The following is a 71,307-nucleotide window of genomic DNA, read 5'->3' as shown; positions in this document are numbered from 1 at the left end:
AATTGGGTTTAAAGTCCTGGAAACCCATTGGTCACCATGTGGATGAACCTGTTCATTGGTCATGAGGATGAACCTGTTCATTGGTCATGTGGATGAACCTGTTCATTGGTCACCATGTGGATGAACCTGTTCATTGGTCATGAGGATGAACCTGTTCATTGGTCATGAGGATGAACCTGTTCATTGGTCATGTGGATGAACCTGTTCATTGGTCACCATGAGGATGAACCTGTTCATTGGTCATGTGGATGAACCTGTTCATTGGTCATGAGGATGAACCTGTTCATTGGTCATGAGGATGAACCTGTTCATTGGTCATGTGGATGAACCTGTTCATTGGTCATGAGGATGAACCTGTTCATTGGTCATGTGGATGAACCTGTTCATTGGTCACCATGTGGATGAACCTGTTCATTGGTCATGAGGATGAACCTGTTCATTGGTCATGTGGATGAACCTGTTCATTGGTCATGAGGATGAACCTGTTCATTGGTCATGTGGATGAACCTGTTCATTGGTCATGAGGATGAACCTGTTCATTGGTCATGTGGATGAACCTGTTCATTGGTCATGGTGATGAACCTGTTCATTGGTCGTGTGGATGAACCTGTTCATTGGTCATGGTGATGAACCTGTTCATTGGTCATGTGGATGAACCCTGTTCATTGGTCATGGTGATGAACCTGTTCATTGGTCATGTGGATGAACTTGTTCATTGGTCATGAGGATGAACCTGTTCATTGGTCATGTGGATGAACCTGTTCATTGGTCATGTGGATGAACCTGTTCATTGGTCATGAGGATGAACCTGTTCATTGGTCATGTGGATGAACCTGTTCATTGGTCATGAGGATGAACCTGTTCATTGGTCATGTGGATGAACCTGTTCATTGGTCATGAGGATGAACCTGGTCATGTGGATGAACCTGGTCATGTGGATGAACCTGTTCATTGGTCATAAGGATGAACCTGTTCATTGGTCATGTGGATGAACCTGTTCATTGGTCATGAGGATGAACCTGTTCATTGGTCATGAGGATGAACCCTGTTCATTGGTCATGTGGATGAACCTGTTCATTGGTCATGTGGATGGACCCTGAGAAGGGCATTCAAACTTGTAAGAATCTTCCACATCAATATAATTTAAATGTTGATATCTATATATGAATAAAATGCCCTGATTGAACTACGTCACATGACCTTTTCCTTCTGTACAATTCTGGGTGTCACGCTAGTCAAGATTAACATAAACATCACACAATCTGTTGTTGTCCAGGAGTAGCCTAATCTCCCACCTTATATCAGGGTAAAGACTGCACATTGATGGATCGCTCTGGTCACGGTTTCATCTGCTTCTCCCCCAAAAGTTTGAAGTGGCATTAATTCACATAAATATGTAGTATCCATGAGGCCAGATCCACAACCTCACCTCCCCTTGAGTGGTCATGAGATGTCATGAAGGAAAGAGCCTTGTGCCTTAAATGAGAAACTGATTATCTAAATCATTGCTTTTCTGGACCAACTTTATCTAATCAGTATTCTGTCACGACTGGCTAGTAAACAGAGAGCTAAACAACCGGATTTAGGGATGGCTGCTAACTTTAGCTGGTAACAGCCAACGACCTCCGCCTGCATCAAACGTCCACAATGACAAGTCCAGTCACCACGGCAACCATCTTGGAAACTTTGAATCGGGGAAGCTTTACTGAAGTTATTTCTACAGGAGTCTTTGCAACTTTTTTCTCCAACAAGTGAACCTTTAATGTGGCCGACATGTCATCGTTATTCAACTTTGTAGGAAGTTCAACAATGTAGTGGTCCACTAACTTCAAGACCTGACACACACACACAAACACACACACACACACACACACACAGAGGGAGGGCCGTCGTTGACGCCATCTTGGAGGCTCTTCTCGTATGAACTGGTATGAGTTTGTTTATAACTAATTGCGTTAAATTTTCAAACATGTCCGCTGTGCTGACTCATGAGCCAACATGTCCGCCTTCCTGGTGGCTCGCTCCCGTTGCTCAACCGCAATTTCTGGAAGAAACCAATTCCAATCCGGAGAGGGGGTGTGACTTCCTGAGGTATGGTCTTTTATGGCACAACTAGCAGGATAATATAAGAACATATTAATTTAAACTAAAGACTATCAACAATAAGTATGAAATAAAAAAACACTACCGCCACACGTTGTGTAATCACACAGTGAGTGAAACACAGCCCACCTGTGTGGAGGCTTCCAGGTGGAAGGGACCAGGTGTGGATTCAGCCGGGGCTCCCCCTGCAGGCCGGAGGGTGACGTCGCACTTCTGGGAAACTTTTAGAACCAGATAAGGTGCATTTCATTTCCATGGAAATGTATTATGCGTTGAAGTGTAATCTAAACACACACACACACACACACACACACACACACACACACACACACACACACACACACACACACACACACACACAAACGCACATACACGCACTGTGTGTACACGGGTCCTGTAATCTCCTGCCGGCATACAGCAGTGACAGGCCTGAGACACGCCCAGGGTTCATATCAGGGCTCCACTCGGCCATTAGTGCTTTGACACAACAAAGACGTTTTGTAAATCATCTGAGATTTCATTTAGAAGATTGTATTTGCTCTTGCGTCATTGCTTTTGTTGAGGTCACACACATAGGAAAGGTTAAGGGTGTGATGAAATGGTAAGTCGATGAAATATAAATAAAATCAAACCTTTTTTGTTTATTCATTGGGGAAGGTTTTACCCTTGAGAGGCACAATTTAAAATATTGTTTCAAATAGATTAGAAAATAATAATTAAACTATTACTGACTGTCATGTATGTATATATTTAAAAAAATATATATATGTAAACATATTTATATATATATATATATATCAATATATATCAATACCTATATTCAAATATATATATGTATATATATAAATATATATATACACATGACAGTAATAGTTGAATTAACTTATTTTCTAATCTATTTGAAACAATATTTTAAATTGTGTTTTTAAGATATATATATATATATATAAATATGTTTACATATATATAAATATATATACACTACCGTTCAAAAGTTTGGGATCACTTAGAAATGTCCTTATTTTCCAAAGAAAAGCATTGTTTTTTTCAATGAAGATAAAATTAAATCAATCAGAAATACACTCTATACATTGTTAATGTGGTAAATGACTATTCTAGGTGGAAACGTCTGGTTTCTAATGAAATATCTCCAGAGGTGTATAGAGGCCCATTTCCATCAACTATCACTCCAGTGTTCTGATGGTACATTGTGTTTGCTAATCGCCTTAGAAGACTAATGTCTGATTAGAAAACCCTTGAAAACCCTTGTGCAATTATGTTAGCACAGCTGAAAACTGTTTTGCTGATGAGAGAAGCTCTAAAACTGGCCTTCCTTTGAGCTAGTTGATTATCTGGAGCATCACATTTGTGGGTTCGATAAGACTCTCAAAATGGCCAGAAAAAAAGAACTTTCATGTGAAATTCGCCAGTCTATTCTTGTTCTTAGAAATGAAGGCTATTCCATGCGAGAAATTGCAAAGAAACTGAAAATTTCCTACAGCGGTGTGTACTACTCCCTTCAGAGAACAGCACAAACGGGCTCTAACCAATTCAATTCAATTCAGTTTATTTGTATAGCCCAATTTCACAAATTACAAATTTGTCTCGGAGTGCTTTACAATCTGTACACATAGACATCCCTGCCCCAAAACCTCACATCGGACCAGGAAAAACTCCCAAATAACCCTTCAGGGGGAAAAAAAGGGAAGAAACCTGGAGGAGAGCAACAGAGGAGGATCCCTCTCCTAGGATGGACAGATGCAATAGATGTAATGTGTACAGAAGGACAGATTTAGAGTTAAAATACATTCAATGAATATGACAGAGTGTATGAATAGTTCATAGTAGGCATATTCCACGATGGAGACCTCCACGATCCATCAGGCAGATGGCGGTGGGGAGGAGGAGTGGCGGAGTCTCAACAGGACAGTGGCGTAGTCATGAGCAGGAATTCCGACCCAGACGATCCATCAGGCAGATAGATCTATGCCGTCTCATAGGGTCCGATGACCCCATGAGACGTAAAGTCAAAAGGACTTCCGAGGAGAAAGCAGAGTTAGTAACGTGTGATTGAGAGATGAAAATTCATCCTTAAGGAGAGAAAAAGAGGAGATAGGTACTCAGTGCATCCTAAAACATCCCCGCAGCTATAAGCCTATAGCAGCATATCAAGGGGCTGGACCAGGGCAAACCTGATTCAGCCCTAACTATAAGCTCTGTCAAAGAGGAAGGTCTTAAGTCTACTCTTAAACAAGGTGACTGTGTCTGCCTCCCGGACTGAAATTGGAAGCTGGTTCCATAGAAGAGCTTGATAACTAAAGGCTCTGGCTCCCATTCTACTTTTAAGACTCTAGGAACTACAAGTAGTCCCGCATTTAGTGAGCGTAGCTCTCTAGTGGGGCTCCTTCACCAATCAAGGCTTTGTAGGTTAAGAGAAGAATTTTAAAAGTGATTCTTGATTTTACTGGGAGCCAGTGCAGAGCAGCTAGTGCAGGAGTGATGTGATCTCTTTTCTTAGTTTTAGTGAGAACACGAGCTGCAGCATTCTGGATCAACTGGAGGACCTAAGAGACTTATTAGAGCAGCCTGCTAATAAGGAGTTGCAGTAATCCAGTCTCAATGAACGAACGTGAACCAATTTTTCTGCATCTTTTGAGACAAGATGTGCCTGATTTTTGAAATATTACGTAGATGAAAGAATGCAGTCCTTGAGATTTGCTTTACGTGGGAGTTAAAGGACAAGTCGATCAAAGATAACGCCAAGATTCTTTACAGTGGTGTTGGATGCCAGGGCAATGCCGTCTACAGAATCCACATCACCAGATAATTGATCTCTGAGGTGCTCAGGGCCGATTAAAATTACTTGGTTTTGTCTGAGTTTAACATCAAGTTGCAGGTCATCCATGTTTTTATGTCTTTAAGACATGCTTGAATTTTACAGAGTTGGTTGCTCTCCTCTGGTTTTATCGATAAATAAAGTTGAGTGTCATCTGCATAACAATGAAAGTTTATGGAGTGTTTCCTGATAATATTGCCCAAAGGAAGCATGTATAAGGTAAATAAAATTGGTCCAAGCACAGAACCTTGTGGAACTCCGTGATTAACGTTGGTGGTTATCGAGGCGTCATCGTTTACAAATACAAACTGAGATCGATCTGATAAATAGGATTTAAACCAAATTAGTGCCGTGCCTGAAATGCCAATCGACTGCTCCAGTCTCTGTAACAGGATGTCATGGTCAATGGTGTCGAATGCAGCACTAAGGTCTAACAAGACCAGGACAGAGAGGAGTCCTTTATCTGCTGCCATTAAGAGGTCATTTGTAATTTTCACCAGTGCCGTCTCGGTGCTGTGGTGTTTTCTAAATCCTGATTGAAATTTCTCAAATAAACTATTATGATGTAGAAAGTCGCACAACTGATTACCACTTTCTCAAGGATCTTGGAGAGGAAGGAGGTTAGAGATCGGTCTGTAGTTAGCCAATACCTCTGGATCCAGAGTGGGCTTCTTCAGGAGAGGTTTAATAACAGCCACCTTGAAGGGTGTGGCGTGGCCTGTTAGCAGAGACACATTGATAATATCTAATAGAGCCACCAATTAAAGGCAAAACGTCTTTAAGCAGCCTCGTCGGGATGGGGTCCAAGAGACAGGTGTAGAAACCGTTGAAAATAATTGGTCACGGTTGATAGGAGAAAATCCTCCAAATATACACCAGGGCATACAGCGGTTTCAAGGCCATTCCACTTGAGGACAGATTGGCACTGGTTATGGGCAAGAGATTATTAATCTTGTCCTAATAGTTAAAATCTTTTCATTAAAGAAGTTCATAAAGTCATTACCACTAAGGTTTATAGGAATGCTCGGCTCCACAGAGCTGTGACTCTCTGTCAGCCTGGCTACAGTGCTGAAGAGAAACCTGGGGTTGTTTTATTTTTCTATTATTGATGAGTAATAGGCTGCTCTGGCATTACGGAGGGCCTTCTTATATGTTTTAAGACTATCTCGCCAAACTAAGCGGGATTCTTGAGATTAGTTGAGCCATATGTTCAAGCTTTGACATTTGCTTCAGTTTGCGGGTCTGAGGGTTATACCAGGAGCAAACCTCCTCTTCCTCACTGTCTTCTTCTTCAGAGGGCTATCGAGTCCAGTGTCATTCTCAGAGAGCCTATGGCACTGTCAACAAGATGATCAATCTGGGACGGACTAAAGTTAGACCAGGAGTCCTCTGTTATATTGAGACGTGGTATCGAATCAAATACAGAAGGAATCGCTTTAAATTTAGCTACAGCACTATCAGTTAGACATCTAGTGTAAAAACTTTTGACTAACGGAGTACGTAGTATAAATTCAAAAGTTATGAGGTTGTGGTCTGACAGAAGAGGATTCTGTGGGAAGACGTTCAAATGCTCAATGTCAATAAGTAAGAACAAGATCAAGCGTGTGGCCAAAGCTGTGAGTGGGTTTCTGTACTCTCTGACAGAAGCCAATCGAGTCCAACAAGGAGATGAATGCAGCACTAAGGCAATCATTATCAACATCCACATGGATATTAAAATCTCCAACAATAATAACTTTATCGGTTTTAAGAACCAAACTTGATATAAATTCTGAGAATTCAGATATAAACTCTGAATATGGACCTGGTGGCGGTACAGAATCACAAATCGAATTGGCTGTAGTGTTTTCCAGGTTGGATGTGAAAGACTAAGAACAAGGCTTTCAAATGAGGTGTAGTGTAATTTTGGTTGAGGATTAATTAATAGGCTCGATTCAAAGATGGCTGCTACTCCACCTCCTCGACCGGTGCCTCGAGGAATGTGAGTATTAATATGACTTGGAGAGTCGATTCATTCAGGCAGACATATTCTTCATGGCTCAGCCAGGTTTCAGTTAGGCAACATAAATCAATGTGATTATCTGATATTAAATCATTCAGTAACACAGCTTTAGATGACAGAGATCGAATATTTAGGAGACCACATTTAATAGACCTATTTTGTTGCACTGCTGAAATAATTGTGTTAACTTGTATAAGGTTATTGTGTACGACTCCTCTTCTGCTTACTTTTGATTTATTTAATTGAAGTGGCCGTGGGACAGACACAGTCTCTACTCTAAAGTCAAGGGTGGGTAACTGCTCGAATGGAAGAGCAGAGAAGGGTGTTAAACTACAACTCTGCTCCCGGTTCCTGATCTGAACCCTGGGTTGTCATAGATTAAGTCCGTGATCAACTTGGTCATATTCGCAGAAATGAGACGCTCCGTCCAACGTGGGATGGATGCCTCCTCATCAGATCAGGTTTTCCCAGAAAGTCTTCCAGTTGTCCCACATTATTCGCTGGGCACCACCTCGACAGCCAGCGGTTGAAAGACGACATTCGGCTATACAATTCGTCTGTCTGCAAATTTGGGAGAGGCCAGAGAAAACGGTGTCCGACAACGTCTTGGCATAAGCACACACCGATTCCACATTAATTTTAGTGAGTTCCGGCGGCTCGGGCGCCATTACCACCGGCGTGTATTACAATCTGACTGTATCTCCGCTTATCCTTAGCCAGCAGCTTCAAACAAGACTCGACTCTGGTCCGCGGCCTCGCTATTTTCACGTTCCTGACTATAGAGCTCCCGATAACCAGGGTGTGTTCCTCAGCGGGTGAGTCGCTGAGCAGAGAAAACTGGTTCAAACGTGAAGTGGTTGGTGCACAGCGGGCTTCTGTGTAGACTTACGACTCCTGCGAACAGTTACCCAACCATCCGGCTGCACGGTTACCGCCGGGGCACAGCTAACAGCTGACTGTAGCTCCTAACTAGCATAGCTGTCTGAGCTTCGATAGCGCGGAGCCGTGCATCTAACCCACTTAGACCTGCCTCCAACCTAGCAAATAAACTACACTTTTCAAGATTCAAGATTCAAGATTCAAGATGTTTTATTTGTCACATACACACACAGGGTGTGCAGTGAAATGAAAGTGGCAATGCTCAGCAGGAATGTGCAAGGGCAACAAGTACACACTATTTACAAATAAAAAACACAATATTTACAGTAAGTGTGTGTGTGTGTGTGTGTGTGTGTGTGTGTGTGCCTAAGAGGGGCAGTTGTGTGGGTCTATGTGGGGGTCCTGGTGAGGTCGGAGTTCACAATCCTGATGGCCTGAGGAAAGAAACTCCGTCTCAGTCTCTCTGTTCTTGCAGCGTGACTACGGGCGCCTGCCTGACCGCAGCAGCTGAAACAGTCTGTTGTTGGGGTGGTGAGGATCCTTCATGATCCTGCCGGCTCTGGTTCTGCACCTCCTGGTGTACAAGTCCTGCAGGGTGGGGAGTGTAGTTCCAATAGTGCGCTCAGACTCTCTGCAGAGCCTTCCTGTCCTGAGCGGAGCAGTTGCCAAACCAGGCTGTGATGCTTCCTGTCAGGACGCTCTACAGCTCCAGAGTAGAAGGACTGAAGGATCCTCTGGGAAACTTTAAATTTCCTCAGCTGCCTGAGGTGGTAGGCGCTGCCTTGCCTTTCTCACCAGAGTGTCTGTGTTTGTTGACCATGTCAGATCCTCGGTGATGTGGACTCCCAGGTATTTATACCCGCTCACCCTCTCCACAGTAGTCCCGTTAATCCCCAGTGGTGAGTACGTCCTCTGTTGTTGTACCTTCCTAAAGTCCACAATCAGCTCCTTAGTTTTGGTGACATTCATGATGAGGCTGTTGTCCTGGCACCAGAGTGACAGATCAGCAACTTCCTCCAGGTAGGCCTTCTTGTCGGAGATCAGGCCCACCACCACTGTGTCATCCAGCAAACTTGATGATGGTATTGAGTTGAACCTGGCCACACAGTCATGTGTGTACAGGAGTACAGTAGGGGCTGAGGACGCAACCTAGGGGGATCCTGTGTTCAGGGTGAGGGATTTGGAGGTGTGTCTGCCCACCCTGACCACCTGTGGCCTGGCGGTCAGGAAGTCCAGGATCCAAGCACACAGGGGTGTTCAGTCCCAGCTCAATCAGCTTGCCGCCAGTCTGGAGGCGACTATGGTGTTGAAAGCTGAACTATAATCAATGAACAGTAGTCTCACATAGCCCCCCTTCTGGCTGTCCAGATGAGAGAGTGTGGTGTGCAGTACCTGGGAGACAGCATCATCCGTGGATCTGTTTGGGCGATAAGCAAACTGCAGCGGGTCCATGGAGGAAGGAGGAAGGCGCAGATGTAGTCCTTTATCAGCCTCTCAAAGCATTTCATGACCACCGAGGTGAGGGCCACCGGTCGGTAGTCATTCATACATGCTGGAGAAGCATTCTTGGGCACAGGGACAATAGTGGATCTCTTGAAGCAGGCGGGGACCTCGGACTCAGCCAGGGAGAGGTTGAATATTGTGGTGAACACTGGAGCTAGCTGGTTAGCACAGGTCTTCAGTACGCCCAGATATGCCATCTGGACCTGCAGCTTTCCTGGTGTTCACCCTCAACAGAGCCCTCCTCACACTGTGCTCGGTCACAGAGAGTGTGTGTTCATCCCCAGCGGTAGAACTCACCGGCCACGCTAACGGTGTTGTTGTTGGCGAGCTAGCGCTGTTGTTGCTAGCCTCAAACCGTGCATAAAATGAGTTCAGGTCGTCCGCTAGGGATGCGTCGGCACTCACCATAGCGGGTCTGCTCTGGTAGTCTGTGATAGTCCGTAGCCCCTGCCATAGGCGCCTGGTGTCGCGCTGCTCCATCTGTGATTCCACTCTGTCTCGGTACCTTCTTTTGGCGTCCTTCACCGCCTCCTCAGTCCATAGACCGCTGCCTTGTACTCGTCCATGTTGCGGATACAAGACCGGAGTTATAGGCAGCAGGCGTTCACAGCTTCACGGATGGATCTATCAACCCACGGCTTTTGATTAGGAAAGACCCTAACTTTTACCGTGGGGACGATGGTGTCGCGTTGCTATGAGGCTCATTGCTACTTCACTGGAACTGGATTGGATCATGTCCCAGTCAACGATACTCAGAGCGTCCTGTAGCTCAGCCTCTGATTGGTCAGACCACCGCATTCGTTCCTCGTCACTACCGCTGATCCTTTGTTTATACTCCGGAAGCAGAAAAATGGCGGCATGGTCTGATTTCCTAACGGAGGAGAGAGACAGCCTTGTAGCCTCTCTTGAATGGCGTATAGCAGTGGTCCAACGTTCTTTCCCTCTGGTAGCACACGTAATGTGCTGGTGAAAGTTCGGCATGACTTTTTAGGTTTGCCTTGTTAAAGTCCCCAGCCACCACCACAGCCGCCGCTGGATACTTGTTCTGATGCCGACATAACACATCATGTAGGTCCGATAGTGCTACGTCGGTGTCCGCTTGTGGTGGAATGTGCTGTGGTGATGACCGAGCTGAACTCAAGGTAGAATGGACGGCATGAGATCGTCAGATGTTCCAGGTTCGCGAGCAGGAGCGAGAAAGAGTCTTAATGTTCTTGGGGTCGCACCACATGTTGTTAGTCATGAAGCAAACCCTCCACCCTTAGATTTACCAGACTCTTCCGTTCTGTCTGCACGGAAAACAGAGAAGGACTCGGTTGGACATATGACTCGATCCGGCACCAGCGGGTCAGCCAAGTTTCAGACAAAAGATGTTACAATCCCGCATGTCCGTTGAATCTGATCCTTGCCCTAAAATCATCCATCTTATTTTCCAGAGACTGGACGTTAGCAAGAAGGATGCTGGGCAAAGGTGGATTGAACTCTCAGTCTGTTCAATTCCGCCCGTTTCCCTCGATGTTTTCGTCTCCCGTAGTAGCGGCTCCACTGCTGTTGTTGTGGTCGATCTCTGCCGCCACGCTGGATCGATGGAAAAAGTGGACAAAAACCCTTGTTTTGCGCAAAGTTTATGTCCAAAAGTGATGTTGTTAGTGCCGATGTGTTTGTGGCAAAGAAAATATTAAAATAAACACAAAACTAAAGAGCGCACAATCTACTGGACACAGCCGCGCCACTTGTTGCATGTATCGTTATCATTAAGGGAGGCAGGGGGATAACTATACATGAGACACACTGAGCAAGAGGGAGCGGGAGGGAGAGAAGAAGAAGTCATGCTCGCTGTTGAGCTGGCAACCAAAGCTGGGACGAAGAGTGAGATGATGCGTTCAGGAGCAGCTGGGAAAATCAGACACACACAGCTTCAATGCTTGAATCATGAAGCTGTCCCAACGCATGTTTTAATTTCTGTATTACTTCACCAGAGCAGAAAGAGAAGTGGGAGGCCCCGGTGCACAACTCAGCAAGAAGACAAGTACATTAGAGTCTCTAGTTTGAGAAATAGACGCCTCACAGGTCCTCAACTGGCAGCTTCTTTAAATGGTACCCGCAAAACGCCAGTGTCAACGTCGACAGTGAAGAGGCGACTCCGGGATGCTGGCCTTCTAGGCAGAGTGGCAAAGAAAAGCCATATCTGAGTCTGGCCAATCAAAAGAAAAGATTGGTATGGGCAAAAGAACACAGGCATTGGACAGAGGAAGATTGGAAAAAGGTGTTCTGGACAGATGAATCCAAGTTTGAGGTGTTTGGATCACACAGAAGAACATTTGTGAGTAGCAGAACAGGTGAAAAGATGCTGGAAGAGTGGCTGACACCATCTGTCAAGCATGGTGGAGGTCATGTGATGGTCTGGGGCTGCTTTGGTGCTGGGAAAGTGGGAGATTTGTACCAGGTAAAAGGGATTTTAAATAAGGAAGGCTATCACTCCATTTTGCAACGCCATGCCATACCCTGTGGGCAGCGCTTGATTGGAGCCAATTTCCTCCTCCAACAGGACAATGACCCAAAGCACACCTCCACATTGTGCAAGAACTATTGAGGGAAGAAGCAGGCAGCTGGTATGCTGTCTGTAATGGAGTGGCCAGTCACCAGATCTCAACCATTGAGCTGTTGTGGGAGCAGCTTGACCGTATGGTCCGCAAGAAGTGCCCATCAAGCCAATCCAACTTGTGGCGGTGCTTCAGGAAGCGTGGGGTGACATTTCAACAGATTACCTCAACAAATTAACAGCTAGAATGACAAAGGTCTGCAATGCTGGAATTGCTGCAAAAGGAGCATTCTTTGACGAAAGCAAAGTTTGAAGAACAAAATTAATACTTCAAATACAAATCATTATTTCTAACCTTGTCAATGTCTTGACTATATTTTCTATACATTTTGCAACTCATTTGATAAATAAAAGTGTGAGTTTTCATGGAAAACACGAAATTGTCTGGGTGATCCCAAACTTTTGAATGGTAGTGTATATATATAAATATATATTTATATGTATTTACGTATAGATAGATATATATTTATTTATATATACTGTATATAGAATAGAATATACACTTTTATTAATCCCCAAGGGGAAATTAGTTCTCTGCATTTAACCCATCCTTAGTTATTAAGGAGCAGTGGGCTGCAGTGAAGCGCCCGGGAAGCAACTGGGGGTTCAGTGCCTTGCTCAAGGACACTTCGACTCGCAACTAATGGGGAGAGCGGGGATCGAACCCACAACCCTGCGGTTGCAGGACGGCCCTCTTACCCCACTGAGCTACAGCCGCCCCAATATCAATATATTAAACAAATATATATAAATGAATATATATAAATAAATATATCTATATATTAATATATATATATATATATAAATATGTATATCAATATCAATATCTATATATAAATATATATTTATATAAATATATATATACATGACAGTAATAGTTGAATTAACTTATTTTCTAATCTATTTGAAATAATATTTGAAATTGTGTTTTTAATATATATATAAATATACAGGACTGTCTCAGAAAATTAGAATATTGTGATGAAGTTCTTTATTTTCTGTAATGCAATTAAAAAAACAAAAATGTCATGCATTCTGGATTCATTACAAATCAACTGAAATATTGCAAGACTTTTATTCTTTTAATATTGCTGATTATGTCTTACAGCTTAAGAAAACTCTAAAATCCTATCTCATAAAATTTTAATATTTCCTCAGACCAAGTTAAAAAAAAGATTTATAACAGCTGAGTGTTTGTCAAGGCTCAGGAAACCCTTGCAGGTGTTTCGAGTTAATTAGACAATTCAAGTGATTTGTTTAATACCCTACTAGTATACTTTTCATGATATTCTAATATTTAGAGATAGGATATTTGAGTTTTCTTAAGCTGTAAGCCATAATCAGCAATATTAAAAGAATAAAAGGCTTGCAATATTTCAGTTGATTTGTAATGAATCCAGAATGCATGACATTTTTGTTTTTTTAATTGCATTGCAGAAAATAAAGAACTTCATCACAATATTCTAATTTTCTGAGACAGTCCTGTATATGTGTATATATATGTGTGTATATACACTACCGTTCAAAAGTTTGGGATCACCCAGACAATTTCGTGTCTTCCATGAAAAATCACACTTTTATTTATCAAATGAATATAAAATATAGTCAAGACATTGACAAGGTTAGAAATAATTATTAATATTTGAAGTATTAATTTTGTTCTACAAACTTCAAGCTCAAAGGAAGGCCAGTTGTATCGCTTATATCACCAGCATAACTGTTTTCAGCTGTGCTAACATAATTGCACGGGTTTTCTAATCAGACATTAGTCTTCTAAGGCGATTAGCAAACACAATGTACCATTAGAACACTGGAGTGATAGTTGATGGAAATGGGCCTCTATACACCTCTGGAGATATTTAATTAGAAACCAGACGTTTCCACCTAGAATAGTCATTTACCACATTAACAATGTAGAGAGTGTATTTCTGATTAATTTAATGTTATCTTTTTTGAAAAAACAGTGCTTTTCTTTGAAAAATAAAGTCATTTCTAAGTGATCCCAAACTTTTGAACGGTAGTGTATATATGAATATGTATATGTATAAAAATATAAATATATATATGTATATAAATATATATTTATATCAATATCGATATATATATATACTAGGGCTGTGAAACGATTAAAAATTTTAATCAGGTTAATCACAGGTTTCTGTGGATTAATCATGATTAATCACATATATACGGTGAGCGCGCCAGCATCGGAGCTCTGCCGCGCGCGAGACGGAGATCGGAGTCGTGTTAACGAGACACTAGAGACAGAATGACACGCTGCTGGAGAGACGACCAACAACAGACGGATTGGAAGCTCATTCTGCGCATGCGTTAAATGTGTGAAAAAAATTTAACTAATTAATCCTGTAAATTAATCATAACGCGTTAACGCGTTATTTTTCACAGCACTAATATATACACATGACAGTAATAGTGGAATTAACTTATTTTCTAATCTATTTGAAACAATATTTTAGCTTGTGTTTTTAATATATATATAAATATATGAATATATACATATATACATATAAATATATATAAATATCTATATAAATATATATAATTATACATATATAAATACATATATATCTATAAATATCCATATATATAAATATATATATATATATAAATATCTACATTTATATATATATTTATAAATATCTACATTTATATATATATATATATATATATATATATATACACATCCATTGCACTGTCACCTCTTTCTTTCTGCACTAATATCCCCCAATCCATTGGCACTGTTGTTGTTTTTATATTGTACATACATGTTGCTTTTCTGTCTTTAATGACTTTTTAAAAAACATGTATCCTCCTATCTGTAAAGAGCATATACATGTAACCGGTGTCACGTTTCATATGTGCACATGTACATGGACAATAAAGCTCTGATTCTGATTCTGATGTATATTCGGGTGCAACTCTTCATCTAGTTAAACAATTTCCGTTCCAGGTTTAAATTTTTTTTTTTAATTAAGCAATGCTACGGTTTCTTTTACATACATTAACAGAACCCCAAAGTAAAAAAACAAACAAAAAACACACCTATCAGACCTGGCAGGTAGCTGGAATTTTATTCTATTAAGGTTCTGTGATTAATCGAGTTTAGAGTCTTTATTTTCACAGCCGCAGGCAGATATGAAAAAGTGACAGGGCCCCACACTCCGAGTGGAGCGAGTGACAAAAGAAAAGTACAAGCCCCTGACGTCCAGCAGACTTCAGGTCTGCTGCTGGCGCGCACGCCCCGAGCGGCTGATAACCGGCTCAGGCCTCTTTTATTGTGTGGTCTGTCTTTTGTAATTAGCGGTGTGATAACACTGGGCCAGCCCCCCCCCTCCCCCTCCATGCATTATAAGAGCATGGATTTATTTTTTAGAGAGTGTAAAATAGTTGCTTGGACTTCCTACAGCAGCATGGATCCTCACGCCGCCGGTCTGCTGCTGCTGCTGCTGCTCACCTCGCCCGCAGGTAAGCACCTGACTCCTGATTGGTGGAACGAGCTCCCCACTGACATCAGGACAGCAGGAAGTCTCTACATCTTCCACCGGAAAACTAAACACATCTTTAGACTATATCTGGACTAAAACACAGATTAGCACTTCAGTGGCACTTAAATTACTCTTACTTATAGTATTACTCATGTTATTACTTTTCGTATTACTCATGTTATTACTTATGGTATTACTCATATTATTACTTTTAGTATTACTCATGTTATTACTTTTCGTATTACTCATGTTATTACTTATGGTATTACTCATATTATTACTTATAGTATTACTCATGTCATTACTTATCGTATTACTCATGTTATTACTTATGGTATTACTCATATTATTACTTATAGTATTACTCATGTCATTACTTATCGTATTACTCATGTTATTACTTATGGTATTACTCATATTATTACTTATAGTATTACTCATGTTATTACTTTTCGTATTACTCATGTTATTACTTATAGTATTACTCATGTTATTACTTATAGTATTACTCATGTTATTACTTATGGTATTACTCATATTATTACTTATGGTACTTTTGTAGTTCGACTATCTTGAAGAAATGTTACTTCCTGTATTCTTGTTGTTCTTAGTTTGTTCTCTAGGTTGATGCACTTGTTGTAAGTCTCTTTGTATAAAAGCGTCTGCTACATGACATGTGATGTGTTCTAATGTAATGTGATGTAATGTGTTCTAATGTAATGTGATGTAATGTGATGTAATGTGATGTAATGTGATGTGATGTAATGTGATTTAATGTAATGTAATGTGATGTAATTTGATGTGATGTGATGTAATGTGATGTGATGTAATGTAATGTAATGTAAGCGCTTCAGAGGAATGTTGGTTCGATTATTGACCGGTAACATCTTCTTTCTGCGGCGTTAATCTTGCCGATGCGTTCTCTTTTCTCACAGCCAAAGGTTTCTCGAGAGAGGGCGGAGCCGTGGGGGTAACCCCGTGTAAGAGCCGCTTTGAATTCTGACTTTTTACACATTTATAAATGCATCAAAGCCATCATCACAGAGAGGCTCCATGGAGCTGAATCAGAAACTCAATGTGCGGCTCCTCTTGCAGACGGGCCGGCCTCTGTGGAGATCTCCGGGGTCGGCGTTGCGACGGTGGGAATCCAGTACTACTTCCTGTGCACGTCCGAGTGCTACCCGGGCTGCACGTACAGCTGGACGAGAGGCAACGAGACGTCTCAGGGGGCCGGGCTGAACCTGAAGCTCGCGGACCTGGTGCCAACGCAGACCCTGACCTGCACCGTGCACAACCCGACGACGGGGGAGGCGGCATCTGTGCAAAAGACGGTGAAAGTGACGGGTATGAGCAGCGGCCCCCAAACTAAGGCCCGCCTCCACATTCGGCCCCCTGAACAATACCAGAGACGCATTATGATTCTTTTCAGTCTGGCCACGCAAATCCTAGACGAGCCGCTGTCAAATAGAACGGAATAATGTGTAAAAGGTTAGGGAAGAGAACCGTGGATTCAGAATCAGGTTAAATGGTTTTTGACCTTTAGGGTCAAACGATTATTTTGTTGTTCAATGCAAAGAAAAAGCCGTTTGCCTCATCTGTCCAGAGGCGGTGGTCAAAGAATACGACACAAAGACGAGAATTTATTTGTCATTTATTTCCTGACTTTTTTTTCTCTGTGAAGATCCCGGAAAGGGTTTTTAACTTTTTAATATTTGGTTATGTGGCTTTCTGTAAAACAATACATGTTTACATGAAGGCACCCTGAGATCGTCTCACTGGTTCTGTTAAACTGACCCCCATCGGAGAAGGGACATGATGTGGCCCTCACAGGAACACGTTTGGGGCCCCTGGGTATGAGTGAAAGACTGAATGTCAGATTGAGGACTTCCCTCAGCTCCGCACCTTCAACCAAATCTATTTCCTGAATCTTTCCAGCCGGGCCGTCGAACCTCCGGATCGTCGGGCCGCCCTACATGACGCCAGGAGGCGTGTCCACCTTCCGCTGCGTGGCCAGCTGCTCGCCGCCCTGCAACTACCAGTGGAAAGTCAAGTGGGGCGAGACGCTGCTGGAGAACCCCACCGGGGACAGCATCTCCCTGAGCCCCTTCACCGACACCGTCCTCTCGGAGAACCTGACGTGCCGGGTGGAGGAGCCCGTCTCGGGTCTCTACATCTCGAAGACGGTGGAGGTCCAGGTGGCAAGTACGCGAGAAACGATAACGGGGAAATCAAAACCCGGCCGGTTCTATTCCTGTTTTCATTCCTCTTTGTTCTCACGATGAACTCAAACAATTCAAACTCCTGGTTCTGCTCCTTGAGGGATCTCCAGCGTCAGCATCCAGGGGCCCGGCGCGGTGACGATGGGGCTGAGGTACACCTTCGTGTGCTCGGCGCAGTGCAACCCGCGGTGCGACTACACCTGGGCCTACATGGGCCGCACCTACCTGGGCGACGAGACCCAGATCCCCATCGTGTTTCAGGGGCAGCGGACGCAGTTCGTCAGCCACCTGGAGGTCACGATCAGCAGCAACTACTCCCGGACGGAGACGCTCACCTGCGTGGCGACCAACTCTCTCTCCGGCGCCGCCGTCAACGCCACCAAGTACCTGGCGGTCCTCGGTGAGTCGGCGGTGGCTCGCTTGCTTTTTTTTGGGCGGTAGTCTCATGGTGTCTTTCGTGTCCCCGCCCCCTGCAGACCCCTACGCGGTGCGGCCCGCCTCCGCGGCGCTGCCGGCGGCGGGCGAGGTGTTCTCCCTGCGGTGCGTCGGCGCTCAGAACCCGGCCTCCGTCACGTGGATGAAGAGCCAGCGGCCGCTGCCGGCGGCGGGACGAGCGCGGGTCACCCCGGGCAACGAGACGCTGACCTTCAGCCCGCTGCTGCAGGAAGACGACGGCGTTTACCAATGTGTGGTGGCGGGGGGAGCGGGGCCTCCCATCCAGTCTGTCGGCTACATTATGAAAGTAATCTGTAAGTACTCTCTCTCCTCTCTCCTCTCTCCTCCCTCCTCTCCCCTCTCCTCTCCTCTCCTCTCCTCTCTCCTCTCTCCTTATGGACGTTTAGGATACACTGAGCTCCTCTCTCCTCTCCTCTCTCCTTATAGACGTTTAGGATACACTGAGCTCCTCTCCTCTCTCCTCTCCTCTCCTTATAGACGTTTAGGATACACTGAGCTCCTCTCTCCTCTCCTCTCTCCTCCCTCCTCTCCTCTCCTCTCTCCTCTCCTCTCCTTATGGACGCTTAGGATACACTGAGCTCCTCTCCTCTCTCCTCTCCTTAAGGACGCTTAGGAGACACTGAGCTGAGCTCAGTGTCTCAGTGAGCTCCTCTCTCCTCTCCTCTCTCCTTATAGACGTTTAGGATACACTGAGCTCCTCTCTCCTCTCCTCTCTCCTTATAGACGTTTAGGAGACTCTGAGCTCCTCTCTCCTCTCCTCTCTCCTTATAGACGTTTAGGATACACTGAGCTCCTCCTCTCTCCTCTCCTCTCTCCTTATAGACATTTAGGAGACACTGAGCTCTCTCCTCTCCTCTCTCCTTATAGACGTTTAGGATACACTGAGCTCTCTCCTCTCCTCTCTCCTTATAGACGTTTAGGAGACACTGAGCTCCTCTCTCCTCTCCTCTCTCCTTATAGACGTTTAGGATACACTGAGCTCCTCTCTCCTCTCCTCTCTCCTCCTCTCCTCTCTCCTTATAGACGTTTAGGAGACACTGAGCTCCTCTCTCCTCTCCTCTCTCCTTATAGACGTTTAGGATACACTGAGCTCCTCTCTCCTCTCCTCTCTCCTATCTCCTTATGGACGTTTAGGATACACTGAGCTCCTCTCCTCTCTCCTATCTCCTTATGGACGTTTAGGATACACTGAGCTCCTCTCTCCTCTCCTCTCTCCTTATAGACGTTTAGGAGACACTGAGCTCCTCTCTCCTCTCCTCTCTCCTTATAGACGTTTAGGAGACACTGAGCTCCTCTCTCCTCTCCTCTCTCCTTATAGACGTTTAGGATACACTGAGCTCCTCTCTCCTCTCTCCTCTCTCCTTATAGACGTTTAGGAGACACTGAGCTCCCTCTCTCCTCTCTCTCCTTATAGACGTTTAGGATACACTGAGCTCCCTCCTCCTCTCCTCCTCTCTCTCTCCTTATAGACGTTTAGGAGACACTGAGCTCCCTCTCTCCTATCTCCTTATGGACGTTTAGGATACACTGAGCTCCTCTCCTCCTCTCTCCTATCTCCTTATGGACGTTTAGGATACACTGAGCTCCTCTCCTCTCTCCTATCTCCTTATGGACGTTTAGGATACACTGAGCTCCTCTCTCCTCTCCTCTCCTCTCTCCTCTCCTCTCTCCTTATAGACGTTTAGGAGACACTGAGCTCCTCTCTCCTCTCCTCTCCTCTCTCCTCTCCTCTCTCCTTATAGACGTTTAGGATACACTGAGCTCCTCTCTCCTCTCCTCTCTCCTTATAGACGTTTAGGAGACACTGAGCTCCTCTCTCCTCCCAGATGCACATCCTAGTGACAATATAAAATACGAGTCTGTGTATCCTTCTGTGTTTCCTCCACCTGCAGACGGGCCGTCCACAGCGGTGATCAGCGGGCCGGACTTGATCACTGCTCGTGTGCAGCTGCTACCCGACATGCGACTACGCCTGGATTTGGGGGAACGACACCTTCCAGGGCCCGGCGCTGAGCCTGGTGCTGGAGGAACCGGCAGGAGCGCTCAGCCTGTTCTGCACGGCGATCAATCCCACCACGGGGAAATCAGTCACCGCCCAAAAGACCATGAAAGGTAATTGTTGGAACTATTTATTTTGTAATTCATTTTATTGTAAAGTAATATTGATTATTCATTGCTTATTTAGGTTATATTTAGGTTATATTTTGATGTGTTAGAATAACTTTTTTCTTATGATCATTTTAGTTTAGTTCATTGTGATTGTTGTTTTAATAGATTATAGGATTGGTTCACTGATTGCGTAACACTGGTTACATGTAGGTGTGGCTAGCTTCGGGACCAGCATGCACCTGGGTGGCCGATGGTTTTTTACCAGCACACGAGAGGCAGTGTCAACATTTTGTTTGTTCCTTTTGTTTGTTTAGCAAATAAATAATCAGAATAATGAGATACGGAAATGGACATTACTTTCTTTTGGTGGCATCAACACCGAAACCCCACGGTGCGTCAGACGCAATTCAATTCAATTCAATTCAGTTTATTTGTATAGCCCAATTTCACAAATTACAAATTTGTCTCGGAGTGCTTTACAATCTGTACACATAGACATCCCTGCCCCAAAACCTCACATCGGACCAGGAAAAACTCCCAAATAACCCTTCAGGGGGGAAAAAAAGGGAAGAAACCTGCAGGAGAGCAACAGAGGAGGATCCCTCTCCTAGGATGGACAGATGCAATAGATGTCATGTGACCAGAAGGACAGATTTAGAGTTAAAATACATTCAATGAATATGACAGAGTGTATCAATAGTTCATAGTAGGCATATTCCACGATGGAGACCTCCACGATCCATCAGGCAGATGGCGGTGGGGAGGAGGAGTGGGGAGTCTCAACAGGACAGTGGCGTAGTCATGAGCAGGAATTCCACCCAGACGATCCATCAGGCAGATAGGATCTATGCCGTCTCATAGGGTCCGATGACCCCAAAGTCAAAAGGACTTCCGGGAGAAAGCAGAGTTAGTAACGTGTGATTGAGAGATGAAAATTCATCCTTAAGGAGAAAAAAGAGGAGATAGGTGCTCAGTGCATCCTAAACGCCCCGCAGCTATAAGCCTATAGCAGCATATCAAGGGCTGGACCAGGTGAACCTGATTCAGCCCTAACTATAAGCTCTGTCAAAGAGGAAGGTCTTAAGTCTACTCTTAAACGAGGTGACTGTGTCTGCCTCCCGGACTGAAATTGGAAGCTGGTTCCATAAAGAGGAGCTTGATAACTAAAGGCTCTGGCTCCCATTCTACTTTTAAGACTCTAGGAACTACAAGTAGTCCGCATTTAGTGAGCGTAGCTCTCTAGTGGGGCAATATGGTACGACAAGCTCCTTAAGATATGATGGAGCATCACCAATCAAGGCTTTGTAGGTTAAGAGAAGAATTTTAAAAGTGATTCTTGATTTTACTGGGAGCCAGTGCAGAGCAGCTAGTGCAGGAGTGATGTGATCTCTTTTCTTAGTTTTAGTGAGAACACGAGCTGCAGCATTCTGGATCAACTGGAGGGACCAAAGATTTATTAGAGCAGCCTGCTAATAAGGAGTTGCAGTAATCCAGTCTCAAGTAACGAACGTGAACCAATTTTTCTGCATCTTTTGAGACAAGATGTGCCTGATTTTGAAATATTACGTAGATGAAAGAATGCAGTCCTTGAGATTTGCTTTACGTGGGAGTTAAAGGACAAGTCGATCAAAGATAACGCCAAGATTCTTTACAGTGGTGTTGGATGCCAGGGCAATGCCGTCTACAGAAACCACATCACCAGATAATTGATCTCTGAGGTGCTCAGGGCCGATTAAAATTACTTCGGTTTTGTCTGAGTTTAACATCAAGAAGTTGCAGGTCATCCATGTTTTTATGTCTTTAAGACATGCTTGAATTTTACAGAGTTGGTTGCTCTCCTCTGGTTTTATCGATAAATATAGTTGAGTGTCATCTGCATAACAATGAAAGTTTATGGAGTGTTTCCTGATAATATTGCCCAAAGGAAGCATGTATAAGGTAAATAAAATTGGTCCAAGCACAGAACCTTGTGGAACTCCGTGATTAACGTTGGTGGTTATCGAGGCGTCATCGTTTACAAATACAAACTGTAATTAGATTCATCGTTTTATTTGATTTATTTGGACAAATGGCCACTACAGTAATCTTCTGAAGAAAAACTAATTATTCAAGCTTCTAATTTTTCCTTCTTTATCAAGAAAAATGCCTTCAACCAATTTCCAATGTTTCAGTCGGCCCGTCCAGCATCGAGGTCAGCGGCGACTCAGCGTTTCTGACTGCGGGCGTTGCATCCAACTTCACCTGTACGGCCGAGTGTTACCGCTCCTGCAGCTTGTCGTGGACGGTCACCTGTGGGTTGGAAACGCTCCTGACCGGAGAGGGCAGCTCGCTGTCCGTCAATCTGCCTCCCAGCACCGCCGTCTCTCAGGTGGTCGTGATGTGCGCGGCTTGGGACCCCGTCTTACAGCTCTACATCGAGCAGGCCCTGGATCTGAAATTGGCGAGTATGTGAAAGAACTCTCCTCCGATGAGAACAGTAGATAAGTAACGAACACATGTTGCTTTCAAACCTTTTTTTTAAACTTATTTTTTCAGCCTCTGCATGAAAAATAACATACGCAAACTAAAAAAGGGCGTATCTCCTCTACCACAAAGGAGATCTGATACCGTTGGTGTTATGATGAAGGCAACCAAAGTGAGCTTTTGTTCAGATGTGTAAATATTAGTATATAATTCAATTGCTCGAGTGCTTTACAATCTGCACATAGACATCCCTGACCTTTGACCTCACATCGGATCAGGAACAACTCCCAAACAACCCTTCAGGGTAAAAGGTCAGAACCCTTGAGGAGAGAACAGAGGAGGATCCCTCTCCAGGATGGACAGGTGTAATAGATGTCATGTGACCAGAAGGAATCATTACACAATAATTAAAACACAGCAACAACACAATGAAGATGACAGAGTGGATGAAGAGTTGGGAGTCGGCATATTCCACCATCCAGACCTCCACCATCCATCAGGTGGAGGTAGAGAGTAAATAAAGATGAAACAGCCAAAATAGTAGTTTCAGGTTTGCCTAGTAAATAAAAGCACTTTGAGGATGATTATTTCCTGGAAGGATGCAGAGCAAAGGTCTAAACTAACCCAGATCACAGCACAAGGTGTGAACTGACTCTCTGTAAAGTTTGACTTTGAAAAAGTGAAGCAGAACAAAGTTAGAGCGTTTAGTCCAGAGAGTTTAGACGAGGTCTCGAAAATGGGAACATTTGGGCAATTTAAATGTTTTCATTTAATAAACCATATATTCACTTGTATATTACTTATGGTGTTCAATACATCCAGATCCAGCAGTCTTTGGCTTTAAAAAGGATTAAATAATAATAATAATTTAAAATAGCTTTTTTCTGAAAAGGTAAGCAGCATTTCCTGACTGTAAAGCGATGCGTATCGCTGTGTTCTTTGGCTCATATCTCCGTGACGCTTTGGTGCAGAAGGATTTTGTAAATATCTCTAGAATCTGTGTGAAGTCGTCTTGCTTTTTCCCATCTGGCTTTTTCTGATAGCACCGAGCTACATGTCGCTAGCGCCAGAAATGTTCTGAGTGGGTTGACTCCTGACAAAATTATGATTCTGATATTTTAATAATTCTTTTAGTTGGTGTTTTAGTTGTTTTGAAAAGGCTTACTAATACATGTAGCCCAAGTTACGCTGTGTCATTTGATGTAGAATATCAACATATTTGCTAGTGTCCACTTCACCTCATATAGGGGGCACGGTTATTACAAGTAACATCGAGGATATCATTATAGATCAAATGGCAGCTAAAGAATGGGGATTGCTTTACTCCTTTATTGCATTTTGATGCCTGAGCACCATACATTCACATTGTGCTCTCCATCTGTAGGTGTATACGGCGTCAACATCGCCGGAGACAGCGCGGTGAAGGCAGGAGAACGCTACGCGTACCAATGCTCCGCCGAGTGCTCTCCGTTCTGTGACTTCTCCTGGACGTTCCTGGGGAAACCATTGGCGGGCGACCGACTGGAGCTCACCGCCAGCGCCGACTCGACATTTGAGCTCCTGACCTGCGAGGCGACGAACACTTTATCCAACGTCACCATCACCGCCACCATGAACCTCACCGTCACCAGTGAGTCTCCGATACACCTCCCACAGTTTGGTTTTTAAAACATGAGAAAGTGCCACCTGGCATGCTGCTGGAGCCCTTTGTATTTGCCCCCGCACAGTGAGATATACCAGGGAACATTGTGGCCTGTCACTTGTATATATATATATATATATATATATGTATGTATGTATATGTATGTATGTATGTGTATATATATAAATAAATATATATTGTTTTTTATTTTCTTTATCTTTTTCTTTATTTTATATAAATTTTCTGATTTATTTGATTTTAATTTAGGATAGGAATTTATAAGCATTTTTTGCTTCTACCTATACCTTTTCAGTCTTTCTCTTTTGTATGTTATATAGAATAATATTGTATTGTATTTGATTTGATTGACTGAGTAAAGGAAAATACACCAAAAAATAAATAAAAATACACTGAATCTCTCATGTTCCCTCTTGGCAGATCCCTTCTCCGTGCGGCCCTCCTCCCAGGCCCCGCCGGTTGAAGGCGAGCCTTTCACTCTGCGGTGCGTTGGCCCCCAGGAACCGGCCTCCATCACGTGGCTCAAGAACCAATTGCAAATGCCGAATGCAGACGAGTGGGTGCACTTCTCCCCCGACAACGCCACCATCACCTTCGGTTCGCTCGTGCGAGAGGACGGCGGCTTGTACCGGTGTGTGGTGGTGGAGGGTGAGGGTGGGGTCCCCACCCGGTCCGTCGGCTACCTGATGCAGGTGAACTGTGAGTACACCGGGGTCAGGGATCTCAGGTGCTCGTCGCCTCATCCGGGGACCTTTCTTGACGAAGCAGTCGCTCGCCGGCTCCAGAAACGCTCCATAACAGCATGAACGATGTTTTAATGAGATGCTGGGAGGCAGATCTTTCTGAGCCAGGGTAGCAGTTGCCCTCTGCTTCAATCTAAGGAGATAAGGCTGAGGGCCAAAGCTTCATATACAGCTTAACCCTCCTGTTACCTTTGGGGTCAATTTGACCCCATTACATTTTTAACGTCTCTAAAAAAATTATTGACACTTTTTTTTTTGCTTCATATTTCATGACTTTTCGTAATTTATTGGGGAAAACTGGGTAATCACAAAATTCACATGATATGTTTTCACTGTCCTGAACACAACTTGTCAAATCTGTGTTCTTTGGGGTCAGTTTGACCCCAGGCTGTTTTTCACTGTGTAAAACATATAAGAAATATAAACTTTTGTATTTATTTAAAGGGCTATTTAGGTAACAAACAAACATAAAGTGACACTTAAACTTGGGAAACAATATAAATTGTAATAATTTTCTGGAGGTTTTAATTGCTGGGGTCAAATTGACTCCAAGGATGAAGCTGAAGGTAAATAAAACACGAGTGGGATGTCCAAGGTCTAAAATATTTGTGAAAAAGGAACTGTCGATTGAATGCGTCGACAGCCCGATCCCTCAGAGGATTCAATACGTCGTCTTGTATCGTGCAGACGGGCCGGACCAGGTGCTCATCGTGAACCCCTCCGACGGGGCGGCGGTGGGGGAGTCCATGATGGTTCAGCCTGGGTCCACCACGGAGCTGCGGTGCGCGGCCGCCTGCTTCCCCGCCTGCCTCGTCGCCTGGTTCTACGACGGCTCGGCGCTGTCCACCAACGCCTCCGTCGCCTTCACTCCGGCGACGACTCCGAACGCGGCCGCCCTCTCCTGCACGGCGGCCAACCCGCTGACGGGGAAAAACGGATCTGCCGTGACCACGGTGGAGGAGCCCGGTAAGCAAAGATCCAGAGGGGTCGAAGTCAGACATGATTCCCACCTTCAGTTTATTTCATATAGCGAAGTCACTAAGACTCTCAGGAGGAGGCGGAGTTAATAATGTGTGGAGAGATGTACACTCATCCATAAGGAGAGAGGAGCTCAGTGTATCCTAAACATCCATAAGGAGAGAGGAGAGAGGAGCTCAGTGTATCCTAAACGTCCATAAGGAGAGAGGAGCTCAGTGTATCCTAAACGTCCATAAGGAGAGGAGCTCAGTGTATCCTAAACATCCATAAGGAGAGAGGAGAGGAGAGAGGAGCTCAGTGTATCCTAAGCGTCCATAAGGAGAGAGGAGAGAGGAGCTCAGTGTATCCTAAACGTCCATAAGGAGAGAGGAGAGAGGAGCTCAGTGTATCCTAAGCGTCCATAAGGAGAGAGGAGAGGAGCTCAGTGTATCCTAAACGTCCATAAGGAGAGAGGAGAGAGGAGCTCAGTGTATCCTAAGCGTCCTTAAGGAGAGAGGAGAGAGGAGCTCAGTGTATCCTAAGCGTCCATAAGGAGAGAGGAGAGAGGAGCTCAGTGTATCCTAAACGTCCATAAGGAGAGAGGAGAGAGGAGCTCAGTGTCTCCTAAGCGTCCCCCAGCAGCCTCTCAGCCTCTAGCAGCGTCTCTCGGTCTAGACCTGGTCCAGGTGGTCCAGGTGGTCCAGGTGTAACTATAGACCTCCAGAGGAGAGTCCTCCGTCTCCTCCTAGGTTCACTCCTCTCTCCTCAGAGGGCCCGGTGGACGTGGTCATCACCGGCCCGGCGGTTCTGGAGGTCGGGGCTCCGGCTCTCTTCCTGTGCTCGGCGCGGTGCTCCCCCCCCTGCAGCTTCACCTGGACCTTCGGCGGCTTCACGGCGCCGGGCGGCGCCCTCGACGTCACCGTGAACGGCGGCGCGGCCGCGGCGTCCATCGGCTGCCGGGCCGAGAACACGTTCAGCGGCAGGACGGCGGCGGTCAACCGGACGCTCGCCATCTCGGGTACGGCCCGGGGGGGATTCACACCGCGGAGCTTTAACAGCCGGCGTCTCACTCGCTGCTCTTCATCCTCTTCTCCTCATCTTCAGAGCCTCTCTGGTGCGGATGTTGACCACCGGAGGAACGTCACTCGGCTCACGTCGGAGAGCAAGCTGTCTGACCTCTGTGACCCTGAACCAGATTAAACGTCTTCGACACGACGCTGTGTGCTGGAGTGATAACTTTCTGGGGTTTTAATTACACACAAAGCTACTCGAACGTTCCCATTGGTCCCAGACAGGACGCTGAATAAAGAACGTCTGGACTCCGATTCATCACCCGTGTGACGTATCGGAGATTACGCAATACTGACTTCCAAGACATTTTTAACCGACTCGCCGATTTACAACAGTCCACGAGGCGTCTCCGTGGTCACGGCGTGGAAGTTTAAGTCATGGAGTTTTCAAATGGTTTAAAGCGTCTCGGCGTCACACGCCGTACTTCTGCTGCAGGGCGGCGACCGACGATCCCTCCGGCGCCGCCTGGTGGAGGAAGTCAAACAGCTCCTTCAGCTCTGGGGAGAGAACGGGAGCACAGCGTGTCATCATCGTGTGTGTGTGTGTGTGTGTGTGGAGACCCCCACCTTTCTTCTCCGGGGCCGAACATGTCAAGCGCCAGAGCGCGTCAGGCGCCTGAGCCTCGCAGCGTGAGGACCTCAAGCGGAGACGGCGTGAGAGGGCGTGAGCGGCGTGAGGAGAGGGGCGTGAGAGCGGCGTGAGAGGGGCGTCAGAGCGGCGTGAGAGGGGCGTCAGAGCGGCGTGAGAGGGGCGTCAGAGCGGCGTCAGAGGGGCGTGAGAGGGGCGTGAGAGCGGCGTGAGAGGGGCGTGAGAGCGGCGTGAGAGGGGCGTGAGCGCGGCGTGAGAGGGCGTCAGAGGGGGGCGTGAGAGCGGGCGAGGGCGTCAGAGGCGTGAGAGGGCGTCAGAGCGTGAGAGGGGCGTGAGGGGCGTGAGAGGCGTCAGAGGGCGAGAGGGGCGTGAGAGGGGCGTCAGAGGGGCGTGAGAGGGGCGTGAGAGGGGCGTCAGAGGGGCGTCAGAGGGGCGTGAGAGGGGCGTCAGAGGGGCGTGAGAGGGGCGTGAGAGCGGCGTGAGAGGGGCGTGAGAGCGGCGTCAGAGGGGCGTCAGAGGGGCGTGAGAGGGGCGTCAGGGGCGTGAGGGGCGTGAGAGGGGCGTGAGAGGGGCGTCAGAGCGGCGTGAGAGGGGCGTCAGAGCGGCGTGAGAGCGGCGTGAGAGGGGCGTGAGAGCGGCGTCAGAGGGGCGTGAGAGGGGCGTGAGAGGGGCGTGAGAGGGGCGTGAGGGGCGTCAGAGGGGCGTCAGAGGGGCGTGAGAGGGGCGTCAGAGGGGCGTGAGAGCGGCGTGAGGGGCGTGAGAGCGGCGTCAGAGGGGCGTCAGAGGGGCGTCAGAGGGGCGTGAGAGGGGCGTCAGAGGGGCGTCAGAGGGCCCGCGGCGCCGCTCCACGCCGTCGTCACTCACCTCATGTAGAAGCCGTGCAGCGCGCTCAGCAGCCGGTTCAGGAGCTCCGGCTCCAGCGAGTTGCGGAAGATGTCAGCGAAGGCCTCGGGTTTGATTTGCTGCGAGACAGAAGAACAGAGACGAAGACGAGGGGCTCAAACGATGAAGGACGAGCTGCACAACCAACACTCTCTGAACGCTTCGTGGATTTAGGATTTGTAATAATCTAAAGTGTCTCGGATTAAAGAGCTCTAACTCTTATGCCTAATCTAGGCTGACGGCAGATATTCACACACACAGAAAAAGAAACACACACACACAGGCTAAGATATATACACACAGAGGTTAAGATACACACACACACCCACACACAGACACACACACACACCCATACACAGACACACACACACACACAGCTCACCCTCAGGTATCTGTAGACGAGGTCCGGTTGGTGTCCCAGCTTGCGGAGGTCGGCCTCCAGCTGGAAGCTGCTGGCGGGTGGGGGGGGCAGGGCGGCTGGGGGGGCGGGGCCTCTCCGCGCCGCCTGATTGGTCCGGCTGCTCACAGCGACTCTGGGACGGAGGCAAAACATCTGCTTACATGGCAGAAATCATCAATACAACATCCCATAAACTACTGAAACACAGAGGGCTTTAAGGGAGGAGCTATACATCACCACATGGGGGGGGGGGGGAGAGAGAGAGGGAGAGAGAGAGAGAGAGAGAGGGAGAGAGACAGAGAGGGGGGAGAGAGAGAGAGAGGGAGAGAGACAGAGAGAGATACAGAGAGAGAGAGAGAGCCACTCACTGGTTGGATGTGTTTGAGGGGATTTCGTCCTCGATCTTGATCATCTTGGCGCTGGGCGACGATGACAGCGGAGACGATTCCCCCCCGGCCTCCTGGATGAGGAGCGTGGCCCCCCCGGCCCCCTCCATGGCCCCCCCGCCCTCCTGGATGAGGAGGCCCCCGGCCCCTCCATGGCCCCTGCCCCTCCATGGCCCCCCCGGCCTCCTGGATGAGGAGCGTGGCCCCCCCGGGCCCCTCCATGGCCCCCCCGGCCTCCTCCATGGCCCCCCCGGCCCCCGCCTCAGACAGCGTCGCCTCGCCGCTCACTTCCTGGATATCCAGCCTCCTCAGTGGTTTCTGAAGAGCAGAATCAGTCCAACCTTCAGGAGAACAAACAGACGCCGACACGCCCCCTGCTGGACAAACAGTGCCAACGCACGTAGGAACAAACTACGACTGACAACGTGTTTACATTGTTTTATTTAAGTACAAAATGTCTGGAGGCAAAAGTCTGACAGGTTATTTTCAATTACATAAATTAAATGTATTCATTAATAATATACATATTCATACAGGTGAATTAATACAAAACAAACATACATTTAAACAGCAATTCTTTAAACGGAGCTACATAAATAAATAATCGATGGAGCTCGACGGAGCGGTGTCGAAATATTGTTGTCCCTGATATGATAGTTAAAATAAAAATTCAATAAAAATGGGGATCACGACTGTGATAACTTCAAAAGTCCAACTGTCTGTCATTCAACAAATTCATTTATTCTAATAAAGGATCCGATCACAAAAATTTAAATACAGCACATTATAATACCTCCATGTTAAACCTCTTTACCTGCAACACAGCGGGGGGGAAACTCACCGTTGAGCGCAGATGTGTTGGTTTGTCTACCGGCTGAACGGTTCTCCTCTGCGTGCCGTCTGGGGTCTGGAGGAGGCCGCTGGACGCCGCGCTGGACGCCGCGCTCTGACACGACAGAACAACATGGAGTAAACGAGAAGGGAAGTGTGTGCAGGACCAAACCTCGTCAGCCACTCTGGTGTTTCAGCATTTATTCTTCTGTTCTCATAACATTAAGGATTTAATCACAGAAGGGGGACACACGTACAGTCTGGAGTTTCTGGAGCTGGTTCAGGGCCTGCTTGTTCCCCGGCTCCAGTTTCAACACCTCCTGAAAATCTGTAACACACACACACACACACAGACACACACAGAGACACACACACACACACAGAGACACACACACACACAGACACACACACACACAGACAATATGTTGAGATGCAACTAAACAGTCAGCAGCAGATACTACATGATCCTCGTTCGTATTATTTTCGTGCAATTTGCTGACAAATCACTTCCTGGTCTTGTAAACGAAAAGGCGTTGCTGCTGTTCTACAGCGCTGTTCTAATGTGATGTAATGTGACGTGATGTGACGTGATGTGATGTGATGTAATGTGATGTAATATGATGTGATGTAATGTGATGTAATGTGATGTAATATGATGTGATGTAATGTGATGTAATGTGACATGATGTGATGTAATGTAATATGATGTAATATGATGTGATGTAATGTGATATGATGTAATATGATGTGATGTAATGTGATGTGATGTAATGTGATGTAATATGATGTGATGTGATATGATGTAATGTGATATGATGTAATGTGATATGATGTAATGTGATGTGATATGATGTAATGTGATATGATGTAATGTGATATGATGTAATGTGATGTGATGTAATGTGATGTAATGTAATGTGATGTAATGTTCCATCAGCACCTTGTTTGGCCTCCTCCAGTTTCCCCAACGCCACCCTGGCGGTGGCCCGGCGGGCGAAGGCCTTGGAGTAAGAGCCGTCCAGGGCGATGGCTCTGCTGCAGTCCTCCTCCGCCTCCTCATTCCTGAGCCGACAGAAACAACGGGGAGTCTGATCTTCTCGTTCCAGACGCCTTTTTCACAAACCAAAATGTGCCGGAGGAACAAAGAGCCGGCGCACCTCTCCAGCTTGAGGAAGGCCATGGCTCTGTTGGCGGGCAGCAGGACGTTCACGCCGTCCGCCTCCATGCCGCGGCTGTAGCACTCCACGGCCGCGTCGTACTTGCCCTCTTTGAAGTAGGCGTTGCCCTGAAAAGACGCATTTTGGAAAGCTAAAGAAAAATATGTTGCAAATTGACACAGCTCCACTCGGAATATCAGGAGCCATGTTGGGTTAAACCATTCTACAACTGCATCTCGAGCTCATGTTATCCGGCTGGTTCTCACTATTTGAGACAACAGTTGACTCTTTCACATCTTCTCAAACATCGCCCATGTAGAGAAGCAAAACAACGGACTCAACGCCGAACCCCCGCGTACTCTGTCTTTGTGTGCAGCCGCCTCCTGCCTCCTCTGCTGCTCCTCCACCCGTCTCCGCTGCTCAGGGTTCTCCGTGGGAGCCTCCGGCGGCCGAGCGGCTCCACCCGGCGCTCGATGGCCGATCGTCTGAAAACCAGCCGGAGGAATGAGAAGAGGAGACGACTCGGAACCCGAACCGAACCGAAGCGCTCCCGCTCACCTCAGAGATCTTCCCCGCTTCGCTCTGGGCCTCCACGTTCCCGGGGTCCAGCTTGAGAACCGCCTCGTAGTCTGTTCGGAAGCAGACGCGTGTCGTTATCTCGGGGCGCTCGCGTTGAGGTCGAGGATCGACCCCGTTGGACAGTTTCGTCACCTTCTAATGCAGATTCGTATTTCTTCAGCGCGACCCGTGCCGCTCCTCTCCGCGCGAACGCTTTGAAGTAGTTGCCGTCCAGAGCGATCGCCAAGTTGCAGTCAGACTCGGCCACAGCATACCTGCAAAGGAAAAGGTTGTCAATAACTTAAGAAAGGCAAACACATCCTCCTTCATGTCGTTACACCTTTTGTAAAACACTTAAACGATCTTCTATAGTGAGAAACAGCAGCCGGTTGTTACCTTCGCATTGAAAATGTGAAGGTTATGTTTTAATCGCCGTGTATTTATTTATTTTTATGCGTGTTACTCGCATAACTCAATAAGTATTAAACCGAATCGCATGACATTTGGTGGGATGATTGGTTATTATCTGGGGACCATTTGATTAGATTTTGGGATCGATCGGGTCAAAGGTCAAGGTCATGAAAAGGTCAACATCTTCTTTTTACCATAGCACGGTCAATTTGTATCCAATTGGCAAATAATGCCAACATGTTCATAATTCAATGCCCAATGTTGTGATATACGAAGGTATGCGCTCTACCGAGTGCCCGTTCTAGTTAACCCTGTGCCGGTTACTTTTTGAGTCTGAAGAAGGCGGTGGCTCTGTTGGTGGGGAGCACGGCGCTGTGCGGATCGGCAGCCATCCCTCTGGTGTAACACTCCACTGCATCGCCGTACTTCCCCTCTTTGAAAAACGCGTTGCCCTAGAAAATGAAAGTATACATCGGCTTAAGTAAAGGACGACTTGTTCCTCCCTTTACTTTGTGGTATTGCAGTTCTTCTCGCACCTTCCTCCTCTCACACAGAGCTTCCTCCTGATCCGCTGGCGCTTCCTCACAGTCGGACTCGTTTGACTCTGCAGGACTTTCCTCCTTGTCCACCTCCGACAGAGCTTTGTCCTGCGACCACAGAAGCAGACAGTCAACTCCTCCATGACGTCACAGATCTCGTTACCTGTATTTGTTGTTGTTGACAGAATGCGTCATCTACCACGTCGAACGTGTCCCACGATCTATAGTCGTATGCTTTTATCCTCGATGCCTCTTTGGCCTCCTCCGGCTTCGCGTCGCCGCTGCCCGGCGGCGGCGGCGGCTCCTTCTTCTTCTTCTTCTTCTTCTTCCTCTCCCTCTTTGTTTTGTAGTCTTTGTTGCGCACCGGCGGGAGCTTCTTCTACAACAGACACGACACGCTACTGACACCGGGAGACGGTCCGGAACATCTCCTACTCCCGAGACGAATAACAACAAGCACCGACCTGGGCCTCCGGAGGTCCTCCCGTCCTCAGCTCCGCATCCTTCTTCTTGATGTCCGTCTCCCAGCCCTCCAGCTCCGCCATGAAGCTGTGCAGATCCTCCGCATTGTGCCGCAGCTGAAGCTGTAACTCGATGCCTTTGTTTACCCCGGACATGTTTTCCCCTGTGAAACAGACATTTGTTGTGGAGACATTCTTAACACGTTTTTGCTGTAATTGTAATATTGAAGTCGGTGTCGCAGCCAAGAGGAAAGCACGAGCGTCACGCCGTCGTGCTTTTGCGCAGCTAGCAGCTAGATAGCTACCAAGCTACCAAAATAGCAAACAAATGGAGCAAATAAAGAAAATGTAAGACAGCTTGTAGCTACTTCAGCATTGTAAAATACCTGGCATTTGTTTATCCGGCTGATAACTACAGATAACATGTAGCGGAAGTTATTTTGGCTCAATACTACAACTAAATGTGTTACTCAAAGCTCTCTGTTTAGGTTCGGAGCCATGACAGCCGAGTCCCAGCAGCCTTTGCGCTGCTGGGCGTAACCAAAGATCGTCTATACTATCTTACGCCTGATAACGTACTACAAGAACATTTTTACGTAGTCCATTTCTAAAAGTCAGCTAATTAAAAAAAAGGACACAAGACACACAGGTCTCGATGTAATTCGTGGACAATTGATGGAGACATTTTTGTTTTATTATAGTATTCAGTGGTACAGCCCTCGGTGTGGAATTACCCCCTCTTCGTGGCTCGCTTTCGGCTTTGGTCCACTTATTGTTCTCAGAGTTGACGACTCGCTTACACGCTCTGAATAGATGATCTATACTATCGAGCTATCTCTCAAAAATGTTTTGGTGGGGATTTTATTTTTTTATTTCAACCTACTTATGATACATTAAAGTGAATTATATTTCCTGACTCTTTTTTATCGTATGAAGAAAATTACAAATAAAGATTACAAGGAATGTACCATTTGACCTTTTGGGACCACGTGACCCACACAAACAGCGATGACCTCCCTCGTCGGCTCGCTGGTGGTAGCTAGCTAAACCGATGCCAACGCTCCCAGGTAGCTGACGGCGTTGCGCACAATGGAGCAGCCGAAACAAGAGCGGGACTATGGGTACGATCTATTCCCGGGGAGGAACACGAGCCACAAGGGGTGGCTCACGCAGAGCCTCTTCACTTTCAACCACAAGTGTCAGGTCATGTTGCATCTAGCGACGGAAACGAGTGAGTTTGTGAGCCCTCTTGAGGGAATGTGATGGGGTGTTACGGTTTAACAGGCCACCCTGTTAACTGGAGACTTTTCACGTATAGCTGTTTTCGCGAATGCCGAAGTGTCAACCGCTCCCATATACTTAATAATATTTACTTTACAAATCAAACAATGTGATGTTCACGAAGGCAACTAGCGGTATGTGTTATATTCCAATGTTCCACAGCTGTCTGTAACTACGGCAACAGCGGAGGCGTTGGTTCAAAGTCTTCAGTTAACACGGTCGCCTCTTCAACCGGAACACCGGTACCGTGTCAGATTAAGAGTGTTGCATGGAGGCTTTACGTTCAGCTCCAACTGTTTGTGTCTTCTGTTCCAGGTCCGTACGCCAAGCTGCTCCTCAGTGCCATGAGCAGCTCAGGGTGGTGCGTATCATTTAAACACATTAATAAGTGTGTTATGTTCCACTGTGGTCCTGTCAATAGTTCACCATATCGTTTAGTAAATGATACTACTGCTATTACTATCTACTTAAAAATAACAATACACAGTTGTTTAAAAAAAAGTAATATTCATTATTATAATAATTAACTAATAATAATAAGAACGTGCCGGTCCATTATTTGTGTTTAGAGCATCTACTACAGACGCACGCACACACACACACACACACACACACACACACACACACACACACACACACACACACACACACACACACACACACACACACACACACACACAGGGGAGACATTTACATATTATTTTAGGGGGCAATTTCCCCCCCACCGACTGAACTCCAGGGATATTTAAAAAAGAGATTGGGGCCACTTTTTTAAACTTGTGAAATAATATTTAACCTTTGTTCAAAAATAATAATTATACGTAATATTTAGGCTTACAGGATATGAGCACTTGTCATAAAAATGGCAATAATTAGACAATAAGACTATGAGACAATAATAGGACTATTAGACAATAATTAGACTATTAGGCAATAATAAGACTATTAGGCAATAGTTTACAGATTTAAAGTGTTTTCTTAGATATTTTGAACAAAAAATAAATAGAAAAAATAAATCTTACATATATATTGAATTGTTTTCTTATTTCTTTGTGGTTATTTATTGTTATTAAATGTTTTAAACAACTATTAACAATTATAACTTCTTTAAAAAATATATATATATATTTAAAAATATAATTTTTAGAATTGTTTTGGTGTAACTACCTAGTACAGATACGACACACACAACAAAGAACAACAACTTAATGTATTTATTAAATTATCTAAATTATTAGAGGACATTATGGGGCATGTGTTGCCTCTCTAGTGACATCAGGGGCAACATTAGATTCCTCAGGGGCAGTTCTACCCTTTGCCCTGCTGTGTTTCCTACGCTGTGCACACACATGTAAATACTAGTTAATATTGTACTTTACAACTCTAACTGTTACACAAAGGGAAACGGATCCCGATGACTTCTCTTTCTCCTCAACGCAGCAAAGTGTTAAAAGATCGACATTTCTCCTGTGAAGACTGCGACGGGACGGTCAGCGGGGGCTTCGACGCAAACTCCTCTCAAGTAAGAAGAGATCTCGCTCATCAGTCGATGTAACAACAATCTGCATTTCCCCTCGCACCTCACCTATATCGCCCCACTAGAGGGCCGCCTCCCTCCTGTAATGCCTCAACAGGACTGTGGCCGCTCATCAATCACAAGCTTTGTTTGTTTGTTTGTTGTGCAGATTGTTTTGTGCCAGAACAACATCCACCAGCAGTCCCACATGAACCGCGTGGTCACTCACGAGCTCATTCACGCCTTTGACCACTGCCGCGCCCACGTGGACTGGTTCAACAACCTCAAGCACCTGGCCTGTTCTGAGGTGAGCGCCAATCGACACGAATGTATATTCACTTCAGTTTATTCTGTATCGCCCAATATCAGAGGGTTTATATCTGTTCACCTACGACATCCCTGACCTTTGACCTCTCATATACGCAGCGTACACTTTGGCTACCGGATGATTCCGTTGTGTCCGGGTCTCACGGTCGTCGCCGTTGGCGTTGTGTTGTCGCCGATGAGCGAGTCAGAGCCTGTAGCCAATCAGTGACATCGAAATGTTCCCGAAGCGCACGGAAGACCTCAAAGCTCGTGTCGCATTAATCAATTTATTATGTCAATAAATAACACGTTATGTAATGCACATGTTTATAATCGGGTCTAAAAAAAATATTTAAAAAAAATTGGGGCACTTTTTGAAATTTGTGAAATATCATTTAACTTTTGTTCAAAAATAATAAATATACTTATTTAGACTTACAGGATATGAGCAACTGTCATAAAAATATCAATATGACTGAGACAATAATAAGACTTAGACAATAATAAGATTATTAGACAATAATAAGACTAAGGCATTAGTCTACAGATTTAAAGTGTTTTCTTAGATTATTTTTAATAATAAACAAACATCAAACATGAATCAGATTCAATTTTATTCTTATTTCTTTGTGGTTATTTATTATTACATTTTTTAAACAACTATTAACAATAATAACTTATTTCTTTGTTTTTATATAATTCAAAATTAGATTTATTGATTTTTTGTGTGTACCTAGTAGAGGAAGTACAGATAGGACACAACACAGAACAAAGCTACTACGCTATTAAATCATCATATTTATGGGTTATTTTCTTGCCCCTCAAGTGACATCAGGGCCAACATTATATTTCTTAGGGGCCGTTTGACCTTTGCCCAGCTGTGTTTACGACGCTGACAAAAGGTCCCTCAGCATGGAGTAAACACTGCATTCGTTAGGGACTATTTCCAGCAGCGGAGTGATACACGTTGCTCTCGTGTGTATTTGATTGATTGATTGATATATCAGCCTCACCGGACATTAACTTCCTCAAAGATCCTTTGAAATCCCGTGGAGGCTTGGGAGGTTGTGCTAAAGGCCGTTCATCCTCATCTCATATTCTCATGTTTTGTTGTGAGTTAGAAAATAACATTTCAGGAATGGAAAAAAGAAGACATTGTTTTTGTGTCATCCTTTCAGATTCGGGCGGCTAACCTCAGTGGAGACTGCACCTTCCACGCCGAGGTCTCCAGGTTCAACTTTGGCTTGAAGGAGCATCAGCAGGTAGCGGCACCCGGAGTCATGTGACTTCTCTCGGCAGCCATCAGGCTGAGTCGGTGACCCAGTGGTCCTCAGGGTGTTCTGTGGCGCTCCAGGATGTTCACGCCCCACCGCGCCATAAAACTATAAGAAAATGGTCCATGCTGAATTTTTATTGAAATTGCTTTTTGTGACTAACTATTTTGTGATCACTTTCACTTAAACCAGATTGCTCTGTCAGACAAACAACTAATACGCCTTTAATCACTTTATTACAAATACAGTTCTATCTGTGCAAAAAACGACTATTTGGCAACAAATAGCTTATTTTTGACTGCAATTAACCTGTTTTACACTGAATATATACAGGACTGTCTCAGAAAATTAGAATATTGTGATAAAGTTCTTTATTTTCTGTAATGCAATTAAAAAAACAAAAATGTCATGCATTCTGGATTCATTACAAATCAACTGAAATATTGCAAGCCTTTTATTCTTTTAATATTGCTGATTATGGCTTACAGCTTAAGAAAACTCTAAAATCCTATCTCATAAAATTTTAATATTTCCTCAGACCAAGTAAAAAAAAAGATTTATAACAGCTGAGTGTTTGTCAAGGCTCAGGAAACCCTTGCAGGTGTTTCGAGTTAATTAGACAATTCAAGTGATTTGTTTAATACCCTACTAGTATACTTTTTCATGATATTCTAATATTTAGAGATAGGATATTTGAGTTTTCTTAAGCTGTAAGCCATAATCAGCAATATTAAAAGAATAAAAGGCTTGCAATATTTCAGTTGATTTGTAATGAATCCAGAATGCATGACATTTTTGTTTTTTTTATTGCATTGCAGAAAATAAAGAACTTCATCACAATATTCTAATTTTCTGAGACAGTCCTGTATATATAACAAAAACTAAACAAGTTCAAATATTTGGCAATAGAGAGCATGCTGTTAACGCCGTAAAGTAAACATTTACACTACAGTACAGGCACTCTTTATTTATTAATGACTTAGTTTTAAAATCTGTGTACTTTGTAATATGTGAAGTTCTCAATAAAGGTCTTGAAATAAAAAATCAGCATTTCCCCTCGCATCCCACCACTAGAGGGCCGCGCCCACCTGTAATGCCTTGTTGCCCCACTAGAGGGCCGCGCCCCACCTGTAATGCCTTGGCGCCCCACTAGAGGGCCGCGCCCCACCTGTAATGCCTTGTTGCCCCACTAGAGGGCCACGCCCCACCTGTAATGCCTTGTTGCCCCACTAGAGGGCCACGCCCCACCTGTAATGCCTTGTTGCCCCACTAGAGGGCCGCGTCCCACCTGTAATGCCTTGTTGCCCCACTAGAGGCCACGCCCACCTGTAATGCCTTGGTGCCCCACTAGAGGGCCACGCCCCCCTGTAATGCCTTGTTGCCCCACTAGAGGCCACGCCCACCTGTAATGCCTTGGCGCCCACCAGAGGGCCGCGCCCACCTGTAATGCCTTGTTGCCCCACCAGAGGGCCACGCCACCTGTAATGCCTTGTGCCCCACCAGAGGGCCGCCCACCTGTAATGCCTTGTTGCCCCACTAGAGGGCCGCCCCACCTGTAATGCCTTGGCCCCACTAGAGGGCGCGCCCACCTGTAATGGCTGGTTGCCCCACTAGCGGGCCGGGGCCCACCTGAAATGCCATGTTGGCCCACTAGAGGCCGCCCACCTGTAATGCCTTGGTGCCCACTAGAGGCCGCCCACCTGTAATGCCTTGGCCCCACCAGAGGGCCACGCCCACCTGTAATGCCTTGGTGCCCCACCAGAGGCCACGCCCACCTGTAATGTCTTGGTGCCCCACTAGAGGGCCGCGCCCCACCTGTAATGCCTTGTTGCCCCACTAGAGGGCCGCGCCCCACCTGTAATGCCTTGGCGCCCCACTAGAGGGCCGCGCCCCACCTGTAATGCCTTGGCGCCCCACTAGAGGGCCGTGTTCCACCTGTAATGCCTTGGCGCCCCACTAGAGGGCCACGCCCCACCTGTAATGCCTTGTTGCCCCACTAGAGGGCCGCGCCCCACCTGTAATGCCTTGGTGCCCCACTAGAGGGCCACGCCCCACCTGTAATGCCTTGGCTCCCCACTAGAGGGCCACGCCCCACCTGTAATGCCTTGGTGCCCCACTAGAGGGCCGCCCCACCTGTAATGCCTTGTTGCCCCACTAGAGGGCCGCGCCCCACCTGTAATGCCTTGTTGCCCCACTAGAGGGCCGCGTCCCACCTGTAATGCCTTGGCGCCCCACTAGAGGGCCGCGCCCCACCTGTAATGCCTTGGCGCCCCACTAGAGGGCCACGCCCCACCTGTAATGCCTTGGCGCCCCACTAGAGGGCCGCGCCCCACCTGTAATGCCTTGGTGCCCCACTAGAGGGCCGTGTCCCACCTGTAATGCCTTGGTGCCCCACTAGAGGGCCACGCCCCACCTGTAATGCCTTGGTGCCCCACTAGAGGGCCACGCCCCCCTGTAATGCCTTGGTGCCCCACTAGAGGGTCACCCCCCACCTGTAATGCCTTGGTGCCCCACTAGAGGGCCGCGCCCCACCTGTAATGCCTTGTTGCCCCACTAGAGGGCCGCGTCCCACCTGTAATGCCTTGTTGCCCCACTAGAGGGCCGCGTCCCACCTGTAATGCCTTGTTGCCCCACTAGAGGGCCACGCCCCACCTGTAATGCCTTGTTGCCCCACTAGAGGGCCACGCCCCACCTGTAATGCCTTGTTGCCCCACTAGAGGGCCGCGTCCCACCTGTAATGCCTTGGCGCCCCACTAGAGGGCCACGCCCCACCTGTAATGCCTTGTTGCCCCACTAGAGGGCCGCGCCCCACCTGTAATGCCTTGTTGCCCCACTAGAGGGCCACGCCCCACCTGTAATGCCTTGTTGCCCCACTAGAGGGCCGCCCCACCTGTAATGCCTTGGTGCCCCACTAGAGGGCCACGCCCCCCTGTAATGCCTTGGTGCCCCACTAGAGGGCCACGCCCCCCTGTAATGCCTTGGTGCCCCACTAGAGGGCCACGCCCACCTGTAATGCCTTGGTGCCCCACTAGAGGGCCGCGCCCCACCTGTAATGCCTTGGTGCCCCACTAGAGGGCCGCGCCCCACCTGTAATGCCTTGGCGCCCCACTAGAGGGCCGCGCCCACCTGTAATGCCTTGGCGCCCCACTAGAGGGCCGCGCCCCACCTGTAATGCCTTGTTGCCCCACTAGAGGGCCGCCCCACCTGTAATGCCTTGGTGCCCCACTAGAGGGCCGCGCCCCACCTGTAATGCCTTGTTGCCCCACTAGAGGGCCGCGCCCCACCTGTAATGCCTTGTTGCCCCACTAGAGGGCCCCGCCCCACCTGTAATGCCTTGTTGCCCCACTAGAGGGCCGCGCCCCACCTGTAATGCCTTGTTGCCCCACTAGAGGGCCACGCCCCACCTGTAATGCCTTGGCGCCCCACTAGAGGGCCACGCCCCACCTGTAATGCCTTGTTGCCCCACTAGAGGGCCGCCCCACCTGTAATGCCTTGGCGCCCCACTAGAGGGCCGCGCCCCACCTGTAATGCCTTGGCGCCCCACTAGAGGGCCGCGCCCCACCTGTAATGCCTTGTTGCCCCACTAGAGGGCCGCGCCCCACCTGTAATGCCTTGGTGCCCCACTAGAGGGCCACGCCCCACCTGTAATGCCTTGGCGCCCCACTAGAGGGCCACGCCCCACCTGTAATGCCTTGGCGCCCCACTAGAGGGCCGCGCCCCACCTGTAATGCCTTGTTGCCCCACTAGAGGGCCGCGCCCCACCTGTAATGCCTTGGCGCCCCACTAGAGGGCCATGCCCCACAGTTTGAGAACCACTGTAACCTCACGCCGGTGCTTTCCCTTTGCTCAGGCGTGCGTCCGAGGCCGCGCCGTCCGCTCCATCCTCGCCGTGAGGAAGAGCAGCCCGGAGGAGGCGGAGAGAATCGTGGACGAGGTGTTCGACACGTGTTTCAACGACCACGCGCCTTTCGGACGGATCCCGCACGACAAGAGGGACGCCAGGTTCGCCAACAGAGCTTACGAGAACAGAGATCGATATTACGCCAACCTCTAGTGCCGACGTCTTCTCGTTCAACTCCCATGGGTGCTGCGCCGGGCGCCATCGGGGGCCCGGGTCACAAGAGGAGCTCCGACTGACTCAACAAGCATCACACCCCTCAGAAGGGATTCAGATCACGATCAGATCACGATTCAGATCGTGACTCAGATCGTGACTCAGATCGTGAGTCAGATCGTGATACAGTTCGTGACTCAGATCGTGATTCAGATCGTGATTCAGATCGTGATTCAGATCGTGACTCAGATCGTGATTCAGATCGTGACTCAGATCGTGATTCAGATCGTGACTCAGATCGTGACTCAGATCGTGACTCAGATCGTGACTCAGATCGTGATTCAGATCGTGATTCAGATATTGATTCAGATCGTGATTCAGATCGTGACTCAGATCGTGATTCAGATCGTGATTCAGATCGTGACTCAGATCGTGATTCAGATCGTGACTCAGATCGTGACTCAGATCGTGATTCAGATCGTGATTCAGATCGTGATTCAGATCGTGACTCAGATCGTGATTCAGATCGTGACTCAGATCGTGATTCAGATCGTGATTCAGATCGTGACTCAGATCGTGATTCAGATCGTGATTCAGATCGTGACTCAGATCGTGACTCAGATCGTGATTCAGATCGTGATTCAGATCGTGATTCAGATCGTGACTCAGATCGTGATTCAGATCGTGATTCAGATCGTGATTCAGATCGTGACTCAGATCGTGATTCAGATCGTGATTCGTCGTTGGGACACAGAGGAACGAGCTGCAGCACGTTTCATGTTCTCCTTCGTTTGTGATTATAATTATTTTCGTGATTGTCAGAGTGATTTCTGTGTGGAAGTGGATTATTTCGATGAGGTCATCTTGACTTATTTGCCATTTTGTTTTTATTTGACCAATGGGAGCTTTTTAAAGGAATACCGGATTTGATTTGTCTCCATCGATATCGGGTGTGAGCGTCCTCTGAGGATGACTCTGTCTGCTCTTCATCTTGTTGCCACATTGACCTCCACTCATTTCTTGTAAATACAGCTGACTCTGCTTAAATTAAACCGTATCGACGAGTGTTTGAATTAAAGTTTGATTCCTGTTTTTGTGACTTTCCAAAACGCGCATTAACGATTTATAACTCACTTTTTACGGCTAAATCCCAAGAGGGAGTTCTTCAAATTAACATGCGAGGCAAGTTATACAAGTAAAGAGAGAAAAGTTCTTCCACAACACGTTTCAACTGTAGAATGTCACGGCTGACAACTTTATCAGGCGTTAACATTTAACAAACCTCGTGTCCCTCCACAGGGATTAATGAGGGGACCAGTTAGGAGGGAATTAGCATCATAATCCTCCTCCCCTCCTCCCCTCCTCTCCTCTCCTCCTCTCCTCTTCATCTCAAAGACAACAGCCTCTGCATCAGAAACACAAAGACACTTGTGATTCTGCTTTTGGAGCGTTGTGTTTGACACTTATCTCAACACGACAAAAACGAGATGAGCGTGGGCTCCGAGGACGAGCCGAGCGGGAGGGATGACGAGCAACGAGGATTAAGGGTAATTTCATAAAGTTAATTTTAGAAGTTTAACAGAGAAAATGAATAAAACAGCCTGGAGGCAGTGGGATTAATGTGAGACAAACACAAGGAAACTAAGGGAATGATGTTGGGATTCACGCGGCCGTACACCGGAGTTGGCTAAATAAATAAATCATAGAAAACAAAAGAATAACTGCTGGAATTATCAAAATGCCAGCTGCTAAACACATTTAATACAATTAGATAAATGACATTTAATTGTCTTATTTCATGCTCTTGTACCGAGTTCAGGATTTGAGGAATGCCAAAGTCTGCAGACCAAGCTCTCGCAGCAAACTCACATTTAAATCTCGTAAATATTTTCAACGTAGTTCCAGGAAGCGTTGGCGTCCAACGTGTCGATCGCAACTGAAGCTTCAAGCCAAGCGAGGAGAACGACAGTCGACAATACGCCGTGTGCGGTTTGACCCTTCTGGGCTGCAGTAGAACACGGCGGCTGGCTTGATGGAGAGTAAAGTAGAGTAACATTTGGGAGACAAATTTAAAATACATATGATCAAATGTTGGCACAACGTTTCCTATTAGCCTGCATTACAACAGCTTGGACCAGCATTAGCATAACATTAGCATAAACTAACATTACCATGAACTAAGATTAGTATACACTAACATTAGCATAAACTAGTATTAGTATACACCAACATTAGTACACACCAACATTCGCGTAAACTAAACTTAGCGTTCGTTGGAAGTCGTGTTTCAGGCAATATAAAAGCTCTATTTTGGTCTCCACCTGTCTAGCTGCAATTAATCCAGATGTAGGAAACAGCAAGTTGAGGAACAGACACATGACGGTCATATGATGTCATTAATTCGTGTGGATGGAGGTCACATCCGGGTCGAGGAGCGCTTTACGGTTCCCTCCGTCACGCCTGCAGTACCGTCTCCGTCCTCTGGGTGGCAGTCGGTGCCGCTGATCCTCCCCTCATCAGGACCTCCGATCCAAACAAGAAGGAGCGGTTATTGTTTCATGGACACATATAATTGAATTAATTTCCAGGTGAACGTCGGGTCGGTCATGAAGTCGCCTTCATGACTCCGTCTCTTGACGCGGGCGGCGCCCGCCGGGATCTCATTAGGACGCTCCGGCTCACCGAGCTGCCGCAGGACAACACATTAACCCGAGAGCACTAATGAACTCGTCTCATTAATTACAATAATGCCAGATTTAGTTGCGGCGCGGGGAGGCGATGGAGCGCCAGGACACCCGCTCGCCTTTGTGAAGTTTTAAGGTGTCTGCTCTTCAACGGGGGCGGAGCTTATACTGAGAGGAGCTCAATTATTTAGCTGTGCAGAGAGGTCGTGTTTCAGGCCGCGTGCCTTTGTTATCATCAGGAAGGCCGAGAATGTTCCATGTCTTTCAGAATGAAATGAAAAGTACGTTATGAGCTTCAGGGGAAAAGACACACACACACACACACACACACAGACACACAGACACACACACACACACACACACAGACACACACACACACACACACACACACACACAGACACACACAGACACAGACACACACAGACACAGACACACACAGACAGACACACACACACAGACACACACAGACACACACACACACACACACACAGACACACACACAGACACACAGACACACACAGACACACACACACACACACACACACACAGACACACAGACACACACACACACACACAGACACACACACACAGACACACAGACACACACACACACACACACACACACAGACACACACACACACACACACACACACACACACAGACACACAGACACACACAGACACAGACACACAGACACACACAGGGCATCCTTTGTGTAAAGTGGTCGTTCTCTGGGGGAACGCTCTTATAAAGGGGACACATTGAGTCCAGTCGGCGGTTCTTTAGCCCGAGGAGAACAATCTGACCCGGCTGATTGAGGACAGGAGGCGGTCCACCTGGAGGCAGCGTGTGTGAGGAGACACCTTCAGAAGCAGAACATGACCAGAACAGAATCAAGAAGACGTGTCATTGACACACAGTAATATATACACATGTTCCCCTGACTGTATGGGGTCACAGAGGAGGCTCTTCATCGTGTTCATCAAGAGGGAATTCTCACTTATTTATACAAATATATCAAATTAGCATAGTAGATAAGAGTGAAGGATTATGGGATGTGAAGCAATATCCTAAATTTGAATCGTTATAATTCACAGCGCAAATCCTCTGGAGGCGAAAAGCTTCCAATGTGACAATTAACTTCCCCAGCAGGGGGGGGGGGATTAATTATGTGTGCGAGTTGAGGATTAATCAAGGAGCTGCTTAAAGTGGTGTCACAACCCGGCTCTTAGGGTATGGCAAATATGGCGCGGACACAGCATTAAATTAAGGAAAAAGTGTTTATTTAACAGAACAACGGAACACAACGTAGTGAAGAGTGGCAGTCAGTACATCAGTAGTGTCCATATGCATGTGTGTGTAATGGAGTGTAAGTGTTGTCAGCCAAACCAAAGGAAACCAACAGCAAAGGAACCAGCAGCAAAGTCCCACGACCAGCACCACCACTCCACCTGTGAGGAGAACAACGCGCCATGCACCGTGTGGATCGAGGCCTTTACGCCCTCCTGCTCTCAGACCAGGTGTGCTGCATCCGGCAATCACTCACCTCAGGACATGATTAGTGATGAGACACGGGGGCCGGCACAGGGGCCACACATCTTCTTTGTGATTGTTGAATTTTGTGTCGTTTAAACACAACTTGTGTTCTCAAAATGATGTCATCTCTGACCTGCATCGACTCTCCTCTCTCCTTAACCCTTGTTGAGCTCCTCTCTCCTCTCTCCTTATGGACGTTTAGGATACACTGAGCTCCTCTCTCCTCTCTCCTTATGGACGTTTAGGATACACTGAGCTCCTCTCTCCTCTCCTCTCTCCTTATGGACGTTTAGGATACACTGAGCTCCTCTCTCCTCTCTCTCCTTATGGACGCTTAGGATACACTGAGCTCCTCTCTCCTCTCCTCTCTCCTTATGGACGTTTAGGATACACTGAGCTCCTCTCTCCTCTCTCCTTATGGACGTTTAGGATACACTGAGCTCCTCTCTCCTCTCCTCTCTCTTATGGATGTTTATTGGGCTCTACAAAATAAACTAAACTGAACTATTTTAACTTAAATTGAATTCTTAATGCCAGAACAGCGACTATAATGAAATGTTATATTCTCATCATCTCTGTGTTGATCTACATTAAAGGTGAGTGAGTTAGTCGAGTGCTCTTTTCCCACGTTGTCTTCATAACAACAGTAAGTCGAGGGATTTGCGGGTGACACACTGAATGAGGTTTATTAGGAATGAAAGGATGGGAGATTACATCAGGAAATCTTCCCTGAGACACACACACACACACACACACACACACACACACACACACACACACACTGGAGCTTCTGTATACCGCTAAACATCCTGTGAGAGTTGAGTTCAGGTTTTGCTGGTCAGTCAAACAGCAGAAAACACATAAATGTTCATAAAGTCTCTGAAACACACGTCGGCCAATCAGGTGAAGTTCATTTTAATCGACTGAATCACGATCACACCACGAAGCTGCGATATTTGCAGTTATATGTTTGTTTTCTCCTCTGTCTGTAAAACTTCTCCAGATGGGAAGTGATGGAGTGGCAGACGGTACCTTTCACTGCAGATATATGCAGATGACTTCCACCACAGTAATTAACGCATGCTGGCATTTGAATCTCCATTCTGCTAATGATATGCATGATATTAATTAGGCCGACGTGATTCACAGAACAACCGCCGGACGACGTCCTGGGGTAAAAGCAGGGCTGCTTTTCTTTTTTCCGAGCTCTCCCTGAAGGCGCGGCCTCATTAATGAAACAGCAGCTCTGCTGACCTTGACAAGTCGTTTAGAAGTAGAATTTAATAAAACTCTGCAGCCTGGAAGGCTGAGGAATGTCTGTCAGGACGGGAAAGGACACAACAGAACCACGGTCACAGACACAAGGGAGTCGAAGAGAAACGGACGCGGAGCAAAAAAATAAAACAAATACGACGGAGAGGAAGAGAATAAAGTGCAGTGAGCTTTGGGAGACCAGAGATGCCTGAACGGAGGAAAAACAGAGGTCATGAGTTTGAGAAACCACCAGTCCTGTGTGAACCTTGTGTTGGAGTGAATCTGTGTGAACCGTGAGTCACTTTGCTCCCACAGGTCATGAGCCGGCTCAGATGAAAACTACTTCAATATACAAACATTCCCTCTGGATGGCTTGAACCTGCATTAACTGATCTCTTAGCCCAGTGAAGGCACTCCGGGGGGTACGGGAGATTTATATTATATATAAATATATATATACATACATATATATATAAAAATATATATACACACATATATATATACATATATGTATATATACAGTATATATATACATAATTACATATATATACATATATATGTATATATATATACATATAGATACAGTATATAAACATATATATACCTATATATGTATATATATTTGAAAAGGGCATCCATTCAAAAATCCTTTGAGTATTGTTATTTACAGTTTTTTTCGATTGCTAAACGACAGAGGGCACAACTGGAGTCACATGTGCAAAACTAACTACAGTCTGCACTACCAACACCTGAGGTAACACACACTGAGGTAACACACTGAGGTAACACACTGAGGTAACACACTGAGGTAACACACACTGAGGTAACACAAGATTCAAGATTCAAGATTCAAGATGTTTTATTTGTCACATACACACACAGGGTGTGCAGTGAAATGAAAGTGGCAATGCTCAGCAGGAATGTGCAAGGGCAACAAGTACACACTATTTACAATAAAAAACAACACAATATTTACAGTAAGTGTGTGTGTGTGTGTGTGTGTGTGTGCCTAAGAGGGGCAGTTGTGTGGGTCTATGTGGGGGTCCTGGTGAGGTCAGAGTTCACAATCCTGATGGCCTGAGGAAAGAAACTCCGTCTCAGTCTCTCTGTTCTTGCAGCGTGACTACGGAGGCGCCTGCCTGACCGCAGCAGCTGAAACAGTCTGTTGTTGGGGTGGTGAGGATCCTTCATGATCCTGCCGGCTCTGGTTCTGCACCTCCTGGTGTACAAGTCCTGCAGGGTGGGGAGTGTAGTTCCAATAGTGCGCTCAGCCGAACGCACTACTCTCTGCAGAGCCTTCCTGTCCTGAGCGGAGCAGTTGCCAAACCAGGCTGTGATGCTTCCTGTCAGGACGCTCTCTACAGCTCCAGAGTAGAAGGACTGAAGGATCCTCTGGGAAACTTTAAATTTCCTCAGCTGCCTGAGGTGGTAGAGGCGCTGCCTTGCCTTTCTCACCAGAGTGTCTGTGTTCGTTGACCATGTCAGATCCTCGGTGATGTGGAGGTAACACTGAGGTAACACACACTGAGGGGGGGGGGGGGGGTGCAAGTGACTTTTTTTCGTCCCGATGTGCGCGCACACGCCGGCGTCGGAGCTCTGCGGCGAGCGAGACGGAGATCGGAGTCGTGTTAACGCGACACTAGAGACAGAATGACATGCTGCTGGAGAGACGACCAACAACAGACGGATTGAAGCTCATTCTGCGCATGCGTTAAATGCGTTAAAAAACAACAACTAGTTAAACCTGTAATTTAATTAACTGAGTTAACGCGTTATTTTTCACAGCACTATAATAAATATATTTAATAACATAAGTTCATATTAAAGCTTTAAGAAAAGGGCTTGGACATGTTTCTGGATCTGATCCAAAACCGTAACCTTTATCGAAACTTTATCGGAAACTTTATGGAAAATGTTTGCTGGCCCAAGAGGCTCGAGGAGTGGCGTGGACGCCGGGCAAAGCGATCTGCGTCATTTGAAAACTCCAAGGGCGTCGGAGGATCACGGCGCCCTCCGCCGGTCCGTTCTCCGGGCCGGGCGGCCGGTGGGACGTCCCGTTGGTGGAGCGGTGAAGATCCGCCCGAGGTGTCGAGGTGTGAGCTGATTTGCTTTGATCTCTCGTCCCCGTCTCCCGCGCCGCGAGTCCAGACAAATGTCCTCCAATCCGGCGGCTTTGTCACGGTTGAGTTCTGAACCCGAACAGCCAGAACCGGAGGGATCGGCCCGTGGGAGGAGGGTCGGCGCCACGGGGCCGACATTTACCCGTCTGACGCGGGAGAACGGAATCGGGACAGCAGAGTAGAAATACCGGAAGATGAAGGGTTCGATTCCTTAAACCGCCCGGTGTCCTTTAACAGCACCGACCCGGCAACATTCAGAACCAGAACCTTTTTATTGCCGTGAATATTTACATGTGGGTTGAGTCGAAAAGGGTGGTGCAACAATAGACAAAGACAATAAACAATAAACACGATAATTACAAATATAAATATTATTAATATATACAAATATAAATATTAACATATAAAAATATTTATATAATTAATATATACAAATATTAATATTATTAAAATATTAAGTATGTGATAAAGTGCACAGACAGGCAAGTTACAGAAATGTAACAAGTGTAAGTCAGTTTAAAGTGACAAGTGTATTTAAGGTGAATAGTTACATGTATTTAAGTATGTTTTAGTGTATTTAAGGTGAATAATTACGTGTATTACAGTGTATTAAAGTGTGTTTTAGTGTATAATTGTATTTAAATGACAATTGCATCTACGTTTCATTTTCTTTGGTCAAAACCAGTTTCTTTGACTTTTAGTTGAGTGCATTTTTGGTCCAAGGAATAAACAGACTCAATTATAAACAAAGGTCACATGGCGCACGAGCAGCACACGGTTGATGGGACAGGTCAGCGGCTCTGACCCGCCACATCTCATTCATCTCGACCTCTCGCCGCAAACCGTCTAATTATCCTCACGGCGAGTTCACCTGCGGCGAGGGCGAGGGCGGCGGTGACCCCGGCTCCTCGCCGCACAACACACTCATTAGACGGAGGGATTAGCCGCCATCCCGCTCTTAACGTCGCGCGCGGCGCTATTGATCCGCCACGGGGCCGAGCCGGCGCTTTAATTAAAGAGTAAACTCAGAGAGTAGAACCTGAACACACTCTAGTTATCTCACTTAGTCGAGTCGGAGAACAACACATCGATCCCCCGGTGACCTTTGGTGACTTTGGAGACTTAAAGAAGAAAGTTGTTTACTAATTTACAAAAGCAGTCGACCTGCGGAGACTCTATTTAATATAGTCAGTGAACGTGTTGTTACTCTGTGATGATTCATTCTGGTCACATGACATCTATTGTTCATCTGGTCACATCTATTGTTCATCTGGACCCATGGCAATTTGCATATCGTCAAAACAGATCCACCGACGACGCAATTGCCATGGCACTTCACACCGCCCTTTCCCACCTGGGGAGAGGAACTGTGTTGTGCGAATGCTGGTTGTGGACTACAGCTCAGCGTTCAACACTATTTTCCCCCGCAAGCTCGACACCAAGCTCAGAGGTCTAGGCCTGCACTCTACCATGTGCAGCTGGATACTGGACTTCCTGTCGGGCCGCCAGGTGGTGAGGATGGGCAGTACCACCAGGAGCCCTCTCAGGGATGCGCGTGGAGCCTCTCCTCTCACGCTGACCCTCAACAGGCCCTCCTCAGGGATCGTGTGAGCCCTCTCCTCTACTCCCTGTACACCCACGACTGCACGGCCATGCACAGCTCCAAGTCATCATCAAGTTTGCTGACGAACGACACAACAGTGTTGGGGCTGATCACCCACGGAACGACGAGACAGCCTACAGGGAGGAGGTTGGATCACTGGTACAGTGGTGCCAGGAGAACAGCCTCGTCCTCAACGTCAAGAAGACCAAGGAGCTGATCGTGGACTACAGGAGCGGAGAGGAGAGCACACCCCATCTCCATAGACGGAGTTGCAGTAGAGGGTCAGCAGCTTCAAGTTCTCGGCGTGCACATCTCCGAGGACCTCATGGACCACGCACACCACTCACGTGGTGAAAAAAGCCCAACAACGCCTGTATTTCCTTAGGCGACTGAGGAAATTCAACATGCCCCCGCATCCTCAGAACATTCTACACCAGTACCATCGAGTGTTCTGACAGGTTGCATCACCGTCTGATGGAGGGAACTGCCACCGCCCTGGAGCGTAGGGCACTACAGAGGAGGGTGTCGGCGTCGTACATCGTTGGAGGTGAGCTTCCTCCATCCTGGACATATACACAAGCGGTGCGTGGCCAGGGCCAAGCGGATGCTGAAAGACAATAACCACCCGGCCACAAGCTGTTCACCCTTGGTCAGGCAGGCGCGATACGCGGTATCAAGTGCCGCACAAAACGAACTGAGGAAAGCTTTCAGTCAGGCCTACCAAGCTGTTCTTCTACCGCGACAATTTAGTCAGTATCAGTGCCACACAAACAGACTGAGGACAGCTTCTTCAGTCAGGCCATCAGGCTGCTGAACAAGGACTGAGACCTCATTAACACTACACCAGAACATATTCTGTGAATATCTATGGCCATGGTGTATATTTTATTACATTGTTTATATATATATATTGTATATATATATTGTATGTATATACATATATATATATATAGTCTCAAAAAAAGTGTATATTTTATTACATTGTTTTATATATATATTGTTAATACTTTCTTCTTTTTTTGTGTGGATATTGTATAGTTTATTCTCATTCTTATTCTTTTTTTAGTCTGCTACTGCTGTCGGGTGTTTTGCTTTAAGAATTTCACGAACCGATTATACTTGTATAAAAGGGGATGTGACAATAAAAACTTGAAACTTGAAACTTGATCTGGTCACATCTATTGTTCATCTGGTCACATGACATCTATTGTTCATCTGGTCACATGACATCTATTGTTCATCTGGTCACATGACATCTATTGTTCATCTAGTCACATGACATCTATTGTTCATCTGTCACATGACATCTATTGTTCATCTGGTCACATGACATCTATTGTTCATCTGGTCACATGACATCTATTGTTCATCTGGTCACATGACATCTATTGTTCATCAGGTCACATGCCATCTATTGTTCATCTAGTCACATGACATCTATTGTTCATCTGGTCACATGACATCTATTGTTCATCAGGTCACATGACATCTATTGTTCATCTGGTCACATGACATCTATTGTTCACCTGGTCACATGACATCTATTGTTCATCTAGTCACATGACATCTATTGTTCATCTGGTCACATGACATCTATTGTTCATCAGGTCACATGACATCTATTGTTCATCTGGTCACATGACATCTATTGTTCATCTGGTCACATGACATCTATTGTTCATCTGGTCACATGACATCTATTGTTCATCTGGCCACATGACATCTATTGTTCATCTGGTCACATGACATCTATTGTTTATCTGGTCACATGACATCTATTGTTCATCTGGCCACATGACATCTAGTGTTCATCTGGTCACATGACATCTATTGTTCATCTGGTCACATGACATCTATTGTTCACCTGGTCACATGACATCTATTGATCATCTGGTCACATGACATCTATTGTTCATCTGGTCACATGACATCTATTGTTCATCTGGTCACATGACATCTATTGTTCATCTGGTCACATGACATATATTGTTTATCTGGTCACATGACATCTATTGTTCATCTGGTCACATGACATCTATTGTTCATCTGGTCACATGACATCTATTGTTCATCTGGTCACATGACATCTATTGTTCACCTGGTCACATGACATCTATTGATCCTCCTCTGTTCTCTCCTGAAAGGTTCTTCACTTTTTTCCCTGTAAAAGTATTTTTGTATTTCTTGGGAGTTGTTTTTGATCCAATGTGAGAGGTCAAAGGTCAAAGGTCAGTGATGTCTATGTGTACAGATTGTAAAGCACTCTGAGGAGAATTTGTAATTCGGATATTAGGCTATATAAAATAAACTGAATTGAATTTTCAGATCTTCCTCTTCGCCGATGCAAACATATATGATCATATATGAACATATATGATCATATATGAACATATATGATCATCAGTCTGCTGCACAAAGTGTGTTTCTGTTGTGCATTGTGTCACGTTATTATAACATTTAATATTATACGGATTAATACACATCTAATAATACAAATAAATAAAATATCTGTATATCTGTCACAATATATCTTTCCCACGTGTAAATTGTCCTGAGTATAAATGCCAAACTATCAGCTTCATCTCCAAACTGCATGTGACTGTGTAACCACTAGAGGGCGCTCTGAGGCTGCTTCCTGCTTCAGCCCTGTGGGTAAAACGAGACACCACACCCCCATTCCACGTATTAACCTCAAAGATAAACCTCAGGAATGGTATCATAATGTGAACACAAATAAAAACCCTATACTTATTCTCACTCGTGTGAACGAGTGAATACGGACACGCGGCGGTCGAATCCATGACGTGTTTTCATTTGAAAGCCTCCGTTAAGTCCACAAAGTGCACGCGTTTAAAGACTGAATAGAATTGTTAGAAGAAGACGACACATTTATCACTAGAACTATTTATTCTAAATGTACGTTTAAGTGGCTCATCCCACAGTTCATTAGTTGAGAAAACACTGTGATTGAGTTTTCCCCACAGGCCACGGCGACCTTTTTTAAAGTTCCTCCACAGGCCGTAAATCTCCTTGTCTGCATGAGTCAAGACTCTGTTGCTAATAAACGTGTGCAGGGAGCGTACCGCCGGGCGCAAAGCACATCTCACTTTTATCTGTAAACCCCGCCTCCCAATCCCTTAGACCCCCCCCCCCCCCACACACACACACACACCCTCATGAAGACAGGGGTAGCAGAAGAAGAAGAAAAACCCCCACAAATCTCCAGAAACCACTTCTGATGGAAAACACAGCTGTTTGTGAGTCTCCTCGCTGAGCGAGCATGGAAACGTGGTGTAAGGCATGCTCGACGGGCCCGGGGGCCTCCTGGCAGACCGACACCAGGGCACAGAGCTGCGGTTTCACGTGGTTCAGCATGAGTCACCGACCAGAAACATGTCCCATGCAGCATGGCGAGGCTCAGTGGTGGGTGAGGGCCCAAAGACAATAAGCCAGGGGCCTGCATCATAACATATGAGCATGATGTGTCAAAGCCATGAAGACCATTAACATTTAACGATGTCAGAAGGGACGGACGCTCACATCGCAGAAAGATTTAAGTGACAGCGAGAGAGAGGAGCTCAGTGTATCCTAAGCGTCCATAAGGAGAGAGGAGAGGAGAGAGGAGCTCAGTGTATCCTAAGCGTCCATAAGGAGAGAGAGAGAGGAGCTCAGTGTATCCTAAGCGTCCATAAGGAGAGAGGAGAGGAGAGAGGAGCTCAGTGTATCCTAAGCGTCCATAAGGAGAGAGGAGAGGAGAGGTGCTCAGTGTATCCTAAGCGTCCATAAGGAGAGAGGAGCTCAGTGTATCCTAAGCGTCCATAAGGAGAGAGAGAGGAGGAGCTCAGTGTATCCTCAGCGTCCATAAGGAGAGAGGAGAGGAGCTCAGTGTATCCTAGCGTCCATAAGGAGAGAGGAGAGAGGAGCTCAGTGTATCCTAAGCATCCATAAGGAGAGAGGAGAGAGGAGCTCAGTGTATCCTAAGCGTCCATAAGGAGAGAGGAGAGGAGCTCAGTGTATCCTAAGCGTCCATAAGGAGAGAGGAGAGAGGAGCTCAGTGTATCCTAAGCGTCCATAAGGAGAGAGGAGAGAGGAGCTCAGTGTATCCTAAACGTCCTTAAGGAGAGAGGAGAGAGGAGCTCAGTGTATCCTAAACGTCCATAAGGAGAGAGGAAAGAGGAGCTCAGTGTATCCTAAGCATCCATAAGGAGAGAGGAGAGAGGAGCTCAGTGTATCCTAAGCGTCCATAAGGAGAGAGGAGAGAGGAGCTCAGTGTATCCTAAGCATCCATAAGGAGAGAGAGGAGCTCAGTGTATCCTAACGTCCATAAGGAGAGAGGAGAGGAGCTCAGTGTATCCTAAGCATCCATAAGGAGAGAGGAGAGAGGAGCTCAGTGTATCCTAAACGTCCTTAAGGAGAGAGGAGAGAGGAGCTCAGTGTATCCTAAACGTCCATAAGGAGAGAGGAGAGGAGAGAGGAGCTCAGTGTATCCTAAGCGTCCATAAGGAGAGAGAGGAGCTCAGTGTATCCTAAGCATCCATAAGGAGAGAGGAGAGAGGAGCTCAGTGTATCCTAAACGTCCATAAGGAGAGAGGAGCTCAGTGTATCCTAAGCATCCATAAGGAGAGAGGAGTGAGGAGCTCAGTGTATCCTAAACGTCCTTAAGGAGAGAGGAGAGAGGAGCTCAGTGTATCCTAAACGTCCATAAGGAGAGAGGAGAGAGGAGCTCAGTGTATCCTAAACGTCCTTAAGGAGAGAGGAGAGATGAGCTCAGTGTATCCTAAACGTCCATTAGGAGAGAGGAGAGGAGAGAGGTGCTCAGTGTATCCTAAACATCCATAAGGAGAGAGGAGAGGAGAGGAGCTCAGTGTATCCTAAGCGTCCATAAGGAGAGAGGAGAGAGAGAGGGCTCAGTGTATCCTAAACATCCATAAGGAGAGAGGAGAGGAGAGGAGCTCAGTGTATCCTAAACGTCCATAAGGAGAGAGGAGAGAGGAGCTCAGTGTATCCTAAACGTCCATAAGGAGAGAGGAGAGGAGCTCAGTGTATCCTAAACATCAATAAGGAGAGAGGAGAGGAGAGAGGAGCTCAGTGTATCCTAAACGTCCATAAGGAGAGAGGAGAGGAAAGAGGAGCTCAGTGTATCCTAAACGTCCATAAGGAGAGAGGAGCTCAGTGTATCCTAAACGTCTATCAGGAGAGAGGAGAGAGGAGCTCAGTGTATCCTAAGCATCCATAAGGAGAGAGGAGCTCAGAGATGTAAATTCATCATCTCTGACCCCCCCCCCGTCAGTACGGTGGGACGTTCTCATTTAAAATGTGTAAACGCTGTTGAGCCTTTACGATATTCCTCTACGATTATTATTATATATTATTATTTTATTTTGCACAATTCAAACAATAAAACAAAAATCACAACAGAGCTTTATGAATATCTCAGTGCAGAAAGAGACAAAAAGGCTTATTTGAAGCCTCCACCGATATAATATATAATATTTAACATTTTACAAAACTACAAACATATAAGATGAGCTGCTACGCCGCCTCCTGATGTCGTCATTTCTCTCTGAAACCTTAACCAAACAATAACTCTTCGACAGCTCAGTTGCTCTAGAAGGCGGCTCGTGTTTGCACAGCGCCGCCTGCCAGAACACGCTCAGGGCTCGCCGCGGGGGGCGGGGCTCGGCGTGGGGGGCGGGGCTCGGCGGTGTGATGGTCAAAAGGCCGGAGACGGAGACGCGTTCGGTCCTCGTCTTCCTGACGGAGGAGCTCTGGCTTTCATGTGGCCGAAACACAAAAAGCCTTTTTGTTTGTCCTGGTTTCCTATTTGTCTGGACGTGTTGTTTGAGTTGGTTCCACATGAGGGGGAAGAAGAAAGAAGCCCAGACTGAATGGATCGCATGTTGGACTCATTAATGACACACGTGAAGAAAGTACGAGTTAATCGCTCCGATTCCAGCCAACGTGTAAACTGTGGCGGCCCAAACATTCATTCCCTGAGAAGCTATCGAAGAAAAAATAAATCCAATTGAGATGTTGGGCTGGTGATGGTGCAAGGTGAAGAGTTCCCTGGTGAGACGCCACTCAGAGGGTTTCTCACACACCATTTGGTCTCTTGGTCTCTACAAATAGTGGCGAGGTTAACTTGTGAAAACACTCACACCCTGTGACCAGATTAGATCTACAAAGAGCTCTCAGCTCCAACAAAAGGTGGGAGATATGTCTGCTTTTTAAAGAAAGAGGCTCCCCCCCCCCCATCCGTCCTCATTCCATCCTCTGCTTTCATTTGTTCGAGCTGTCGACAGCAGGCTCGGCTGAGATGATAAACCTCGGGTGTTTGTTTGCTCGTTGTCAGCGCGAGGCTTTTCCCATCATTCCTCGGGACGAGCGTCGCTCGCGCCTTTTGAAAAGTTTGGTCGGACTCGAAAAAAATACCACAATCCTCTTCACCCCCACGAACAAGACACGACAATTTCACATTAAGTGTTCAAATATCGCGCCGGGTCTTAATAATAAAACACAGTAAATGCACTTTAAGGGTCCAGCAAAGACTTTGCATCAGTTTTTATGTTTGACAAAATGTTTTAAAGATTTAATTTCTCCCCATTTTGACATAAAAAAAAAGTGTAACAGTTGAAAGCTCAACAACACATTTGCTAATTGGGATTTATAATTTAGCAATATTAAAATAAAACACACCAGAGGTGTTAAGAGGTTTTGTTGTGTGTGTGTGTGTGTGTGTAGGGGGGTCTCTTGGCTCAGTCTGGGGTCAAGCACACTCAGTGTGTGCTTGACCCAGGAGCGTCTGAAGGGTTGATTCTCCAGGAGGTCAAAGGTCATGTAGAGACTGATGTCTCGTAGCCTTATTTAGACTGGTCTTTAAATTCATCTGGCAGTTGTGAAAGGCACCTTTTCTAATGTGTATGTGCATCATAATGGACTCACTTTCATACTTTTTATTCACTGATTTATTCTCCTGTTGCAAATGCTGCCGCTGACATTTATCGGCCACTCCGTCTCGACCTGCTCTCCGTTTGCTCTGCAGGATCAACACAGTGGTGTGAAACCGTTAATATCCAGCTTCCACCAGCTGCTGCCAGAATGTTCAACTCAATTCAGTTCATTTTGTTTAGCCCATTATCAGAAGTGTGTAACGCCTCCTGACAGAGAGATAGAGGCCACGAGTCTGAAACACGTCAAAGATCGTCAAACCGGAACAGGAAACTCTCAATCAATGGGAAGAGCAAGAGCCCACATGCAAATCGCATGATGTGGATTCGAGTTCCGGTGCATGTGTTTGGACTGCGTTGAGGAATGCAAAGAGGCAGCAGACAGTTGACAGGATGAGTAGAAACCACCTGGAGTTCACACCAAACTCACAAGGTCACCTTTCCTCATTGTTCTCCCCCTGTGGCTCGTAAAACACCACATCCCTTGGGGTCAACCCTCCACCGGCCTGGACACATCCACAGTGTTCCAGTGAAGACAGACAACCAATGTGTCCTTATTGGCAATTTGTTTGGGATGACGTCCGAGGTGTTTGACCCTGAAGCCAGAGTGGGGTTAGCTACATGTTGCTTACTTCGTGTGCATGCCTGAGAATACGGATTTGAGAGATTAAAGCTGTACATGTAAAACTAAAAATGGCCAAAGTGTCCCAGGTGCAGGGAAACATCTCGGCCTCTGGCGGTATCGTCGTCAGTGTCTTTGCTCATAAATCTCTCACCCTCATCCCCACAAGGCCTCACACCCACCCATCAAACACACATCGCAAAATACCCCAAATCTCAAAAGCTGCCTGGAAATGCAGAACTAACCCGACTGTGTCGCCGACCGGGGAAACGTCCAGTTGCCTAGAAGACAACAAAGACTTTTAAAGCTGCACCAATATTTTTGGTAAACTAACAAAGGATCAAACGAGTGTCGCAGCCACAGAACGTTGAACCCATTGAGGATTACCACCACATGTGCAGTTCCTCTCCGCTCGACGGAGGATTTGATCATCTTTGGTTTGGAAATCCTCCGATTTTTTTGTTTCTTTTTTCTCCCCAACAAGCCCACTCACTAACTGCCCAGCACCCAGCGGCAGTGAGACGAAATGAGCCTGTTAGCATGGTTAGCGTAGCGTCACACCACAGATCCCGGAGCGGTTTGATCCTCCCATCTGTCAGCAGCAGCGATGCGTTGGTTTCTGTAGTTTTAATGCACGTCGGCTCTATAGACCTGTAATGCCACCCCTCAGATCCGTCTCTACAGGCCGATGTAACCTGCAGGAAGGAGAACACAGACTTCAACCGAGTCGTTTAACTTTTCTTAATTGTCTTTCCCTCCTCTCAGTGTAAAACCTTCAGAAGTACTCGGTTGAACATTTGAGATGAGAGACACGGCGTCTTCCTCCAACGCCTCGCAGGCTGTGATTCACAGCCCGGTCTCCGTCTCCTCCATTATGCTCGTATCTTTTGCTGGCGGGGGGGTTATTGCCGACCACAGACACACAAGCAGCCTGACTGATTCAGCCCTTTAGATTTGTGTGGATTAGTCACAGTGGAGGGCTGGCCGAGCCAGCGGGGAGTTTAAGACATTGTTGGGAAAGAGAAAGCCTGGAGTGGGCGGGACGCGTTTTTTATTTCTGGTTTTTACGACCCCTCAGGTTTCCACCTGTGCTGACACGGCTGAGACTTTACAATAGTCCTGAGAGAGTTACAAGCAGCCGGGTAGGAATTCCAGGCTTTCTTTCTCTTTTTTCCTCTCCTCTCTTTTACTGGAAGGGTGGGGTAGGGGGGGGGGGGCAGTTATTGTGGAACATTTGTCAGAAGCCAGTTGCAGAGGCAGGGCCAGCCGGTGATTTATGGCAACATCTGCAAGATGCAAAGTCGTTATATGAGCTTTGAATCACACAAAGAGCCAGGGCTGGAGTGGAGATTGAAAAGAGACGGTCTGACGGGGTCTGACGGGGTTTTCTAGAGCCTGTGCAGGGATTCACATGATGGCAACTTGTGTGAACTTATTATCTGACCGTGGTATTTCTGCAGCTCGGTGTTACCGGGCGGAAGTGGCTTCAGCTGGTGTTCGCGTCCCGGTGAAAGCTGTTACTGTGATTCGATATGGCCAAAAGATTCCCACCGAGTTTGAAAATAATCTGTGAATGATTGAAAATGTTTTGTCCCATAGGAGAGAAACCTAAGAGGATCTCCAGGTGGGAGCGAGAAGCAACACAACACAAATCTAGATTTGTCTGTCAACGGTTTGGATGTCGGACCCAAAGTGAGTGAAAGCTGAGGCCACCTCATTTTAAAAATGTGTATATTTGATCACTGACAAAGCCGATACGATGTAAACGAGCCCCGTGGTCGTAAAAGTCAGACACACATCCTCCAGCTGATTTCCTGAGCTTTGTGACAAGAGGAATAATAGTTTGTGCAAGCCGCCTTTAGCTATTTAATATCATAAACATCTGTCTGCATTTCACCACATCTGGCAATATTCAAGGCAAATTAGCTACAAAATCCAGTGTCTGGAAACGAGATAAGACCGTGCACGGCATGCTAAATTAATTTTATTGGCTCGGTCCCCGGGGCGCAGAGATCAGAGAAGGCCTGAATCATGTATTATTGAGAAGAACATTTGAATCCACCCTCCAGCTGTTAAACTCTGAAGGGGGAAGAAACTTTCCCTGCAATTAAGTGACCTTGAGCAAGGCAGTTGAAGGACAAGTCGGCCTCAGATCCTCTTCCACGGCTCAAAATGAGCAACGCAACACAACCCATGAGTCATTTTGTAATAAACATCGCACTTTATCTGCTTTCCCTCCACCTGCCAGGCCTTGATGTCTATTGGCAACTCCTGTAAACACGCGTGAGTTTGTTGTATTCAGCATGTTTATGGCTGGAGAGGGAGAGAAGCTGGGGGAGAGAGTTTTAGTTGAAGAGCGAGAGTACGCCGACACTAAAACAAATGGATCTCACAGCCTCTTCTCACAATACCACAGAGAATCAGCCCAGACTCTGTCCTCCATGTCAGGTCTAAACCAGAGTCCACTTCCCGCTCTGCACCACACGGTGGACGGACACTCCCAGAACTACCTGCTGAACACTGAACAGTGTTCTGCACCTGAAGGAGCTAAACGGGCCGAGCTGGGAGCAGCGAGACCTCAGGAGAGAGTGGAGAACGGGGAGTACGTTCAAAACTTCTGATGAATGCTACGTCTGCGTGATTAGTTAGTAAGCTACCGTTTGTTAACGTGCTAGCACGATAAAGTTCTGTAAAGTGTCCAAGAAATCAACTTGTGCTGGTTAAACTTCCCCCGACGTCCTTCAGCACTTCCAGAAAAAACTGATAAACATTCAGACTCACTTTTTACCCCAACTGGACTTCCTGGATCTTAGTTCCTGTCTCACTGGCACCTGAAGGTGTCAGGGTTTCAGGTACTTGAACCCAACTCGGACACAGGAATGCAAGAAGAGGATCTTTACTTGTCTTTTCAGGCGGGGTCAAACCCGGGGGGTCAGTCCAATACGGCAAGAAATCCAAAAGGGGGCAGGAGAAACTCTGAGGTCGAGCAAACTGGGTCAGAACCGGCAGATCAGAATCAATGTTTGGAATTCACTGGAGAGCTTGGCAATAACACACAAGAGGACAAGGGCAGGTGAGGGGATCAAATCCTGACACACTAACGAAGGGACGGCTGCAGGTGGGACGGGCGTGAGAACCAGGTGAAGGGAATGAATGATGATGAGGTGTGAAATGACATGAAAATAAATTAAACCAGCAAACAGAACAAAAACAACTCATATGATGGTGAACTCGTCACAGCAGGTCTGTATCGCCAACACCTCAGGGGGTCTGAATGTCCTCCCCTCCCAGTTTAGATCATCAACAGGAACGAGAACAACAGGGATGACCAGCGACGCGTTTCAGAGCGATGAAGACGTCAGTACGTTGACTTCTTCGCCAACGAACTGTGGCGATTGAAAGAAGCTCTTTCTGAACCGGAATATTCCTGCTACCAACTATAACATGGCCCTGTTGAGACTCCGCCATCTGTTGAGACTCCGCCCACTCCTCCTCTCTACCTCCACCTGATGGACGGTAGAGGTCTGGATGGTGGAATATGCCGACTACCAACTCTTCATCCACTCTGTCATCTTCATTGTGTTGTTCCTGTGTTTTAATGTGTGTGTAATGATTCCTTCTGGTCACATGACATCTATGACACCTGTCCATCCTGGAGAGGGATCCTCCTCTGTTCTCTCCTCAAGGGGTCTGACCTTTTACCCTGAAGGGTTGTTTGGGAGTTGTTCCTGATCCCATGTGAGGTCAAAGGTCAAAGGTCAGGGATGTCAATGTGTACAGATTGTAAAGCACTCTGAGGGGAATTTCTAATTTGTGAAAATGGGCTAAACAAATATACTGAATTGAATTGAATTTCTGCGGCGGCTCGTTCCTCGTGTAGCGCTGCCCGGCCTCACTCGTGCCTCCAGGAGGATCCGCGTGGTGAGACATGGTTTCTAAAACCGGACTCGACTTCGCACCGCGGTGACGTGAGGAGGCGGGAGCGGCCCGGACCTTGGAGGTTGCCGTGGCAGCAGCAGCAGCTGTTCCCCAGGTGTTTGAAGACGTGTGTGGCTCCAGCATCGTGTGTTAATCGCAGCCTCCTCAAAGAACTGGCAGGACTTCCAACAGACCTCTTCATTCCTTTGCAGTCGACGCAGCGCAGCCGACCACCAGGTGCACGTACACATCGGCCGGGAGGACGGCAGAGAAAGAACCGTCCCGGGGAAAGAACATCTCATCGTCGGCGTTACAGACACCAAGTGACACCGACCTTTCGGTCGCATATACGATTAAAACAAAAGAAGTCACAGTGACAATGTTCCCCCCCCTGTCCGGCCCTCTTCGCGCTGCCAGATGAAACACGAGCCGGGAGCACAACCCCGTCCTGACTTGAATCCCCTCACAGCTGCTGGCACCACCATCGTGGCGCTGCCGTTTCTTTTGTAAATAAACTCCAGCGTGCCGTCCAGGGCGCCGCGAGACGCTTTCCAAGAGCAAGTTCCAACAGCGAGGCCCCCCCCCCCACCTCGCGTCGGAGAGGAAAGGCCTGAAACAACAAACCGCCGGGCGAGGGGGGGGGGGGGGGTCATCTGGCAAACCGTTTGCGCTAAGCTACGGCGTGGCTTTGTTTGTTCTGACAACGAGCAGTTTGTGGGTTCAACGTGAATTACATGAGCGAATTTTCAAATTGGTCTTTAATTGTGGAACATCATTATTAATGGAGTCGTTGTTATTGATCTTTGTTCTCAGCGGTTGAAGCTGCTGCAGGAGGAACAGCTTCAGCTTCATGAGGGCCTGAAAAACAGACTATATTAAAACAGCAAATACTGCCACTACCAGATATACTACTACTACTACTAAATATACTACTACTACTTCTAGCCTACTACTGCTGCTACTGCTACTACTTAGCAGCAGTAGCATACTATTGCTACAGCTACTACTGCTGCTGCTAGTAGTAGTAGAACTACTGCACCTATTGCTACTACTAGGCCTACTACTAAATATACTACTACTACTATTAGCCTACTACTGCTGCTGCTAGTAGTCAAACTTAGTACTAGTAGCTGTAGCAAATACTGTTGCTGCTAGTAATAGAACTACTGCTTCTATTGCTACTACAGTAGTATTAGTAGCTAGTAGCAGCTAGTTATACTACTACTACTAGCCTACTACTACTAAGTAGTAGGCTAGTGGGGGGCCGACTGATGACAGACCCGGCGTCCTTGGGCGGTCTGCAGCGCCGCCCTGGAAGGCCGGCGCTCAAGACCCGCCAACCAGCAGCAGCAGCGGCGCCACGTGCTCCAAATCCCAAAACCATGAAGACAGTAGCACCATTGAAGCCCCAGGAGCCGCGAGGTGAGGCAGCAGCACACGTTCAGCTGGTTTCTGGTTTTATTGTTTACATATGTGCAAAACATCGCTTCATTCAAAGCTGGAATAACAGAATTGGCAGGGCTGCAAAAATACTCGTACACAAATGGTAAGCAAAAATAATGGAATCTGTTTATATACAATTTACAAAATATAATAAACTTTATATAAAAAAAACTGTATATATTCATCTATATTATTTAGCACGAGCCGCGTCCTTGACGAGCAGCTGCTAACGAGCTCCTTTTGACTTTTAAAACCGTCCATTACATTCACTCGTTGCACATTTCAGGAGTCCGTGATTGCAAAAGTGTCCGTTCAGTGAGGTAGAAGTTATTCTCTTTTTGTTTTTGGGGTCGTCCTCTCCGCGAAGAACAAGCGTCGCTCGGCTAAGTGCTCGTCCGGCGCTGCGGGGCGGGATCGAACGGCCGCTCGTAAACGCCGTCGCTCTGCTCCGACGCCGCGAGGCCGCCCTCCTCCTCCTCCTCCTCCTCCTCCTCCTCCTCCGGAGCCGTGTAGGGATCCTCACACAGAGTCACCGCGCCGCGCGGGACGCCCGGGTGGAGGTCGCTGATGGGGGGCCTCCACGGAGCCTTCCCAAATGTTCCTGAGCGAAAAACGGTGGCCAATAAGAAGTCAGACCAACGGACAGAAGACATCAGGAAAAAGGTTTTCAGGGTTCATTCACATGTTGAACAACGGGTGTCCAGGAATTTAGACCAAATTTCCATGACCAAACATTTTGTGAAATCTCTATATAGACGAGGATAAACCTTAAATGACACAAATGAATGAGAGAGTTTGATTAAAAGAATGGATATTTACATAAATGTGTATTCTTTTAATCAAACTGCATAAATAAATATATGAAATATCACATTTACATGACTTTTCCAAAACTTTTGGGATTACAATTTTTTCAAAGACTTTTCCAGGCCTGGAAATAACCATTTTTGAAATTCCATGACTTTTCCAAACATCCGGAAAAAGGTTTTCAAGGGTAAAACACGTGACCAACGGATTCCCAGGACTGTAAACCAAATTTCCATGACCAAACATCAACGATGGACTTCAGACCTACCCATGAAGGTGTTGGAAAGGCCCTCGTGAGGCTTCCCGTAGTCGCTGGCTTCAACCTCCTCATTGGATGGCCGGCGGTCCCTCCGCTGGGGGGAGGGGCCGCGGTGGAGGCCGGCGTTGGGGAGCTGCATCAGGACCGACGAGGAGCAGAGGTCAAACCGCTCAGACAGGAAGTAATCCCTCATTTTAGAGTTGGACGGGCTGCCGCTGTAGGACTCGACCCAGACGGGCTTTTGATCAACGGAACAGCCTAAAAAGAGAAAATTATTAGTTCCTTTATGTCGCATAAGGTTCTACAGCAATAAGAATCTAAGAGTATCGTTGTAGGATAAGAATCTATTTGGCGGAGGTGTTGCACACACCTGTGAAGACCTCCGTCGGGTCGGCGGAGTACAAGTTCTCTCGGCGAAGCAGCGATCCGATGGGGCCTTGGTAGTGGCAGAGCAGAGGGTCGATGGCCGCCTCCAGGTCCGCTTCACTTCCCGTATCGAGCTGGCAGAAACCTGGACAGGTGGGAGGAGCAGAACCACGTCAGAACAAGGGGTTCACATGATCGGACCTGGAATAAGAAGGGGGCGGCGTCCTCACCGTTCATGTCTTTGGGCTGCAGGTAGAAGCCGCTGAGAGACGAAGCCAGGTACTGATGGCTGCTGCCGCTCTCCGACGGGACGTCGCCGTCCTGCCGGTCGGCGAGCGTTCCCTGGGAGGACAGGTAGCTGGGGATGTCGGCCGGCAGGTTGGTCTCATCTGGGAGCGCGAGGACACCCGAGTCACGTCACACACTCACATCTTTACCGACAGATTCCCTTTTTGTCGACCTTCATAATACGAAAGGTCAAACTGCCGACAGCCGGCGAGCACCGACCTGTGTTGGTGACGCTGCAGTCCTCGCTGCGCCGCCGCGTGTGGTAGATGATGACCACCCACACCAGCGACGTGCCCACCACGCAGCACACCACGGCGATGATGACGATTCCCACCGTGGTCCAGCCGTCGCTGTCCGACCCCACGCCGCTCACCGTGCCGACCCCCGCGCCGCCGCCCTGCACCCCGGAGTCGCAGTTGGGATTGGGGATGACGGCCAGCAGGACGTGGCCCCGCTCCGTGCCGAGCGCGTTGGACATCTCGCAGGTGTACTTCCCCGCGTCCGCCTCCGCGGCGTCGACGATGATGAGGAGCTGGTTGGCGGCCGCGAAGAAGTGGCGCTCGGTCACCACCAGAGGGCTGTCGTCTTTGGTCCAGTTCAGCCGCGGGTGAGGGCTGCCGCCGGCGATGCACTGGAGGACGGCGGTTTCGCCCTTCGCCACCGTGCGATCCATGAGGGGCCGCAGGAAGGACGGCGTCTCTGAAACGGAGGATGAAAAGCAAAAGAATCGAACAGTTAGCGAGACAAGGAACCGATAGCACCTCACCGATTCACCAACCTGCAGTCCGTCTTTCCTTCACACGAGCCTGGTCAAAACCAAAGCTCGAAGCAAAGAGTTCCTTGAGCGCCGTTTCTCACCGAGCACGGTGAGCGTCACGTTGGCAGAAATGGCGCCGGCCGTGTTCTGAGCCGTGCAGCTGTAGACGCCGATGTCCTCGGTCTTCACGTCCACGATGAAGAACACGTCGTCCTCCGGCATGACGTGCATGCGGCGTTCGCGGGCGGCGGGGAAGTCGGTGCCGCCGTCCTTCTGCCAGGCGATCTGAGGGGAGGGGTGACCCACGGCGGCGCACTCCAGCCGGGCCGTGGCTCCGGCCCGGATACTCAGGTCCATTGGCATCTTGGTGAAGGAGGGCATCACTGGAAGAGAGACGACGACACGACGCCAGAATCTTTGAGGAATTTGACGAAATTTCGGAACCTTCTAGACGGAGACGCACTCCAACCGATCGGCTTCTCCTCTCGCCCCGAAAACTTACTGTTGACCGTGAGTCTGGCCTTGAATGAATAGGACGATCCAAAGTGGTTGGAGATGACGCACTGGTACTTCCCCTCGCTGGAGAACTCCACGTGCCGTAGCTCCAGCGTGGTGGTGTACTCCGTCACCTCCGTCTCGCCCGCCGTGCCGCCCTGCAGCCGCAAGTGGGCCTGGTTGTGGATCTCGGCGTCGTTCAGGACCTCGTTGTCTTTCTTCCAGGCGAAGGTCATCGGCGAGTCGCTGGAGCTGGCCGCCGAGCACACGAAGGTCACGTTGGCGCCCTTGAGCGCCGACTGGGTCTCCGGCTGCACGGTGATTTGAGGCTTTGGGAAGTCGTCTGGGATAAGAGACAAAAGGAAGTTTGAAATCCCTGGAAATCTTCCCTTTTTTCCCCGTGAAAGTGTTTTTTCTATTTTTTGGGGAGTTTTTCCTAAATCAGAAAGATATGCAGTATTATCTTTGCAAGTGCCCCAGCTAACGAGTAGGATGCTAACATTAGTGTGCTAACATTAGCTTGCTAACTAGTAGCATATTTTCCCTTTGTTTTCCCTGTGAAAGTTTGGGAGTTTCTCCTGATCTGATGTGAGGTCAAAGGTCAGGGGTGTTTATGTGTACAGATGGTAAAGCCCTCTGAGGGGAGTTTGTGACATTGGGCAATACAAAATAAACTGAATTGATTTGATATAGTCTGTGGAAAACGATCCGTGCTCAGGTCTGGAAATGGCGATTCGGCAATTTTCTGGTGCATTTTGATTTCGTTGGCTCGTCTGAAAGGGGAAAAACTGAAGTGAAATATTCCCTCAGCAGATCTCTGTGATGGTAGGAACGAGGAAAGCTGAACACTTAACCTGGTACATTTCCATCACGCTCTCCTCCCGAGGCTCATTAGCTTGACCAGGAGTCAGGAAAGGAAAATACTGAACAATCTGGGTCAGCTCGTAAATGGAAAAAACCTGTGAGTGTGTGTGTGTGTGTGTGTCAAGGTGTTACACTGACTGAATGCATCACTTACCACACACAAACTCCTCCTGGCTGACGGCGAACACGCTGCTGCCCTTCAGCATCTGCGGGTGGGCGCAGCTGGCGTTGAGGCCGGGCATGAAGGTTTGCTCTGCCACCCAGACGGGAAGCCACTTCAGCTGGCAGTCGCACAGGAGGCTGGAGGTGTTCAGCCGGCTGCCGGGAGAGGACAAGACACCCCAAACAGAAAGAAAAACAGCTTCACTCACGAGTAAATAACACCACGTAGTTTGGTTTTCACTGATTTGGGTCCAGAGGGAGGTGAAAAGTCGTGGGGGAAATAAAGAAACTCTGTTTCTGTAAACCAGACCCTCCCCTTTAGTGGAGGGAAACAAAGGACGCCGTGAAGCGGTTAATAACGCTGAAGCCAGCGCGATAATGACTTTCACCTGGCGCTCCGTCCCACATGAACACAGACGGTGTAACGCCGCCCTCAGACAGGGTCGTACTCACAGCTCCTGCAGGCTCTTCATCTGGGAGAAGGCGTTCGCCTGGATGGACATGATGGCGTTGTTGCTCAAGTCTCTGGAGAGAAGAGGAGAACAAAATAAATATAGAAAATTCGGGCGGAGAGACGGCAGCTTGTGTAGAGCGAAGGATACAAGCGACTTCAATCGAGAGGGGGAAGAAAGAAAAGAAGGTCTGGGCTCCAGAACAATAAAACTCTGGGCAGTGTTTGCTGTGTTAATCAAGAGAGGCCCGACTCTGGGCTGCTTTGAGCTCTGGCAGCGGCTGGGAAAAAACTCTAATTAGAATCAAAGGCAGCTGTTGTGTGTGTGTGTGTGTGTGTGTGCATGCGTACACGCACACACACACACACACACACACACACACACACACAGAGAGAGAGAGTTCCCTCCACTCGCCTGGGTGATCGATATCGTCTGGCACACATGTAAAGATACGAATGGCGGAGCGTTTCTTCTTCTTGATTCCACATCAAAGCGGGGGATGGGGGGGGGGTGCACGGCTCTAACAAACCGCCTCTGTGTGATTCACGCCGCTTAGTTTACGGCTCAGACTGATGGAAACAATCAGAGAAGCACGAGGCCGACTCACAGGTGCTGCAGCGCCTCCAGGCCGGAGAAAGACTTCTTGGTCACCGAGCGGATCTGGTTCCCCTGCAGAAACCTGGAGGGGAAAAACCACAAGAGTCTCATTATTTTGATAAACTTTTGCTGGATGGCTTTTGTTCCATGTTCCATAACGTCGGCCGGTCCGGGGCGAGACGTCAACGTCGACTATCAACTCACAGTTTGTTCAGCCGGTCCAGGGCCGAGAACGGGCCGTTCATGTCTTCAATGGTCCAGGAGATTTCATTATTTTGGAGATCCCTAAACAAAAGACAGACCACCTCGTAAAAAAGAAAAGAAATCCACGCCCAGAAAACAACTGCACTTGCGATGTTAATAAAACTTTATGCGGCTGTACATTTCGTTCGAGGCTCCGAGCCCTTCAGGAAATTCCTTTAAAAAGTCTGCGATGGCTTTTCTGCAGGTTTACAAGGCAGCGCTACAACATGCTGCACTGTAAACTTCATCTGAGAGGACAAATATACTTCAAATATGTATTTTACATTTCTGTGAAAGAGGGATTGTCTTTGTGAAATCCCCCTTTCTTTTTATGAACTAATTAAATTACTAAATTAAATGAGACAAGTTTTAACTCACTGGGGATTTACACACCACTAAAATAAAACTGGTTTCACCACACACACTATTTATTAAATAGAGACTAGCTATTACTTCATATTTACACACAGCCAGGTTAGCGAAGCTAACTGAGCTAACAAAGCTAGCGTTAGCTCCGTTTAGAGTAAAGAGTAGACCTTTGAAATAAGGAAAAACATAAATCATAAAATATTATGCCATTCATGATAAGCTAGAGGAATGGCCAACTAACTTTTTATATTAACCAAAAAAAGCCCCTTCTTTAAATCGTCAGTCTTGATGCGTCAAATGGGAAGCAAGCTAACGCACGTTTTGTTAGTGCGTTCCGTTAGCTAACAGTCACACATCTGGCAGCGTGAAATATGCAGTAAAAACTAATCTCTAATAACCACTTTGTGTGGTGCGAACTGTTTCAGTTTAGTGTTACGTAGTTAGATATATCGCAAGTTTTTATCAAGCTTAAATTAGCTGGCGCAACCAGAAAACAGAAATTAGCCTCTCTGCCTTTTACTTTAATGGATTTCTTAGCGTCTCTCCAGGAAAAGCTCTCGCTCTTTGATTTGAAGGGAATGAACGATTAACGTTAACGTTGCCTGAAACATCTTCTGCTATCAAACACAAAGTTGTTACCTCTGCAGATTATATAACTGCTATAAAAGTAGACAAATAAAGTCAATGCGCAGCATTCGAGAGCCGAATCACCGAAACAAACGTTTCCCAGAGAAACGGCTCCTTGATCCTCAGCTGCTCGAATGTTTTTAAACTGCCATTTTCCTCCTCGACATGCCTGGTTATGGCTGATTGAGATTGAGGAGGGGTCTGTGTGTGTGTGTGTGTGGGGGGGGGGTGTTGGATTTGAAGCCCTGAAGCTATCCATGTCCACCGAGCTGCACACCTGCCCTCCGGTGACCTCAGCAGTGAAGCTTACATTTGGTTCCAGTTAAAAAAAAACCCCGTCCTAACCAGGGGAAATGTTCCGGAGCCTCTCTGTGGGAAAGAGAGGGGGGGGATGGGTGGATGTGGGCGAGGGGTCAGGCAGAGGAAGGGGAGACGTTGGGAAAGGGGGAGGGGGGGGGCTGTGTGTGGAGAGACCTCAGCACACTAATCTATTCCACATCCCCAAAACACATCGGGCAGGATATTGAGGGTGTAGCAGAGGGGGGGGGGGACTTGTACTTACACTTCATGTGATAGAGATGAAACACCGACTCACACTAAGAATCCGCTCAAAGCAATAGCGTGGCGTTTTAGGGTTAGCGCTGGAGACAGAATTAGCTGAGCTCGGCACAAAATGTGTCTCGATGCGTCCGATGTTAGAAAAACGATATCTCCGTTTGCAAAAACACGTTCCAGCGGTGAAATGAGATCTCTGGTTCGGTGTCCGGTCCCTGGATCTCTGGCTGGGAGTTTAAACCCTCTCCGTCCAGAACATCTGAGCTCCCGTTGAAAGGTCGTGACCTCGACTCACAGCGTCTGCAGGTTGGAGAGGCCTCGGAACGCCCCGTCGGCGACGAAGCTCACGCGGTTGTTTCCCAAGCGGAGCTCGTCCAGCACGCTGAGGCCCACGAAGCTGGACTCCTCCAGCCGGGACAGGTGGTTGAAGGAGAGGTCGCTGAAGGTCACACGACACGAAGAATGAATACAACAACTGGACTTCAGACTCATTTCATAACGAGTTCCAAGAGATCGACCAAACAGAACTCGGGAAACAAATAGAATAGAATAGAAATATACTTTATTAATCCCCAAGGGGAAATTT

General features: G+C 47.1%; 4 protein-coding genes across 5 annotated transcripts in view; 2 read left to right on the top strand and 2 right to left on the bottom strand.

The window, feature by feature from the left end:
* The window catches only part of LOC130200617 (uncharacterized), a 2,978-nt gene extending 2,677 nt beyond the window's left edge, over nucleotides 1-301 (top strand). For both annotated transcript variants that reach the window (XM_056425052.1, XM_056425051.1), the window contains exon 7: nucleotides 1-301. This exon is cut by the window's left edge. The gene's annotated coding sequence lies outside the window, so the exon portion shown is untranslated.
* Nucleotides 302-27,475: 27,174 nt separating this feature from the next.
* Nucleotides 27,476-33,953, bottom strand: rpap3 (RNA polymerase II associated protein 3). Its single transcript, XM_056425499.1, has 17 exons — nucleotides 33,709-33,953; nucleotides 33,326-33,486; nucleotides 33,061-33,240; nucleotides 32,859-32,969; nucleotides 32,647-32,774; nucleotides 32,065-32,186; nucleotides 31,912-31,982; nucleotides 31,713-31,838; nucleotides 31,354-31,481; nucleotides 31,137-31,258; nucleotides 30,454-30,524; nucleotides 30,207-30,311; nucleotides 29,549-29,683; nucleotides 29,348-29,490; nucleotides 28,962-29,112; nucleotides 28,562-28,659; nucleotides 27,476-27,746 (listed from the first exon to the last, which is right to left on the bottom strand). The coding sequence occupies exons 1-17, from the start codon at nucleotides 33,713-33,715 to the stop codon at nucleotides 27,521-27,523; spliced, it is 2,085 nt and encodes a 694-aa protein (XP_056281474.1). The 5' UTR covers nucleotides 33,716-33,953; the 3' UTR covers nucleotides 27,476-27,520.
* A 274-nt stretch (nucleotides 33,954-34,227) lies between these two features.
* Nucleotides 34,228-42,138, top strand: atp23 (ATP23 metallopeptidase and ATP synthase assembly factor homolog). The gene is made up of 6 exons (XM_056424669.1): nucleotides 34,228-34,553; nucleotides 34,919-34,964; nucleotides 36,044-36,125; nucleotides 36,289-36,426; nucleotides 37,604-37,687; nucleotides 41,550-42,138. Exons 1-6 carry the CDS (start codon nucleotides 34,412-34,414, stop codon nucleotides 41,751-41,753), a joined length of 696 nt encoding a protein of 231 aa, XP_056280644.1. The 5' UTR covers nucleotides 34,228-34,411; the 3' UTR covers nucleotides 41,754-42,138.
* Nucleotides 42,139-63,877: 21,739 nt separating this feature from the next.
* lrig3 (leucine-rich repeats and immunoglobulin-like domains 3) overlaps nucleotides 63,878-71,307 on the bottom strand; it is a 21,513-nt gene continuing 14,083 nt past the window's right edge. The window contains exons 8-19 of the mRNA XM_056424658.1: nucleotides 71,017-71,160; nucleotides 69,132-69,212; nucleotides 68,938-69,009; nucleotides 68,332-68,403; nucleotides 67,871-68,034; nucleotides 66,860-67,195; nucleotides 66,459-66,740; nucleotides 65,820-66,299; nucleotides 65,543-65,701; nucleotides 65,317-65,457; nucleotides 64,956-65,204; nucleotides 63,878-64,481 (exon numbers count right to left, since the gene is read on the bottom strand). Of these exons, the coding sequence (XP_056280633.1) occupies nucleotides 64,264-64,481; nucleotides 64,956-65,204; nucleotides 65,317-65,457; nucleotides 65,543-65,701; nucleotides 65,820-66,299; nucleotides 66,459-66,740; nucleotides 66,860-67,195; nucleotides 67,871-68,034; nucleotides 68,332-68,403; nucleotides 68,938-69,009; nucleotides 69,132-69,212; nucleotides 71,017-71,160 (2,398 nt within the window). The 3' untranslated portion in view covers nucleotides 63,878-64,263. The remainder of the gene's footprint in view (nucleotides 64,482-64,955; nucleotides 65,205-65,316; nucleotides 65,458-65,542; nucleotides 65,702-65,819; nucleotides 66,300-66,458; nucleotides 66,741-66,859; nucleotides 67,196-67,870; nucleotides 68,035-68,331; nucleotides 68,404-68,937; nucleotides 69,010-69,131; nucleotides 69,213-71,016; nucleotides 71,161-71,307) is intronic.

Source organism: Pseudoliparis swirei, chromosome 10 (assembly GCF_029220125.1).
Source record: "Pseudoliparis swirei isolate HS2019 ecotype Mariana Trench chromosome 10, NWPU_hadal_v1, whole genome shotgun sequence".
In the NCBI taxonomy this organism is placed as follows: Eukaryota; Metazoa; Chordata; class Actinopteri; order Perciformes; family Liparidae; genus Pseudoliparis; species Pseudoliparis swirei.
The sequence above is the reverse complement of the archived record's forward strand: the minus strand, read 5'-3'. Positions and strand labels throughout refer to the sequence as shown.

Excerpts from the sequence above, each read along its gene's own strand:
- rpap3 (XM_056425499.1), bottom strand. Across the intron at positions 33,241-33,325 it reads GAGGACCTCCGGAGGCCCAG|AAGAAGCTCCCGCCGGTGCG; the intron begins GTCGGTGCTTGT and ends TGTCTGTTGTAG. Across the intron at positions 31,482-31,712 it reads CGGCTGCACACAAAGACAGA|GGCAACGCCTACTTCAAAGA; the intron begins GTACGCGGGGGT and ends GCGTCTTTTCAG.
- atp23 (XM_056424669.1), top strand. The coding sequence starts at position 34,412 with ATGGAGCAGCCGAAACAAGAGCGGGACTATGGGTACGATCTATTCCCG. Across the intron at positions 34,965-36,043 it reads GCCATGAGCAGCTCAGGGTG|CAAAGTGTTAAAAGATCGAC; the intron begins GTGCGTATCATT and ends TCCTCAACGCAG. Across the intron at positions 37,688-41,549 it reads GCTTGAAGGAGCATCAGCAG|GCGTGCGTCCGAGGCCGCGC; the intron begins GTAGCGGCACCC and ends CCCTTTGCTCAG.